We start from the raw sequence: 72,089 nt of genomic DNA on the forward strand, positions 1-72,089 counted from the left end.
GGTCATGAGTATGTTCAAGGCTGAGAGAGAACGGTTTTTAATCCGTAAGAGAATCGACGGTTATATAAATCAAGAAAGTGGAGGTGAGGATTATCAGATCAGATCAGTAATGATCTCATTGAATGGTGGAGCAGACTCAATGGGCCGAATGGCATACTTCGGCTCCTATGTCTTATGGTCTTATCATTAACAGAGCAAGAGTAATCCTTAAGGTGGTACCCCTTGCTCCGAGAGGTCACAGTAGACTGATTTATAAAATAAAGTAATGCTATTGAAGTCAGAGTTGCACAGTATGATGAAAAGGCATTAATTCCACTCTGAAATGTCAATACTTTGAATAAAGAACAACATGACGCTCATAGGTCACAGCTCTGAGGTGAGAGCTGAAAATGCGTAGATACACAATTGGTAACATTCTCTTTTGGCCTTGTTGTATCCACAATGGAGGTCCAGGGATCAGGACAATACAATTTCCCATGATCTCTCCAGAATATGAATTTCTCCTTTTAGGGGGGCGGCACATACCCTTTAAGGAAGCAGGGCCTCCCCTCTGCAAGGAGAGCCCCAGCTGTATAAAATTCCCGGCCCAGGTGCAGGTAAGGAAGGAGACCCTGAGGGGAGAGGAGGAGTATTGAAATTGTATTGAAATTAACCATGCTCGTAATTTCTACTCTCGTCTATGCATTCTAGTTATTGCTGATTCAACACTGGCGACGAGGATTCAGTGGAGCTGCCATCGACCACGGTTATTACGTGCCCGGTCCAGTTCGGCTCGGCTTCAGGAGGCTCCGCTACTGAATGACGCATATCGGAAAGCTGGAACTTTTTAACGCAGGTACAGGTGATTGGGCGCAATACGTGGAAGGCATGAACTATTTTTTTTCGAACAATGCGATTACCGGCAATGAGAGGCAAACAGTGATATTACTAAGGGCTTGCGGAGGGCCCTCCTACAGTGTGATAAAGAGCCTGACTTACCTGGACCCCCCAGATACCTGGCCGTTCACCGACCTGGTGGCTCTATGGGGGAGGATTTTCGCCCCAAAACCACCGCTCACTGTACGCCATTTCCAGTTCCGCATGACTGCTCAGTCCCTGGGAATGTCGGTGAGTGACTTCCTGGCCCACCTCCTAAGACTGGCTGAGACTTTCGAATTCGGAGTATTATTGGATGAGTCACTCTGAGACTGCTTGGTGTGTGGATTCTGCGATGTGGCCACGCAACAGAAATTAATAGCTAATGCCCATCTGGACTTGCAACACGCACTGGAGATAGCCATCTCCCGTGAAAGTGGTGAAAAACGGGTCCAGAAACTCCAGGGACTGGCAGTGCTCAGTCTGGGATGCCAACGCAAGCGGCAATCAGCTAGAACTGAGGAGGCTGTCCCCGACAATAGGACACCTACCGGAGGACATGGGCCGCCGTAATAGAGGTCAGAAATGCCGCTGGACGTTCTCCCCGACCAAGAGGAATTGGAATACGACAACCGGCCAATGGGAGCTGAAACAGGCTGCAGAAACCAGGGAAACAGGAGGCCCTGTGAGGTTCTGCCCATTTGCCGACCCACTAGGTGTGACGGCCCCCCACATGACAGGGCTTACTACGTGGAAGATGCAGACAGCACCTTCCAGCAGTTACACAGTATAGCTGCACCAAACATTGCGCCCATCTGGATCTCCCTGCAATTTCTTGGACACCCAATCTGCAGGGAACCTGACACTGGGGCAGCAGTTTCAGTAGTCAGTCGCTGTACGTTCAGCTGCATCTGTCTGGCCTTCTTTCGCTGACCCTGTCGGACACCAACACAAGGCTGGCCACTTATACGGGGGACCACTGGCAATAGCGAGCACTTCAACTATTCTGGTCAAGTATGGTCAACAATCTGCAAATCTTCTTTTCATAGTGGTCCATGGGAGCGGTCCAAGCTTGTTGTGCGTGACTGGTTACGCCATCTGCTTTTAGATTGACAGCGGCTGTGCCACATGCACCCAAATGGACCTAAAGGGGTTCTGACAAGGTTTCATTGGTATTCCTGGATGGCTTGGGCATCATAAAAGGGGCTGCGGCCTGAATAAGCATGGCTCAACCGCGCTATTTCCATGCCTGGCCTGTCCCGTACACCTTACCACCCAAGGTGAACGCTGAATTGGATCGGATGGAGAACTTGCGTATCATACGCCTGCCGCAGTTCTCCGACTGGGCGTTGCCGATTATCCTGGTCATGAAACCGGATGGATCAGTACGTTTGCGTGCAAATGTAAGGTGACTGTCAATCATGTGTCTCGACTGGACGGTACCTCAGCTACCGTGTAGACTGCCATGGCTTGTACCAGTGGAAGAAAAGATACAGGCAATTGGGCAGGCTCCTATACCAGGAGGCCCAATGAAAGTCCGATCATTCCTGGCCCTGGTAAATTACACATGTTCCCCCGAGGGGGTTGGAGGATGACACATCACTGCCAGTGCCACCTGGGGGCAGTGGCAGTGGCCATCAGTTTGGGCAGCATGACCAGGAGGACCGCAGTGCAGTGCAAGAAGAATACCAATGACTACCACCAGGCTGCACGGGTAAGCTGACACTGGCCCCCTGGCATCGGTCCCGCCTACCACCACCCTGACCTCCCGCCGCCAACCCCCCATCCCCCCCCATGGGTTTACGGCTGGCACCTCACATGCCCCCCCTCCCCCAGCATAACACTGCGCCTGTGCCCCAGCGCGCGCCTCACATTGCCCCCTCTTTGACCCAGCAGGAGACGTTGGCACATAATAGCTGGACAATGGCCAGGAAAAGCGGCAGAGTGATGGATATCAGGGACCACACCCCTGCGTGGTACAGGCCCTGGAAATTGCGGGGTTGACTGAGGATAGAGCAGTCACCAACAGTGAGGCTGGCCTGCACCGTAGAAGTGAGGATCAACAGCTACTTCGCCCAGCTGTCCTTTCGCCAATGAGTTGTTCATGTCGGACAAAATGATCCTTCCCTCTCACAGACGACATGTCCTTTCTATTGCGGGATGTCCATCGGATGGGGCCGGCCCATCCGGGTTCACCCTCCCCCCCACACCCCCACCCCTCACCACCCCCACCCCCACCCCCTCCGCCCCACCCACCAACCTTCCAAGAGAACATCTCAGAGAAGAGCCACTATCAATGCATCACGGCTGTTACCCCCACCTTTCACCAGTGAAAAGACACACACCTTGGTGGGCGCCATTATTGGACAGGCTTCTGGGGCACAATCTGGTGGGCATCGTACAGATTTACTGGAGCCCAGGACTCAGCTGAGTTCCAGTCAGATGTGGAGCCTCTGGACAAGGTTTTCCTGGAGTTGATGCAGTAGCTAGCTGTGCGATTCAGGAGAGTGTGTCAGTGACACCCTGACAAGTGTACAGCCGATTGGAGGAGTCCCAAAATCTACGGGCGCAGGCGAAGATGCCTGCAATGCATGGCATCGAGGCTAATACTGCTAGGGTGGTGACCACAGTAGAAAGTCTGGATCACGACCTCTGCGCCATGACTGCTGGTGTCCAAAGCGTGGCTCAGTCAGTGACGGCCATGGCTGAAGGCCACAACAGCATGTCCCAGTCACTGGGGCATAGGTGGACATTGCCAAGACACTGCGGAGCATCTCCCAGGTGCAGGTGGGCATTGCCAAGGCACCCCAGAACGTGGTCCAGTCACTGAAGAGCATCACTGAGGGCGTCAACACCATGGTGCAGATAATGGGAAGCAGCCAGGGCTGACAAGGCTGGATGGTGCAGAGGTCTCTGGAGCTCACTCCAGCTGCCACTCTGTCCCATTAAGTCCCCCAGGGCCACACGGGTACATTAAGGGCAGCATGGTAGCACAGTGATTAGCACAGTTGCTTCACAGCTCCTTAGTGTCCAAAAAAGTTTAGGTGGGGTTACTGGGTTACGGGGATAGGGTGGAGGTGTAGGCTTAAGTGGGGTGCTCTTTCCAAGAGCCGGTGCAGATCCGTTGGGCCGAATGGCCTCCTTCTGCACAGTAAATTCGATGTAAATTCTATGATTTGGAAGGAGGGAGCGCTGGAGCCCAACCCAGAGCCAGAGAGACGATGGCAGTCTCTAGCTCCCCCGAGTATCCTCTCCTTACCCCAGAAAATCCCGAGGCCAGTGGGCAGAACAGGATGGCACCCATGACCTGGTAAGGTGGATATGGTCCTCCGGCCCCAGGGTACTTAAATCAAAGGCACGGCAAGCAGCAGGCTGCCGCCACCTCAGATGCGCATCCTATGGACACACCTAAACGTATCGGCAGAGCACAGAAACTTAAGAAAATTGAGGATCACTAAGTGGCACAGGGGAGGGGGTTGGCACTGGGGAGATGGGGGCAGGATAGCGAGGGACAGTTTAGATTTCATAAGGGCACAATTGAAATGTTCTACACCTGAGACATGTGGAGAAACTGTCACGTTATTCCACATAGCGGGCTGGCCTGCACCCCCACCCCCTGTTACCCTCCTCTCCCCCCATCCCCTGCACTCAGGCACAGTGATCCTAGATGGGCAGCACGGTAGCACAGTGGTTAGCACAGTTGCTTCATAGACCCAGGGTCCCAGGTTTGATTCCCGGCTTGGGTCACTGCCTGTGTGGAGTTTGCACTTTCTCCCTGTGTCTGGGTGGGTTTCCTCCGGGTGTTCCGGTTTCCTCCCACAGTCCGAAGGTGTGCAGGTTAGGTGGATTGGCCATGCTAAATTGCCCTTCGTGTCCAGAAAGGTTGGGTGGGGTTACTGAATTACCGGGATAGGGTGGAGGTGTGGGCTTGGGTAGGGTGCTCTTTCCGAGGGCAGGTGCAGACTCTATGGGCCGAATGGCCTCCTTCTGCACTGTAAATTCTATGAGGAGCCTCCAATGAACAGTACATACTCTGTCAGCAGAAAGATATGAATCAGACAATGGCATAGATTGAGGAGCACCAGAGCTTACCTCATATTGTGTTTTCATCACCCTCCTGCCTTGTATAGTGACCCGCCGCCACAAAACCACCACCCTGAAGTGATGTTACACAGACCCTGGGAGGTGGAACAGAATAATCGGGGGTGGGGGGAATGTATGTGAGAGTGGGGGATGGTAGTGGCTAATGGCGAAAGGGGTGATCTGGGAGTTGAGGGTGGGTAGAAGGAGGAAAGGACAGAAGGGGGAATGGGGAGAAGGGAGGACTTGGGAGGAAGGGGGAAATGGGGCAGGAGGGGGGAATGGGGGAGAAGGGGGAAGGGAGCACACAGACAGAATCTCATCCTATGAGAAGCAGGCGAGAATGATCATTGCTGCCGCCGCCATTTGACCTCCTTCCTCCTGCTCCCGTGAGTCCACCCCGGGCTCGTCCTCCAGCCCCTCCTGGTCTGGATCCTCATCCTCACCTCCAGCATGTTGCCCCGCTGCTGTGCCAGGTTCTGGAGAGCACAGCGGACCACCACAAAGTGGGAGACCCTCGGGGGTGCAGTGTAGTGCACCTTCAGAGCCGGCCGGGCTTGGGAACCACATTTTGAGCAGTCCGTGCTCAATGACAGCACGGGTGGCAACATGGGCCTTGTTAAACCGGGTCCCCGGATCGGTCTCTGGCCTCCGCACTGATATCATCAGCCATGACCTCAGCGGGTACCTCTTAACCCCAAGAGCCAACTCGTCATCCTGGGGTGATCCTCAAAGACGCTGGGGATCTCTGTGTCCCAGGATGTAGTTGTCGCACACATTCCCTGGGAAGCGTGCACATATGTGTATAATCTGGAGGTGATCGCACATGAGTTGAACCTTCAGGGAATGGAAATCCTTCCTGTTAATGAGGGCACTCCCGATTACCCCGGTGTGCACAAGACAACATGCGTTCCACCATTACCCCCTAACCTGGGGCATCCCCAGATGGCCAAGAGTCCTGCTGCTGGGCATCTTGATGGGCTAGGTCCAGCTCAACGTTTATATTGTCAGTTGCCCAGGAATCCAGAGTATCCATGACTTCCTGGATGTACTTGTAGGCTGTAGATTGTGAAATGTCACACAAGTCACCACCCGAGCCCTGGAATGAACTGGTGGCATAAACTCCTCCTCCTTCGCAGTGTGCCAAGTCTGCAAGGACATGACAAAGGTGCCATACCATCCCCTTGTTGAGGCGGAGCCTCCTGGGGCACATGCTGTCCGACATCTCCTCAAACGACCAACGACGCCTATATACCTTGGGCCATCGCTGCCCTTCCCCACTGATTTTCTCCCTGGCCTGATGAGCGGCCGGGTCTGCAGTGTGTGCCGTGGGTCCCTGCACATGGAGTTGTAGCCATCTGGGATGGCCACTTACAAAGAAACATGGACATTTGCAAAGACTCAAGGGAAATATGGCCAATACAAGATTCAGGCAGGCTCAGAGCCTAAATGTATATTTGTAAGCAGAGAACCAGACAGTATTGAAACCCCAGCCGATTTGCATTCTAATGACCCATTTCCCTAAGACAAAGGACTGGTACTCTGGTATCCGATACAATTCCAGACACATCGGCGCCACTCCCTTTATTCAGGAAGCATAAACAGCAAGGTCAATGACCGCTTAGGACACGCCCAGCCATCAAGGCACCCGCCCCTTTATTGGCTCAGATCGAAGGCAGTGATCGAAGTCTGCCGAATTATTAGGGTCCAAAAGAGCTCGAAACCCCCCAAGGATAAAGAGAGACACTGCCATGTGTTCCATCTCTTTTGGACCTGGCGCTCCGGCAACGTCCATCTCCAATCGCAGCACCATGACCAGAAGCAAGTTTAAGTTCAACGCTCGCTACCAGACGGATGATCCTAGCTGGACCGCAGTTACTCCTCCAGACCCAGCAGATCCAGATTCAAACAAAGGCCACTGTTCCTCTGACCTAAGCCAGGTGCCTGAAGTTAAGTACAGGTTGTCAAAGTGTTAGGTGTAATTTAGCTCGTAGTGTTTATGTTGCATGTGTAAGTTAATATTGTGTGTAAATAAAGTATCATTGAACTTGAACTAACTAACTGGTTATTGGGTCTTTGATCGATATCCGGTTGAATCTTGTGGTGGTATCATTTGATACCTGGCGACTCTGAAAGCAATATAGTATCAATATAGTATCAATATCTAGTATCAATATCGAGACAAAAGAAGGGCAACCTTATTGACAGGTCCTCCAGGGTTATAATCTCTGGATTACTACCCGAGCCACGTGCCAATTGGCATAGAGTTGAGAAAATTAGGGAAGTTAACACGTGGCTAAAGGAGTGGTGCGGGAAAGAGGGATTCCATTTCATGGGGCATTAGCATCAGTACTGGGGCAGGAGGGACCTGTACCGTTGGGACGGTCTTCACCTGAACCATTCTGGGACCAGTGTTCTAGCAAATAGGATAAATAGGTTGGTCACAAGGACTTTAAACTAGCAAGTTGGGGGGAAGGGAAGTGTAAAGCTATGGACAGTATAATGGTTAATGGAGATCAAGGCAGCAGGTTATGTGACAGGTTATTATGTAGAGATATGGGTTCAAAGACAAGGAAAATTAGGAGAAAGGGTAAGAGGAAAAATAATTTGCGAAAAGTTACTGATCAAGGTGTTAGGATTCATAGCAAAGTCATAAAAAACAGCATAAGTGTACTTTACCTGAATGCTCGTAGTATACGAAATAAGGTAAATGAGTTGATGCCGCAAATCATCGTGAATGACTATGATTTAGTGGCCATTACTGAAACATGGTTAAAAGATGGTCACGACTGGGAGTTAAATATCCAAGGGTATCAGACTATACGAAAGGATAGAATGGACGGTAAGGGCGGTGGTGTAGCTTTGTTGTTTAAGGATGGCATCCGGGCAATAGTAAGGGATGATATTGGTGCTATGGAGGACAAGGTTGAACCAATTTGGGTGGAAATCAGGAATAGTAAGGCGAAAAGGTCACTGATAGGAGTAGTCTATAGGCCACCAAATAGTGACAGGATGGTAGGGCAGGCAATAAGCAAAGAAATAACGGATGCATGTAGAAATGGTACAGCGGTTATCATGGGAGATTTTAATCTGCATATCGATTGGTTTAACCAGGTTGGTAAAGGCAGCCTTGAGGAGAAGTTTATAGAATGTGCCCGGGATAATTTCCTGGAACAGTATGTAATGGAACCTACAAGGGAATAAGCGGTCCTAGATCTGGTCCTGTGTAATGAGGCAGGATTGATTAATGATCTCATAGTTTGGGATCCTCTTGGAAGGAGCGACCACAATATGGTGGAATTTAAAATACAGTTGGAGGATGACAAGGTAAAATCAAACACTAGTGTTTTGTGCTTAAACAAAGGCAATTACAATGGGATGAGAGAAGAACTAGCTAAGGTAGACTGGGAGCAAAGACTTCATGGTGAAGCAGTTGAGGAACAGTGGAGAACGTTCCGAGCGATCTTTCACAGTGTTCAGAAAAGGTTCATACCGACAAAAAAGAAAGACGGTAGAAAGGGGAAAAATCGACCGTGGATATCTAAGGAGGTGAGGGAGAGTATCAAATTGAAGGAAAAAACATACAAAGTGGCAAAAATTAGTGGGAGACGAGAGGACTGGGAAGTCTTTAGGGGACAACAGAAAGCTACTAAAAAAGCTATAAAGAAGAGTAAGGTAGACTATGAAAGTAAACTGGCTCAGAACATAAAAGCAGATAGTAAAAGCTTCTACAAATATATAAGACAAAAAAAAGTGGCTAAGGTAAATATTGGTCCTTTGGAAGATGAGAAGGGAGATTTAATAATAGGAGATGGGGAAATGGCTGAGGAGCTGAACAGGTTTTTTGGATCAGTCTTCACAGTGGAGGACACAAATAACATGCCAGTGACTGATGGAAATAAAGATATGATAGGTGAGGACCTTGAGATGATTGTAATCACTAAGGAGGCAGTATTGGGCAAGCTAATGGGGCTAAAGGTAGACAAGTCTCCTGACCCTGATGGGATGCATCCCAGAGTGTTAAAAGAGATGGTTAGGAAAATTGTAAACGCACTAGTGATAATTTATCAAAATTCACTAGACTCTGGGGTGGTCCCAGAGGATTGGAAAGTAGCAAACGTGACACCACTGTTTAAAAAAGGAGGTTGGCAGAAAGCGGGTAATTATAGGCTGGTAAGCTGAACTTTGGTTGTAGGGAAAATGCTGGAATCTATCATTAAGGAGGAAATAGCGGGGCACCTGGAGGGATTTAGTCCCATTGGGCAGACGCAGCATGCGTTCACAAAGGGTAGGTCGTGTCTGACTAATTTGGTAGAATATTTTGAGGCCGTTACCAGTGCAGTAGATAACGGGGAGCCAATGGATGTGGTATATCTGGATTTCCAGAAAGCTTTTGACAAGGTGCCACACAAAAGGTTGCTGCATAAACTAAAGATGCATGGCATTGAGGATAAAGTGGTAGCATGGGTAGAGGATTGGTTAACTAACAGAAAGCAGCGGGTGGGGATAAATGGGTGTTTCTCTGGTTGGCAACCTGTAACTAGTGGGGCCCCTCATGGATCAGTGTTGGGCCTGCAGATGTTCACAATTTACATAGACGATTTGGAGTTGGGGACCAAGTGCAATGTGTCAAAGTTTGCAGACGACACTAAGATGAGTGGTAAAGCAAAAAGTGCAGAGGATACCGGAAGTCTGCAGAAGGATTTGGATAGGTTAGGTGAATGGGCTAGGGTCTGGCAGATGGAATTCAATGTTGCCAAGTGTGAGGCTATCCATTTTGGGAGGAATAACAGCAGAATGGATTATCATTTAAACGGTAAGATGTTAAAACATGCTGCTGTGCAGAGGGACCTGGGTGTGCTGGTGCACGAGTCGCAAAAAGTTGGTGTGCAGGTGCAACAGGTGATTAAGAAGGCTAATCGAGTTTTGTCTTTCATTGCTAGAGGGATGGAGTTCAAGACTAGGGAGGTTATGCTGCAATTGTATAGGGTGTTGGTGAGGCCACATCTGGAGTACTGTGTTCAGTTTTGGTCTCCTTACCTGAGAAAGGACATATTGGCACTGGAGGGAGTGCAGAGGAGATTCACTAGGTTGATCTCAGAGTTGAGGGGATTAGATTATGACGGGAGGTTGAGTAGACTGGGACTGTACTCATTGGAGTTTAGAAGGATGCGGGGGGATCTTATTGAAACATATAAAATTATGAAGGGAATAGATAGGATAGATGTGGGCAGGTTGTTTCCACTGGTCGGGGAAAGCAGAACTAGGGGGCATAGTCTCAAAATAAGGGGAAGTAGATTTAGGACGGAGTGTAGGAGGAACTTCTTCACCCAAAGGGTTGTGAATCTCTGGAATTCCTTGCCCAGTGAAGCAGTTGAGTCTCCTTCTTTAAACGCTTTTAAGAAAAAGATAGATACCTTTCTAAAGAATAAAGGGATTCGGGGATATGGTCTACGGGCCGGAGAGTGGAGCTGAGTCCACAAAGATCAGCCATGATCTCATTAAATGGCGGAGCAGGCTCGAGGGGCCAGATGGCCTACTCCTGTTCCTAGTTCTTATGTTCTTATGTTCTTATGACTGCCATATTTATAGCGAGTAAATATAGCAACAGGGTGATGCCTCAATCCTGCGTTGATGCTGCTGCGGCCACCTTCTTTGACGTCTGCTCAATTGGATTGCCACCAGCACCACGTGGGCTGCGATTGTGTGGTCCACAATACCATCCATATAGTGATATCTCTAAGGAACTAGAGACAGTAAGAACCTGACAATCGTCTGTGGCTTCCACCCCAGGACCCTCAGAGCCCCCAATGCCCACCTCCCCTCACCCTTACATAGAACATAGAACAGCACTGCACAGTACAGGCCCTTCGGCCCATTTATCCTAATCCAAGGTCAACCTAACCTACACCCCTTCAATTTACTCCTGTCCATGTGCCTGTCCAAGAGTCGCTTAAATATCCCAAATGACTCAGACTCCACCACCTCTGCTGGCAGTGCATTCCACACGTGACCCATCTCTCAGATTGCCATGCAATGAGCCGGTTGTGCTGGGGCACTCCACCCTACACATGCAGCCCCGGATACTGCAGGAGCCCCTAGATCCTGGACCCCAGACCTTGGAACCGAGACTCCTGCCAGGAACATTAGGGGGCCCAAGCTCGGGTACCCTCCCCTGGTCCACACGCTTACCCTCTGGTCGTGGGGATATCCCTAGTGCTGAAGTCCAGCTCTGGAGTGTGTGATTGTTGGCTGCTACCTCTGTCATGTTGATGTCTCCAGGGTTCAGGCAAAGTGTCCAGGCCTCACAGTTTGATTGGGATGCTAGGCACTCGTTTGAGACATGGCACGTGTACCCACCGGAATGCACTTGAGAGTATTTTGTTTATTAAACGGTCAACAATACCTAATACAAAAACAGAAAAACAAACTGCTTAACAGTCCACATATCACATTAACCGACAAGGAAAAGGCAGCGGCCATGTATACTTTTCGCGTCAGAATATTGGTACAAACACAAAGCTAAAACAAAGCTTAATGCAAAGGAAGCTGTTCAGCCTTGTTTGTGATCCAAGGCAAAGTCCTACACTGACGATGCTGTATTAGCATTCATACTGAGGGACACCTTTAACGGCAAGTAGAAAAGTAGGATTTAATAGTGCCATCCATTACTTTCATATAAAGATAATTCTTTTATTCTTCCCCTACATTTGAAAATACAACCAAACGGAAATCTGTAGAACAATGCGAGAGCTGCCTGACACTCATTATTCATGGGAATACAATGAAAACAATAAGTAGTTTAGTTGCAAACAATTTAAATCCATTTCAGTTTTGACATGCTAAAGATTTTTTTATTCAAATAATAATATAAAGCATTATTACGTTGTTCCCCCACCCCATCTATACCAAGTACACAAAATTAATTTTTACATTAGAAAATTCTGGAAGTAAAGTGAAAGATAGGTTTATGTTTTGGAAGGACGTCTCATCTAAAGTTTTTTTTCCTTGCTAAGTCCTTTGTTTGAATAAATCAATGTTACGACTGAGATTGGAGAAGTGCATTGTCTGTCTCTAGTTCTATGACTCTGCTGGTCATGAGATATACTTAAATGATTTTCACAGCTAGCTATAAGGTGAATTATGTACTTTACCTTTTGTTTTCATAAAGACCACTCAACCCTCAGGTTTCTTTAATACGAAAACAAAATTCTTAATTTATTACAAAATGCAGACTTATCAAGTAGAATGGGAAAGCTTATTAACATGCAGAATGAAATATGAAGGTATAATAATGATTCTTTCTAAACCCTACCACTCACCTAATAATAATAAAATAACATAAAGGGATTCTGTCAAAAGGTTAAACGTCAATGGTTCAAGGGAAAAAGGATAAATGGTGGAGTCCATCTTATAGGGCACCAGCGGAAAAACTTCGATTCACTTTCTGCTTTCACTGGGTCTGGACACTAAGGGTCTGTTGTCAGCTTTATCCAAGAACTTGACCCTTTCCTTCCCAAAGCAAAAGACCAGTTTTCAAGGCCTGGTGTTGTTTCTAAAGCCAAAAATCACCATATGACCCTTATGTAAAACGGGTCAAAGGGTTGCCCAGCTTCTTTAAAAAAAGCGTTTGAATTATTTTTCTTGAAAAATGCTGTCTTTCCCAGAAACAGAAGCCACAAGAGTCTTTTCATTAACTCTTTGCGGGTTAGCGTCTTTTAAAAAAACCTTCAGGCATTCGATGTGAAACCATTGCAAGTGGACGGGTTGCCTGTTGCCCAAAGCTATTGTGTGGCCCAATCATCAATCATATTTGAATGAGGTTCAGGAGCTAAACTTCTAAATTACTCAAAAATGTCACCTGTAGTGAAATAGAATCTCCACTTACATATATGAACGTGGTGTCCATTATACATCCAGTGAAGTTCATGCAACAAGGCAACAGAACAAAGTCATTCCTGGCTGCAGAACTGGAAACGTAGACAAGGAAATATTTTGGATCCTATGTTGTACCCAGATGGAAACAAAGGACAAATATAAATGTGGTCAGGCTTATGCTGAATACAAAGTATTCCCCCATTTCCCTGGTCGAAGTAAAGTTAAAAATTCACTCACTTCAACAGTTCTCAGTATGGTACCCTTTTGATGGTGAGTTTTCTCACCTTGTTTAACTTCTATTTGGCATAAGCCCTAGCCTGGATATCAATTTGTGCAGATCTCCAAGGAACTGACAGAGTTTAACTTTAAACCTGCTTTCTGCAGTGAGGAAACCCAAAATGTTGAGCCTTGGAGACACTATGGAAAATGTTGTTTATTGGATTTGATGACAATTCTTTGATTGGCCATTTCAATGAATGCCCGGAAGCAGATTTCTTTCACGCTTCAAGAAAATTCTAGAACCCCCTCCCTAAAGCATTGTGGATGTATCGACCTACACCAAATTGCATCCCCCCAAAAATGAATGTTGATTCTGAGGCTGACACAGCTGGGTAAGTTATAATAAAAATCATAATAATCTTTATTAGTGTCACAAGTAGGTTTACATTAACACTGCAATGAAGTTACTGTGAAAATACCCGAGTCGCTGCCTGCTCGGGTACGCTGAGGGAAAATTCAGAATGTACAATTCACCTAACAAACACGTCTTTCAGGACTTTTGGGAGGAAACCGGAGCACCTGGAGGAAACCCACGCAGACACGGGGAGAACCTGCTGACTCTGCACAGACAGTGACCCGAGCGCCGGGAATCAAACCCGGGACCCTGGTGCTGTGAAGCAACAGTGCTGGCCATTGTGCTACCGGAAAGCGCAGAAGGCTCTGAGGGGAAAGGGTGAGTGGAGGGACTCTGAGGTGGCAACAAGCCAAACTTTCTTGTTTGGGCTCAGGGGAGCACACAGAACTTTTTGATAGGATCTCTGCTGCAAGGTTTTATTCACTGGACGTGATGGGAAGTAAAGTGATGGAAGGTGTTGTCAACAGTGCGATCAGGCAGCTCTTATTCAGTAATAACCTGCTCACTGATGCTCAGATGGGTTCTACAAGAGTCACTCAGATCCTGACCTCATTACAGCCTTGATCCAAATTTGACTGAGTGTGGCATTAGGGGGTGAAACTGGAGTTAATCAGAATCAAGGGGGAAACTCTCCACTTGTTGGTACCAAGTGTAGCCATCTGGGATGGAAACTTTCAACTAGGAACACAGAAACTCACAAAGCCTGGCAGGTAAAATGGACAAGGCAAGACTCAGGCAGGCACAGAGCCTGAAATGTATATTTGCAAGCAAGAAGTCCAGACGGTATCGAAACTCCGACCAATTAGCATTTTGATGGGGCCGATTAGCATTTGATGGCCCATCTTCCAAACAAAGGCCTGATACTCGAGCGACCGGTACAGTCCCAGACATTTTTGCGCCACTCCCTGTTCAGGGGAAGCGTAAACAACGGGGTCAGTGACCACTTGGGACACGCCCAGCCATCCAGATCCCCGCCCATTTATTGGTTTGGAATCAAACAGAGTGATCCAGGATCACCCAATTAGTGGGGTCCAAACAGAAGGACCGCCCGAAAGAGCGGGAAAACCCCCAAGTATAAGAAGGGAGTTCGCCATATGTTCATCCTCTCTTGGACCTGGCGCCCCGGCCATGACGATTGCCAAGTGCAGCAACACCAGAAGCAAGTCCAAGTTCAACGCTCGCTCCAGGATGGATGAGCCCAGCTGAGCAGCAGTTACTTCCCCAGACTCGATAGATCCAGAATCAAACAGCGGCCACTGTTTCTCTGACCTAAGCCGGGTACCCGAAGTTAAGTACAGGTTGTCTTAGTCGATAGGTGCAGTTAACTAGTAGTGTTTATGTTGCATGGCTAATTGTGTGTAAATAAAGTACCCTTGACCTGGAACTAACAAACTGGTGTTTGGCTCTTTGCTCGATAGCCAGTTGAACCTTGTGGTGGTATCCTTTGATACCTGGCGACCCTGAGCATTAGAACATAGATATCAAAAGGAAGGAGGGCAAACTCACTGATTGCCATAATTGGAACAGAGCCTCAGGAAAAGACAGTAAAAGGAAGGTGCAACAAAAGGAAGATGATTGATGATGGTTGAATGTCAATCATCTTAGTCCCAAGGCATCACTGTAGGAGTTCCTCAGGGTAGTGTGCTGGACCAACCATCTTCAGCTGCTTCCACAATGAATAGCAGTGACCAATAAATAGCTGTGCATTGGAAAAGCAGTGCACATCCAAATGCAGCATGATCTGGATAATATCCAGACTTGAAATGAAAATCGCTTATTGTCACAAGTAGGCTTCAAATGAAGTTACTGTGAAAAGCCCCTAGTCGCCACATTCCGGCGCCTGTTCGGGGAGGCTGGTACGGAATTGAACCGTGCTGCTGGCCTGCCTGGGTCTGCTTTAAAAGCCAGCGATTTAGCCCAGTGTGCTAAACCAGCCTCTACTTGTCAATTTGGGTTGACAAGTGATTATCAGCACACAAATCCCACCAAGAGAGAATCTAACCATCGCCCCAACATTCAATGGCATTATTCAGGAGGTGGTGGCTTAGTGGTATTGTCACTGGACAGCAACCCAGGGTAGTGCTCTGGGGACCTGGGTTTAAATCCCACCAAGGCAGATGGTGAAATGTAAATTCAATAATAATCTGGAATTAAAATGAAACCACAGTTATAAAAATCCACCTGGTTTACTAATCTGCCCTCCTTACCTGTGACTCCAGATCCATAGCAATGTGGCTGACTCTTAAATGCTTTCTGAAATGGCCTAGCAAGCCACTACGTTCAGGGGCAGTTGAGGATGGACAATAAACACTAGCCCAGCCAGCGAAACCTGTAACCAATGAATTTTTTTTTTAAATGCCATCGCTGAATGCCCCACTATCAGCATCTTTAGGATTACCATTGACCAGAAGCTGGACTAGCCATGTAAATACTGTGTCTACAAGCAAGTTAGAGGCGAGGAATCCTGTGGCGAGTAGCTCGCCTCCTGACTCTCCAAAAGCTGTCCACCAGCTCCAATGCACAAGTCAGGAATGCGATGGAATACTCTCCACCTGTCTGGATGAATGCAGCTCCAACAACACTCAAGAGGTTTGACATCATCCAGGACAAAGTACCCCATCCACAAACATTCACTCCTGCCACCATTGGAGCATAGCGGCAGTACTGTTTACCATATACAAGATGCACTGCAGGATCTCACCAAGGCTCCTTAGGCATCAACTTCCAAACGCACGCCCACTACCATCTATTAGGACAAGGGCAGCAGATACCTGGGAACACCACCACTTGGAAGTTCCTCTCCAAGTCACTCACCATCCTGACTTGGAAATATATAGCCGTTCCTTCACTGTCGCTGGATCAAAATCCTGGAACTCCCTCCCTAAGAGCATAGTGGGTGCACTTACACCATAGGGACTGGAGCAGTTCAAGAAGGCAGTTCATTACTGTAAGTCCTTGTATTCGGCTATATCTATGAAGTTAACAGAGGAGACCTGTTTCGGTTATTTTTTTAGTCTAAGGGGATGATTTTATACTTTCTGAAGTGCCTTGCAAACATTGAGGAATCACAGGCCTAAATCCAAGATAAGCATTACTTAAAGTGAGAATAGAGTTAATGTGGAGCTAGCCCCTAGGCCAAATTGCTTCTTACAGTGTTACAAAATCTGCGATGCCTTAACTATAAAATGCAGATTCCCCGAAAAAAAATAGCTGATGTAAATTTCTCTGTACCTAATTTGCAAAAGATTGTATCAAGTATGTTGTTCCTTTGTTAAGGAGGTCAGGCTATTAGTTTCCATTCAGACATATTTTCAATATTTGGCACAATGCAGCAAATTGTTGAACAAATTGTTCATCATCAGCTATATATTCTTCCTTCCAGCAGAATAAATCTATCAGTTTGGTTTCTGGTGTTTACAATTCCTTTTGAGACTCCTAAATTTCACTGAATGCTTCTTACTTAATCATGAATAAGAATCATTGTGCTAATGCTGTGTTTCTAAGCTTGTCTGCTTCTGGCTATAACATTTGCAACTGTGAACATCATAATATAATAACAGGCTTGTTTTCTTGATAGCTATCCAATTTATGTTTAAAAGTTGTATAGATACAAGGATTACACTTTGACCTACACTGATATCTGTTGTCATCTCTCCGGGCTTTGTCCTTGGCCCATTTCGTTTTGTATTATACATAAATATATCTTTAATATTTCAGCTCAAGGGAAAAAAATACTTTATGTATGCAGACAATGTTGTCTTGCTCGATAGTCCCCCATCTGTATCTGTTGCGTCTGATGTTCTTTTAGGTGAAATGTCCTCAATTTCTCCGTCGCTGTATTTCCAGAACCTTATAGTGTTAACCTTGAGGAAAGAACAAAAACGATTCCTTTTAAAATGATCACTGTAAATTATCTGCTTTGGTTGATGGTCTCTGCTCAGCTATATATCTTCCGCCAGATATCTAGGAGTGTAATTGCATCGGCTCTAGGAGCTTATGCACATGATAAAAAGCATCGTGGAAATATTCTAAACAAGTATCATTTTTTTCTCTGAGTACAATTGTGTTTTTGTGCTCGAATTATAATCATAGAATCATAGAAGTTTACAGCATGGAAACAGGCCCTTCGGCCCAACCAGTCCATGCCGCCCAGTTTTTACAAGTAAGCTAGTCCCAGTTGCCCGCACTTGGCCCATAACCCTCTATACCCATCTTACCCATGTAACTATCTAAATGCTTTTTAGAAGACACAATTGTACCCGCCTCTACTACTACCTCTGGCAGCCCATTCCAGACACTCACTACCCTCTGAGTGAAGAAATTGCCCCTCTGGGCCCTTCTGAATCTCTCCCCTCTCACCTTAAACCTATGCCCTCTAGTTTTAGACTCCCCTACCTTTGGGAAAAGGTAGTGGGAGTGACCTTCAACTCATTTTTGTAACCTGGTTTGGATTATTGTGATGAAGATGGTGCTTCTGAACTAACTTGGTCCGCAACTTTTGGTTCTTGCAGTGAAGCAGGTTCCATCAGGTTGGAAGGTGTAAATTTTATTTTGCAATTTTCACTTTCAAATGTTTTCACAATCTCGCACCAGAACACTTTACGTATGCTCTCGCTCTCGGCTCATCTAGCTTTTACTCAAAAAAATCTGATCTCACTCCAGCCTTAATTGCCTTTTTCGCAAAGTGCATGATAATTGCAATGTCAGTCTCTGCATTTTCTGCTCAAAAATATGCAATTGACTATCCAATGGTATCAGCCAGTTCTCATCAGTATTCAAATGGTTACCGTATAGTCACTTACCACTGAACCATACCTCTAATCATGACAACTTTATTGGCACTTGTTATAATCTTACTGTGTTTACTTTGCTGTACTTGTTTCATATTTGTTTTCAATATTTTGTTCTCACTGTGGTATGTTTTATTTATATTTTCCTTACAGTGTTATTATCACGTCTATAAGATCTTATTGTACACCATCAACTGACAGCTAAATACTGTTGTGCCATATAAATTAATAATTATGAAAGGCATATACCTCACCAATAATAACAAAATATAAAATCTAACTCTTAAAACTGCTGGTTCTCAAGGTTATGTCTCCGAGCCTGGTTTTTCATCCCTTGTTTACCACCTTCAGCTAAGGGAGGAAAGGGATGGTGATCAGTTGTCAAGAGATTTTATCTGTCATTTTTTATCTGTCCCTGCAGTAAAGTGCACCACCATCACATGGAGCTCTGTCCGTGAGCTTGATCAAGACCCTGGTAACATTCAGTAAGGTCAAGCAAAGTTGGGCAGTTAACCTTGTTCATCAAAATAATTTGGATGGAGTGTACTAATCTCGCCCTTGAACAAGCCAATCTGCTATCTTCATAAAATGATCAGAATAAATTATCTTTTTCTTGAAGACAAAGCTGATTTTATTGCTTTGCTTTACTCCTCCAATTCTTATCTCAATTAAATTGGTGAAGAACCACGCCCCATTATTATATTCAGTTCTATCAAGAATACAAAGTTCTCTCCCACCATGCTTGTTAAATCCTCTGCTCTTTGGACTCAATTACGAATTCTGACCCTGAAGGTATCCCTTTCATTGGGCACAATTTTCAGCACTGGAGGGTGGGATTAGTGGCGAGTTTCCCTCTGATCAGCAGGTCAGGTTCGCACACCCAATCTTCTGCTTGAAACCTTAATAATTACGCATGGGCTCACTGCTCACTGGGTCACATGGCAGGCACTGATTTGTCCACCTACCATAATCTTATGGGGTGAAAGTTCCTGATGCCATATTTAAACACCACCCAAATGCACATGTTACTTTCTGCAGCCCATCTTTGTGGTCGGACATTCTGGAGCTGGCCCCAAGGAACAAGAAGAATGTGCCCTGGTTTAGCCATGGCTCCTTGTGTGAGACTTTACTTTGAGATGTCCACCAGCACTGCAAGGTTTATTCCCAGGGATGGATCCAGGAGCTTCATCAACCTCACTTCACCAGCCTTTGGAGGTGGTCATGATGGCGTTCAGCTCCATGGGAAACCACCAGAGAAATGCCATCCATGCAGGAAGGGGATGAATGATCTCATCCGCTGCACCAGGGTAAGTCAAGCTCACTCCTAACTCACTCTCTCATTGTGCACTCAGAGTGTCACACAACTCAGGGATCTCACGCATTAAGTTGGATTTTTCGGCTCCCCAACTGACGGCGAGTTGTTCCCCGGAGGCGCGTTATTCACTGGATTCTATCTTCCCGCCACTTGTCAATGGGGTTTCCCAATGAGGTCATGCCACTGGGGAACCCGTGGGCGGGGTGCACTGCCGACGGGAAAAGTGAATCGCAACAACTAGAGAATTCCGGCCAATATTAGCAGGGGAGATATCAGCATTAAAAACCAATTCTCCAGCATCTAAGCTATAATCCTGCACAAACAGAAACTTCTGCCCTGTGGTAGTATGTATTAGGGGTCATGTGGGACTGTGAAGCCGTGATGCTATTGGCTGACAGATCCCAGGTCCTGGTTGGCTGTTTACTCCTGGCTCCGCCCTGAAGGCAGAGTATAAGAACCCGAGCTTCTCCCCGCCGCTCCATTCTGTTGCTGAACTGCTGGGGACAAGTCTCGCTCACTAAAGCCTCATCGACTTCATCTCTACTCGTCTCTCTCGTAAGTCATTGTGCGCTACAATTTATTGAGCGAGCTTAAAGGACTATGGAGCTCCGGATCGCCCCGGAATGCCTGCGGATTAGCCCCCATGCAGCGAACTCGGCAGCAGTTTTTAAACACTGGCAAGCTTGTTTCGAAGGCTACCTCCGAACGGCCCCCGGCCGGATCACAGAAGACCAGAAAATGCAGGTCCTGCATTCGAGGGTAAGCCCGGAAATTTACCCTCTCATAGAAGACGCAGAGGATTTCCCGACGGCGCTCGCATTACTGAAGAGCCTTTATGTTCGACCCCTTAAACCAGGTCTACGCACGCTACCAACTCGCAATGAGACGGCAAAGTCCCGGAGAATCGTTAGAGGAATTCTACGCCGCGCTGCAAATTTTGGGACGGGGCTGTAGCTGCCCGCCGGTGAACACGATTGAACACACGGACATGCTAATTCGTGTTGCGTTTGTGGCAGGTATGAACTCTCCCCAAATCCGCCAAAGACTTTTAGAAAAAGAGTCGCTAGGACTCTCAGAGGCACGGGCCACTGCAGCTTCCCTAGATGTGGCCTCGCAAAACGCCCGCGCCTACGGCCCCGACCGCGCGGCAGCCCCTTGGGCCCTGTAGCGACAAAACCACCCCCCCTCACAGGCTTGCGCGGTTAAAGCGCCAGATCATCCCGGGGGGGCCCGCTGCTATTTCTGCAGGCAAGCGAAACACCCCCGGCAGCGCTGCCCGGCCCGTGCAGCTATTTGCAAAAGCTGCAGCAAGAAGGGCCATTACGCGGCTGTGTGCCGGTCCCGGGGGGTTGCCGCAATCCACGGAGAAGAACGAGCCCAGCGCATCCCAAACGCTCCCCAACCCCCCCCAGCGCCCCATGTGTGACCCGCGGGCGCCTCCATTTTGGGTCCCAGCCAACTCGAGGGGGGAATGGGCGCCGCCATCTTGTGACTCCCCAGCCACGTGAGATTCATGGAGGCGGCCATTTTGTCCACCCCCGACCACGTGCGATTCATGGACGCCGCCATCTTGGATGACAACAAAGGACCCCAGCATCGACGGCTCCATGGGGTCCGAAGAAGACGCCGAGACACTACGACCACGACTGGCTTCAGTGACGCTGGATCAATCACGGCCCCGGACGCTCCAGACGACGACAACAACGGTGCTGATCAACGGACACGAGACATCATGCCTGATCGACTCCGGGAGCACCAAAAGTTTCATTCACCCCGACACGGTAAGACGCTGTTTTCTGACCATCCATCCAAGTACGCAAAAGATTTCCCTAGCTGCAGGATCCCACTCCATAGAGATCAAAGGGTTCTGCATCGCGAACCTAATGGTGCAAGGAAGGGAGTTTAAAAACTACAGGCTCTACGTCCTTCCCCAACTCTGCGCGCCCACATTACTGGGATTAGATTTCCAGTGTAACCTGCAGAGCCTAACATTTCAATTCGGCGGCCCAATACCCCCACTCACTATCTGTGGCCTCGCAACCCTCAAGGTTGAACCGCCGTCCTTGTTTGCAAACCTCACCCCGGATTGCAAACCCGTCGCCACTAGGAGCTGACGGTACAGCGCCCAGGACCAGATATTTATTCGGTCTGAAGTCCAGCGGTTGCTGAAGGAAGGCATAATCCAGGCCAGCAATAGTCCCTGGAGAGCCCAGGTGGTAGTAGTAAAGACCGGGGAGAAGCAAAAGATGGTCATAGACTATAGCCAGACCATCAACAGGTACACACAGCTAGATGCATACCCTCTCCCCCGCATATCCGACATGGTAAATTGGATTGCCCAGTATAAGGTTTTCTCCACCGTGGACCTCAAGTCCGCCTACCACCAGCTCCCCATCCGCCCAGGTGACCGCAAGTACACAGCCTTCGAGGCAAACGGGCGTCTATACCACTTCCTAAGGGTCCCATTTGGTGTCACGAACGGGGTCTCGGTCTTCCAACGGGAGATGGACCGAATGGTTGACCAGCACGGGTTGCAGGCCACGTTCCCGTATCTCGATAACGTAACCATCTGCGGCCACGCTCAGCAAAACCACGACGCCAACCTCCAAAAATTCCTCCAGACCGCTAACGCCTTGAACCTCACATACAACGAGGAAAAGTGCGTCTTTAGCACAAACCGGTTGGCCATCCTGGGATACGTAGTGCGCAATGGGATAATAGGCCCCGACCCCGAACGCATGCGCCCCCTCATGGAATTTCCCCTCCCCCACTGCTCCAAAGCCCTGAAACGTTGCCTGGGGTTCTTTTCATATTACGCCCAGTGGGTCCCCCAGTATGCAGACAAGGCCCGCCCGCTAATACAGACCACGACATTCCCTCTGTCGACAGAGGCTTGCCAGGCCTTCAGCCGCATCAAAGTGGATATCGCAAAGGCCACGATGCGCGCCATCGACGAGTCCCTCCCCTTCCAGGTCGAGAGCGACGCATCCGACGTAGCTCTAGCGGCCACCCTTAACCAAGCGGGCAGACCCGTGGCCTTTTTCTCCCGAACCCTCCACGCCTCAGAAATCCGCAACTCCTCAGTGGAAAAGGAAGCCCAAGCCATAGTGGAAGCTGTGCGACATTGGAGGCATTACCTGGCCGGCAGGAGATTCACAGCCTTCATGTTCGATAATGCACAGCGGGGCAAAATTAAAAATGACAAGATCTTAAGGTGGAGGATCGAGCTCTCCACCTTCAACTACGAGATCTTGTACCGTCCCGGAAAGCTGAATGAGCCGTCCGATGCCCTATCCCGCGGCACATGTGCCAACGCACAAATAGACCGTCTCCAAACCCTCCACGAGGACCTCTGCCACCCGGGGGTCACTCGGTTCTACCATTTTATAAAGTCCCGCAACCTCCCCTACTCTGTGGAGGAGGTCCGTACAGTCACCAGGAACTGCCACATCTGCGCGGAGTGCAAACCGCACTTTTTCAGGCCGGATAGAATGCACCTGATCAAGGCTTCCCGCCCCTTTGAACGCCTCAGTCTGGATTTCAAAGGGCCCCTCCCCTCCACCGACCGCAACACATACTTCCTGAACGTGGTGGACGAGTACTCCCGTTTCCCCTTCGCCATCCCCTGCCCCGACATGACAGCGGCCACAGTCAGTAAAGCCCTTAACACCATATTCACACTGTTCGGTTGCCCCGCATATATCCATAGCGACAGGGGGTCCTCCTTCATGAGTGACGAGCTGCGCCAGTTCCTGCTCAGCAAGGGCATAGCCTCGAGCAGGACGACCAGCTACAACCCCCGGGGGAACGGGCAAGTAGAGAGGGAGGACGGCACGGTCTGGAAGACCGTCCTACTGGCCCTACGGTCCAGGGATCTCCCAGTTTCCCGGTGGCAGGAGGTCCTCCCGGACGCTCGCCACTCCATCCGGTCGCTGCTGTGTACCACCACTAACCAAACGCCTCATGAGCGCCTCCTTGTCTTCCCCAGGAAGTCCTCCTCCGGAACGTCGCTGCCAACCTGGCTGGCGGCCCCAGGACCCATCTTGCTCCGGAAACATGTGCGGGCGCACAAGTCGGACCCGTTGGTCGAGAGGGTTCACCTCCTCCACGCAAACCCGCAGTACGCCTACGTGGCGTACCCCGACGGCCGACTGGACACGGTCTCCCTGCGAGACCTGGCGCCCGCTGGCAACACACACACAACCCCGACACCGATCATCCCCTCCCTGCCACCGGCGCACCCCGCGACCACCCCCTTCCCGGGCGGATTGGTCCTCCTCCCGTGTCCGCCCAGGAGTGAAACAGGAACAAACACCGAAACGCTCCCGGAGACGACAACGCCGGAACAAGCACCTGCACCACCACCGGGGCTGAGGCGATCGACGAGGAAGAAGACCGCCCGCTCGACTCGTGGCATCGGCGTGACACCAAGAATGTTGTTGGACTGTAACAAAAATTTTTTTCTCTTACTAATATTGTAAATAGTTTCACAAACCTTGTACATAGCCCAGTGTAGGGCGAAAACTGTAATGACATGCCTGAAATTTTCCTCCCAGGACCAGCCTTGTAAACCCCTACCACCATGCGAACCACCACCCCGCCGGGTTCATTTTTAACAAGGGGTGAATGTGGTAGTATGTATTAGGGGTCATGTGGGACTGTGAAGCCGTGATGCTATTGGCTGACAGATCCCGGGTCCTGGTTGGCTGTTGACTCCTGGCTCCGCCCTAAAGGCGGAGTATAAGAACCCGAGCTTCTCCCCGCCGCTCCATTCTGTTGCTGAACTGCTAGGGACAAGTCTCGCTCAATAAAGCCTCATCGACTTCATCTCTACTCGTCTCTCTCGTAAGTCATTGTGCGCTACATGCCCTTACTAGGAGGAGGAGGGGGGGGGGAGGTGGCACAGCAGGCATGAGAGCTTTCCAATCTCCGCTCCACTCCTTCTCATCACACCCTATCCATTTGAGGCCAAGCTTGCTCACATCAAGAGGGAGGGATTCCAAACTGGAGAAGGGACAATCAGCATCCAGGTGATTTCCAGATTAAAGGAAGATGCTGCCAAGTTGACAGGGGAGGACATGGATTGTTCCTATGATAAAGGCAAAATCAGCGTTTCCCAGAAAAACAATATGTGATCAGTTCTCCATGAGTTGACCACATCTTGACTTTCCCAGTGAGTGACATGAAATGTATTCCGCCTGTTCATGAACAAAATCTGTCTTCTTTCTCTTACAGGCAGCAGATCCAGACAGACCCCAGTAACCAACATAAGACCCAGCCCCCAGGCCACCTCAGGGGATGAAGTTGAGGAACCATTTGAAGAAGACCCATCGCAGCATTAATCTTCATCCTCCACCAGCGCAGAGACACAGACCCCAGTGGGTCAATGTTACAGAGTAGGTTCAGGGTCACATTTTGGGGAACACTTCACATCCCTTTGTGGCATGTCAGTGATCTGAAAAGCCACTAATATTAAAAGCAATGTCAGCAATCGGCTTTGGACCTCCAACCCTCATGTTTCACTAGGCTCCGGACTTTGGAAGGTCAGCAGAATGAGGCAGTGACAGTACAGATCTCTGGCATTTGGAGGAATGTTGAGTCGAGTCAGCTGATGAGTCACTGGATGTAGCCAATGCAAACATGCTGGAGATGCAAAGACTGATGGTGGAAAATGAGACAGAGTTGTGAAAGTCATTCATTAGACGAGAACGAAGGATGGAATCGTCCGTCTGTTATGTCTGATATTGTGGCTCCAACATGCTAACACCTAGAGGAATCTGTGGGAAGGTTGGCGGCTGCTTTATAGACTTTGGTCCAGCAGGTTCTGGCGGACTTGAGTTCGGACTTTCACTCCATCTCTATACACGGTGGCGGGATTTATCACTGACTAAGCAAAAGGGATGCGGAGAACCTAGACTTCCATCCAGACTTCTCCTCAAAGGAGTTAGGCAGAGGCCCTCAGACACTGACATAACTGGAAGACCAACAGCTGGACACCACTGGATCATCCACACAAGTGACTCGCGAGTGTTCAGTTGATCCAAGTCCCCTCTGCGTGTGCCTCCATCGCCATACACTGCACAGGCTGAGGAGGGTGCACCTGCCTCACAGCAGGATACACAATGCAGGGTGAGGCCTCCAGAGGACGGCCACCAAAATCAACAAAGGTAACAGGATGCAGTAGACAGCAGGCTACCTGTACCTCTGCAGTGGGTGTCAGGGATCCACCAAGGTGTAACGTAGGGTGAGAAAATTTAAGTGCATGCCAAGCTGTTCCTTATCCCCATTGAGCACACAGGTCTTACCCCACCCTGAAACAGCAACACTCTGTGTGTGTGCCATTCATAGCCCTGTAGCATGGCCTGCAAAATCCCAGGACTTCCTTTAATCTCTCACCCTGACCATGAGGCCCACAAAGCTCCAGTGCTTCTTTTAAGCTCTCAGCTTGACTTTGAGGTGCACAGAGCCCAAGACAGCCTTTAATTTGTCACCTGAAACTCTTGCCATCAATTTACTAAGCTCTCCAGCTCCTCAATGAACTGTTCCTCTTCACCCTCGCCACCCACAAAAGTTATTTACAACTCATCTCTCTTGTGCAAGCCATCCACCACCACCGACCCACCCCATTTATGAGTCTCTGTGAAATCTTTCCCTCTTGTGCCACACTAACCACCCCTGCTTTTTATACCCTGGAGTCTGTATGTATCCCTTCCTCCTCATTAAAATCGAATCACATCCACCTAATTTTGTGTCTGTGTTCTATTGTTCCATGTAGGACTTCCTCAACTTCCTCAGCTCCAATATTCCCTCTGTATGCTTTTGTTTCCTCCCCACCCACAACCCTACCAATCCCCCTTCATCCTTATGTCTTTGTCATTCCCACCAAGTCCTCCACTGCCATGCCCCGGTCGCCATGCTGGTCTCTGTTTTAGAGTGCAGCCCTGCCTGAGACTCACAGCACACAATGCTGTCCTGCCAGAGTAGCATGGCAGCCATGGTGAGCCCACCAGCACGGGCTAACACAGGATTCGCTGAGGAACTGGAGCAGCGTGTTGTGGGTAGTCTTTGAATGTTCCATTCACCTCAAAGTCAGAAGTGAAGTGATGGAGGACAGCTGCACACTGATGCACGATCAATTGGACAAAGACGAGAGTTGAATACAACTGAGGCTTTATTGCTCTAAGATGTGTGGCCTCGCATAGCAGCTGGCAAAATGGCTGCTGCACGGAGGACACACATATTTATACTCCGCCTACTGGGCAGTGCCAGCAGGCAGGGACTACCGCCGTACCTGTAGTACAGGGTCTACTGTACATCACGTAATATAGGTGCAACAGTGGTTTACCACATTCACCCCCTGTTAAAATTGAGTCCGGTGGGGGTGGTGGAGAACTATATACAGCATTAAATTTACATATACAATATTTGCGAAAAATATATATTTTTCTTTTGAAGTCCAGTAAACCAGTTAGAGGTTTAACCGGTCCGGGGCCTTGAAGTGCCTTTGGGAGCGACGCAGTGGTGGCGGCGATGCCAATGCTGGTCTGGTCTTCAGTGACTCCGGGAGCGTGCCAAAATCCTCTTCATCCTCGGGCGTGGGCAGTGGGAGGATGAATGGTCCTGGGGGGGTTGCTGCTGGGAGCGCCTGGAGAGGGGGGAGGGTGTTGGGGTTGGGCCAGAGCTGTGTGTGTGTGGAACCTGCTGGTGCCAGGTCCCTGAGGGAGACAGTATCCTGGCGGCCATCGGGGCACGTAGGCATACTGGGGTTCGCATGGAGCAACTGCACCCTCTCCACGAACGGGTCCGCCTTGTGGAGTCGGACGTGCCTACGACACCCCGGATGTGGACTTCCTGGGGAAGGCAAAGAGACGCTCATGGGGTGTGTTGTTAGTGGCGGTGCACAGTAGTGACTGAATGGAGTGTAGTGCATCAGGGAGGACCGCCTGCCAGCAGGAGGCCGGGAGGTTCCTGGACCGTAGGGCCAGTTGGACGGCCCTCCATACCATCCCGTTGTCCCTCTCTACCTGTCCGTTTCCCCGGGGGGTTACAGCTGGTCGTCCTGCTGGAGGCGATACCCCTGCTGAGCAGGAACTGACGCAGCTCATCACCTATGAATGAGGATCCCCTGTCACTGTGGATGTAGGCGGGGAAACCGAACAGAGCGAAGATTGTGTTGAGGGCTTTGATGACGGTGGCAGACGTCATATTGGGGCATGGGATGGCGAAGGGGAATCTGGAGTACTCATCGACCACATTGAGAAAATACGTGTTACAGTCGGTGGAGGGGAACGCTGAGGCGTACAAAGGGGCGGGAGGCCTTCACCAGACGCGCACGGTCTGGCTGGTAGAAGTGCGGTTTGCACTCTGCACAGACCTCGACGGAATAGGGCAGATTGCGGGCCTTGATGAAATAGTACAACCGTGTGACTCCCTGGTGACAACGGTTGTAGTGCAGGGCCCGGAGTCGGTCTACTTGATCGCTGGCACATGTACCTCGGGATAGGGCATCTGGGGGCTCGTTGAGCTTGCCGGGACGATACAAAATCTCGTAATTGTAGGTGGAGAGCTCGATCCTCCACCTCAAGATCTTATCGTTCTTGATCTTGCCCCGCTGTGTGTTATTGAACATGAAGGCTGCCGACTGTTGGTCAGTGAGGAGAGTGAACCTCCTGCCGGCCAGGTAATGTCTCCAATGCCGCACAGCTTCAATGATAGCTTGGGCCTCTTTTACGACGGATGAGTGCTGGATTTCTGAGGCATGAAGGGTGCAGGAAAAGAATGCCACGGACCTGCCTGCCTGGATGAGGGTGGTGGCTAGGGCGACATCTGATGTGTCGTTCTCCACTTGAAAGGGCAGCGTCTTGTCTACTGCGTGCATCGCAGCCTTGACGATATCGGCTCTGATACGGGCGAAGGCCTGTTGAGCCTTGGCCGTCAGGGGAAAACGGGTGGTCTGTATGAGTGGGCCGGCCTTGTCCGCATAGTTTGGGACCCACTGGGCATAGTACGAAAAGAACCCCAGGCAGCCTTTGAGGGCCTTGGGGCAGTGGGGGAGGGGGAGCTCCATGAGTGGGCACATGCGGTCGGGATCGGGCCCCAGAACTCCGTTCTGGACCACATAGCCGAGGATGGCTAAGCGATTTGCGCTGAACACGCACTTCTCCTTGTTGTAGGTGAGGTTTAGGAGAGTAGCGGTGTGGAGAAATTTAGCAAGGTTGGCGTTGTGGTCCTACTGATCGTGGCCGCAGATGGTGACGTTGTCTAGGTACGGGAGGTGGCCCGCTAACCGTACCAGTCGACCATTCGGTCCATCTCCCTTTGGAAGACCGAGACCCCGTTGGTGACGCCGAAGGGAAACCTGAGGAAGTGATAGAGGTGACCGTCTGCCTCAAAGGCAGTGTATGGCCGGTCCGCCTTACGGATGGGGAGCTGGTGGTTGGCGGATTTGAGGTCTACCGTTGAGGACTACCCGGTACTGTGCAATCTGATTGACCAAATCAGATATGCGTGGGAGGGGGTACGTGTCGAGCTGCGTGCACCGATTGATGGTTTGGCTGCAGTCCACGACAATTCTGTGTTTCTCCCCAGTTTTAACTACTACCACTTGGGCTCTCCAGGGGCTGTTGTTGGCCTCGATGATGCCTTCCCGAAGCAGCCGCTGGACCTTGGACCTGATAAATGTTCTGCCCTGGGTGCTGTACCGTCTGCTCCTGGTGGCGACGGGTTTGCAATCCGAGGTTGGGTTTGCGAAGAGGGAAGGTGGATCGCCCTTTAGGGTCGCGAGGTCGCACACAGTAAGGGGTGGTAGGGGCCTGCCGAATTTCAGGGTTAGGCTCTGGAGGTTACACTGGAAGTCCAGGCCAAGTAGTAGGTCAGCACAGAGGTTAGGGAGGACGTAGAGGCGGAAACCGCTGAATTCTACGCCTTGGACCGTGAGTGTGACCGTACAGTACCCCCGGATCACCACAGAATGGGATCCGGAGGCCAGAGAGATTCTTTGATTGGTGGGATGTACCACGAGGGAGCAACGCCTTACCATATCCAGGTGATGAAGCTTTCAGTGCTCCCAGAGTCCAGCAGGCAAGAGGTCACGTGTCTGTCAATTTTAACGTCGGTCGATGCGGTGGCCAGGTTGTGCGGACGGGACTGGTCGATGGTCCCTGAGGCGAGTCGTGGTTGGTCATCGCTGGTGTCGGATGGTGGGGTGCCCGGGGGGCATGGGTCCTGGAACGCTGGTGGTGCCCATGTGCCGTGGGAGAGACAAGATGGCGACGCCTGAAGATCTTGGGGAGGACAAAATGGCGGCGCCCATGGGCTGCATGTGGCGGGGGTTGAACAAGATGGTGGCGCCCATGGGCTGCACGTGTTGCGCAAAGGGGAAGATGACGGCGCCCACTGGCCGCGCTTGGTCTGAGGGGGAGACGATGGCGGCGCCCACTGGCCGCATATGGTCCGGGGGGGTGAGGATGGAGGCACCCATTGTGCGTAAACGAGGGGGGTGGGGGTGATAGCGGCGACTGCGCGGGCCTGGCACACCGTGGCGAAGTGCCCCTTCTTACTGCAAGCCTTACAAAGGGCAGCGCGGGCCGGGCAGCGTTGGTGGGGGTGTTTTTGCTGGCCGCAAAAGTAACATCGGGGACTCCCGGGGTTAGCTGGCTGGCGCGTGGCGCAGGCGTATTGGCTGGGTAAGGCCCCCGCTGGGGCGGCCGTTTGTGGGGTCCACGATGCGTAGGAGGAGTGGGCCGAGCGGCTGGGGGCATAGGCCTGAATATTGCATGAGTTGACCGTCATAGAGAGCGCTAGCTTCTTTGTCTCTGCGAGATCGAGCATGGCCCCTTCTGGCGTATGAGGTCCGACCCAATCCTCTTAACAAACACGTCCCGCATAAGGAGGTTAGAATGTTCAATGGCCGTAACGGCCTGACAGTCACAGTCCCGGACCAGTGGGATTAGGGCCCGCCAGAAGTCTTCTATGGACTCACCTGAGAGCTGAGAGCGAGTGGCGAGTATGTGTCTGGCGAAGAGCGTGTTCGTCCGCTGGGCGTAATTTTCTTTAAGTAGCGTCATGGCTTCGTCGTAGTTCCGCGCGTCCTGGATCAGCGGAAAGACGTTGGAGCTCAACCTCGAGTACAGTATCTGTATTTTCTGAGCCTCCGGAACAGGGTCTGGTGCAGACCTGATGTGCGCCTCGAAACAAGCTAGCCAGTGCTGAAAGTCTTTTTTGGCGTCGCTTGATTGCGGATCCAGCTGCAGGCGATCTGGCTTGATACGGAGGTCCGTCTTCTGAAAATCGTAGAGTAATAAATTGATGCACGATCAATTGGACAAAGACGAGAGTTGAATAAAACTGAGGCTTTATTGCTCTAAGATGTGTGGCCTCCCACAGCAGCTGGCAAAATGGCTGCTGCACGGAGGACACACATATTTATACTCCACCTACTGGGCGGAGCCCCGCAGACAGGGACTACCGCCGTACCTGTAGTACAGGTCCTACCGTACATCACCTAATATAGGTGCAACAGTCGTTTACCACACACACCACTTACATTCAGTTCTAATTTAGACTGGTCTAACGTCCTGCATATAATTGAGAAGGGGAATGCGATTCCAGCAAGTTGTGATTTCAATGAGTATTCATGACATGATAATGTATTTGAATAGCATCCCTGATGGATCGATGGGAAAGCCAACCCACCATGAAAGTGGCAAGGGGAAAATTCCGACTTGGTTTTCCATTGGTGGGAATCAGGGGCGCGATTCTCTGACCCCCCACCGGGTCGGAGAATCGCCGGGGGCCGGCATAAATCCCGCCCCCACCGTGTCGCGAATTCTCCGCCACCGGAGATTCAGCGGGGGCGGGAAGCGACCGTGCCGGTCGGCGGGAATCCCCGGCGATTCTCTGGTCCGCGATGGGCCGAAGTCCTGCCGCTGTCAACCCACGCCAGCCAGCATGGATTGAACCAGCTTTGGGATGGCGGGACAAGGTGGCGCGGGCAGGCTCCGTGGTCCTGGGGCGATCTGGCCCTGGGGGGTGCCCCCATGGTGGCCTGGCCCGCGATCGGGGCCCACCGATCCGCGGGCGGCCCTGTGCTGTGGGGGCACTCTTTTCCTTCCGCCTTCGCCATGGTCTTCATGGCGGAGGCGGAAGAGACCCCCTCCGCTGCGCATGCGCGGGGATGCCGTGAGCGGCCTCTAACGCTCCCGCGCATGTGCCGCCCCGCAAAGTCAGTTTCGCGCCAGCTGGCGGGGCGGAAATCAGTCCGGCTCGGGCCTAGCCCCTCAAGGTAAGAGCTCTGCCCCTCAAGATGCGGAGACTTCCGCATCTTTGGGGCGGCGCGATGCCGGACTGACTCGCGCCGTTTTTGGCGCCGGTCGGCGGACATCGCGCCGATATCGGAGAATCCCACCCCTGACCTTTGGCCTCACTCTGAATTTTCTACTCTGCCTGCCACAAATTTGTCGCTTTTTAGGACCAGAACATTCATTCCATTATCTTTAAGCTGCTACATCTGTACTTCCTCCTGTCTAATACACTGCAATCCCTGTCAGACCCAGTCCATCTTTCATTTTATTTGAAAATGTGCCCCTGTTCTTTGGGAACGGTGAATTATTGTTACTCTCCTAAGGGTATCCTGTCCTCCTCATATTAGATGATTTTCTAAAGCTATTGAAACTATTGTCACTTCCCAGATTATCAATCAACTTTAAAAGTCTGGCTTTAATCTAAGGAAGATAGTTCTGACTTTTTTTTGGCACTGTCATTTCAAGGTGATCTTATTATCCATTACTATAATCTTCAACGTGTTGGACTTTGTTCCTGATAATTATTCAATCATCCATCATTTCCTGGATCATCTCTGAAGGAGGATCTGGCACTTTAGCTCTGGTCTCAACAAAAATTATGCTTATGGATATTCAGTGTCCTCTCAAATCCTTCCACTGTACCTTCTACTGTTCCATAGTTGATGAATGATATTCTAATGCTTTCTCAATTAACCCAGTACTCTGCAAGTCCCTCTCATCTTGCTCACTCTGCTTCTTTACATCAATGATGTAATTGACTCTTCATCCAATTCAATCAATCTTTAACAGATGATTCAGCTCTGTAGGCATCAACATCCTTCCAATCATGTGGTATCAAGGACATACTTACAGTTTCTCTTGCAAAACAGTAGCTGAATCTTAACTATCGGATAACTGAATGGTAAACGCTGGCTGTCCTACAGTACTTGTGGGAGACCCATTCCATTTTCAGGACATGTGGTAGTCTGTGGTGACAAACATGGCAGTGGCTCAGGTTACATAGAAACATAGATAATAGGAGCAGCAGGAGGCCATTTGGTTCTTCAAGCCTGCTCTGCCATTCATTATGATTATGGCTGATCATCCAACTCAATAGCTTAATCCCGCTTTCCCCCTGTCATAATATACACCAGTGTATCATGGTGCAGACACACACACACACTGATGGACATGCAGTGGGACCAATCAGCATACACAACACCGCAGCCAATCACCAGTGAGAGCACACGCACTATAAAGACAGGGGACAGGAGAGTTCCCGTTCATTCTAGTAGCAGCCAGCTCGGAGCACAGAGCTCACAGCCTGCAACACAGACATTCACCATGTGCTGAGTGCATCAACTGGTTAGGACTAAGCAAGAGTCAACAGTTAAAGCTGGTATTGCATTTACCCACAGTTCAAGTATGTTAATAGAGTTAACCTTATAATAAAATAGAGTTGCACCACTTCCAGAGTTGGTGACCTGTTTGTGATCCAGAACACCCAACACATCATGGTACAAGGAGTGGTTGCATACTAGCACTTCTGAGACCCACCTGCAACTAATCAGCATTCCAGCATCCTGAAGTATGGAGAACATCAACCCGCCGCCGCCGCTCCGCATCGCCGGCACCTCAGCGTACAGTGACAACCAGCAACGATACCCAGACAAGATATTCAAAATCCGGGTTCCGCAGCAGCTCCAGAGCCATGGCGATCTTCACGCAAACTGCCGGGCATTCCGGCAAAAGTTTGAAATCTTCCTGCTGGCAGCCGAACTAGAAGACCTGGCTGATCCTGAAAAAACAGAGCTTCTCCTCACCATCGCCGGCGCCAGAGAAGAAATCTTTTAAAAATGCAAATTCTCCAAAGGGCAAAACAGGAGCGACGTCCAGGCAGTCCTGGACAAATTCGGCAAATACTGAGAGGAAAACACACTCCAACCAGCAAGGAAAGGTAAGAGAAGCGCCAGTACTCACCTCGAAGCTGAAATCCCAGAGCAGAGAACGATTTTGGTCGGCGGCCTTCATTCTAAAGGGAGTGCACTTGCGCAGTTGCGCGACGCCGCGCATGCGCAATCACGAAAACGGCCATCAGTAAAGGAACCGCGATCTGCGCATGTGCAAACGCCTCCTACATGCTACATCATGCGCGTATGACGTCAGAGGCCCCGGACCACGCCTATTTAAAGCAGAAACGTCCCAAATCAAAGAAAAAATCTTTTAAAGCTGTAAAACAACCTTCCTTCACCTGGAATGACAGCACAATGCCTCAAATTGAACCAGGAAATTAAATAAACCTCCGAAGAACCCTGCAACAAGCAGTTACCTACCCCCAAATCGAGTCCAATTCTGACTTCCCGCAGACCAGTGACACTGAGGACCTGAGGGAGCCTTTTCGAGTCGCTGTTATAACAAAGAACAGGCTGTCCCCAAATCAAAACCACCAGCCGCTGTCGGTGCACAGCATTGATCCAGACGACGAGTGATGTGCCACCCTGACAGTCAACCGATCCCAGACACGATTCTGCCTGGACACTGGTGCTTCCGCTAATCTCCTAGCATGGTCAGCCTTTCAGACCCTTGGGGTTAAACCAACCATTCTTCTGTCGACCTGCCAACTAGTGGACTACAATGGCAAATTCATTCTTGCTACCGGTTCATGCCAACGTGAAGTGACGCACAACTCGCAAAAAGCCATCCTTCCCTTCGAGATCGTGGGCTCCTCGAAGGTCTCTGTGCTAGGCGCACAGGCATGCAAACTCCTAAATCCCGTTCAACGAGTACACTCTCTCTCTCCAGAGGACACGTCTGCCTTCCAGGACGCGGACTTCAGGGCGCAACTCAATGCCATCATCGACCAGCACCACAACATTTTCTAAGGCATGGGCACGCTTCCATACACTTACAAAATCCTGTTCAAACAAGACGCCACACCTGTAGTTCATGCACCTCACAGAGTCCCAGCACCCCTCAAGGACCGCCTCAAGCAGCAGCTGCAGGACCTCCAGGACCAAGGAGTGCTCTCCAGGGTGACGGAACCAACCGACTGAGTCAGTTCCATGGTGTGCATAAAGAAGCCCTCCGGCGAGCTCCGGATCTGCATTGACCTAAAGGATCTGAATTGCAACATAATGAGGGAGCATTACCCTATCCCCAAGCGCGAGGAGATCACGTGCGAGATGGCTCGGGCCAACATCTTCACCAAACTTGACGCCTCGAAAGGATTCTTGCAAATTCAACTAGACAGGTCCAGAAGAAAGCTGTGTACCTTTAGTACCCCGTTTGGCAGATACTGCTACAACAGGAAACCGTTTGGGATTATATCGGCATCAGAAGTATTCCACCGGATCATGGAGCAAATGATGGAGGGCATTGAGGGTGTGCGCGTCTATGTTGACGACATCATCATTTGGTCCACCACCCCGCAGGAGCATATCAGTCACCTCCAGCGCGTTTTCAAACGAATACGTGACCAAGGCCTTTGCCTCAACAGAGCCAAATGTTCCTTCGGCCTGACGGAACTCAAGTTCCCAGGGGACCACATCTCCCGGTTGGGTGTGCGGCCGGATGCGGACAAGGTGGCAGCCATCACGGCCATGCAGAAGCCAGCGGATAAGAAGGCAGTCCTCCGATTTCTGGGCATGGTCAACTTCCTGGGGAAGTTCATCCCCAACCTTGCCTCCCATACCACAGCTCTCCGGAACCTGGTCAGGAAGACGACAGACATCCAATGGCTTCCCGCCCACGAGCGCGATTGGGAGGAGCTTAAAACCAAGCTTACCACGGCCCCGGTATTGGCAATTTTTGATCCCACGAAGGAAACAAAAATTTTAACGGATGCCAGCCAATCCGGCATTGGGGCGGTGCTCCTGCAACGCGGTGAGACCTCATCATGGGCCCCCGTTGCATATGCGTCACGTGCCATGACCCCAACGGAACAGCGCTACACGCAGATCGAAAAGGAGTGCCTGGGCCTGTTGATGGGGTCGACAAATTTCATGATTACGTGTACGGTCTCCCCCAATTCACTGTCGAGACCGACCATTGCCCGCTGGTCAACATTATCCAAAAAGACCTGAATGATATGACCCCTTGCCTCCAGCCGCTTTCTGCTTAAACTCCTGCAGTACAATTTCCAGCTCCTATACACCCCGGGAAAGGACCTGATCATAGCCGACGCTCTGTCCAGGGCACTCAACACCCCGTGTGACCCAGAGCGGTTCGTCTGCCAGGTTGACGCCCATGTGGCCTTCACGGCCTCCAATCTGCCGGCCACGGATGAACACCTTATCCACATTCGCAGCGAGACTGCGTCTGACCCCCGACTACAGCATATCATGCACCACATGACGGATGGGTGGCTCAAGGGCCAATGCCCACAGTTCTACAATATCAGAGACAATCTGGCAGTAGTCGATGGTGTTTTCCTGAAGCTGGACTGCATCCTGATCCCGCACAGCATGCGCCAGCTCGTCTGGGAACAGCTGCATGGCCATCCTGGCGTGAAGAAGTGTCAACGGAGAGCCCGAGAGGCTGTGTACTGGCCCGGCATCAATGAGGACATTGCCAACACAGTGCTCAACTGCCCACCTGTCAGCGGTTCCAGCCGGCCTAACCACATGGGACCCTACAGCCCCATGAGTTGGTCACGTCCCCTTGGTCAAGGTAGGCGTTGACCTTTTCCATGTGCTCGGCAGGGACGATGTTCTGATTGTAGACTATTTTTCAAACTACCCGGAGGTTGTACATCTGCATGACATCACATCATCGGCGGTCATCCGTGCCTGCAAGGAGACCTTTGCTCGTCATGGCATACCACTCACTGTGATGTCAGACAATGGCCCCTGCTTCGCGAGCCAGGAATGGTCCAACTTTGCCAGCAGGTACAACTTTGTGCATGTGACATCCAGTCCCCTGCACCCCCAATCCAATGGCAAAGCGGAAAAGGGTGTCCACATCGTCAACTGGCTCCTCTGCAATGCTGCCGATGCAGGATCCGACTTCTACCTCGCCTTGCTGGCCTATCGTTCGGCCCCACTCTCCACAGGCCTGTCGCCAGCCCAGCTGCTCATGGGTCTCAACCTCAGGACCACGGTGCTGTCCATTCACGTCCCAGACCTCGACCACGTTCCGGTCCTTCAGCGGATGCAACAGTCTCGTGCACAATACAAGGCGGCGCATGACGCTCGGGCGACTGATCTCCCTGCTCTGCCGCCGGATGACAACGTCCACATCCATCTTCCAGAGGGTGGCTGGTCTGCAACTGCTGTGGTTCTTCGGCAGGTGTCTCCCCGCTCGTTCCTGTTTCGTCTGCCAGATGGCTCCATTCGCCGCCGCAATCGGCGTGTCCTTCGTCTCGTTCCACGCTCGCTACGTGATCCTCCACCGGTGCCATGCCCTCCTGTTGTCCCCAACCTGGACTATGTGGAGATTCCGAATACTCTGCATCCTCCTCACTCTGCCGTGGCCCAGCCCGTTCCTCAGCCGGTGACTCCTGACCCACCCTTGAGGCGGTCAACCAGAATTCATCACCCACCTCAGAGACTTGACTTATGAGTTTTACGATGTTGGACTCTTTGATCTGTTCTGTTATCCTGTTTCATCGTTCCAGTAGTTTGTATATAATGTTCATTTCGTTGTTGGTGTGACACCCTATTTCTCGGCACCAGGCACCTTCCCGTGTAAATAGATTAGCCTCATGTACATAGTCATGTAAATAACACGCAGGCACATAGTCAGGTACATTCACTACATGATATTTATTGTCACGCAGACACATGTTATTTATATAAAAGGGGGGATGTCATAATATACACCAGTATATCATGGTGCAGACACACACACACACACTGATGGACATGCAGTGAGACCAATCAGCATACACAACACCGCAGCCAATCACCAGTGAGAGCACACGCACCAAAAAGACATGGGACAGGAGAGTTCCCGCTCATTCTAGTAGCAGCCAGCTCGGAGCACAGAGCTCGCAGCCTGCTGGTATTGCATTTACCCACAGTTCAAGTATGTTAATATAGTTAACCTTATAATAAAATAGAGTTGCACCACTTCCAGTGACCTGTTCATGATCCAGAACACCCAACACATCACCCCCCACACCCTTTGACCCCCTTCACCCTAAGTGCTATATCTAACTGCTTCTTGAAAACATGCAACGTTATGGTCTCAACTACTTCCAATGGTAACGGATTTCACAGGCCGACCACTCTCGCGGTGAAGCAATTTCTCCTCACCTCTGTCCTAAATGGCCTATTCTTTTGTAGTCCAGAAGACCATCGTGGCCCCACATAAATAACTTTGCTACTTACCTTTCCAAGCCTCTTCTGCCAGACTGACAGATTTTACTGAGCAGAGTGTCTATTGAAAATGCTTTACTCATCAAGTGAAAATGACATGAGGGGGTGGCACGGTGGCGCAGTGGTTAGCACTGCTGCCTCACGGCACCGAGGACCCGGGTTTGATCCCGGCCACAGGTCACTGACCATGTGGAGTTTGCACATTCTCCCCGTGTCTGCGTGGGTCTCATCCCCACAACCGAAAGACGTGCAGGATCGGTGGATTGGCCGTGCTAAATTGCCCCTTAATTGGTAAAATTTTGAAAAGCATGACATGAGGGTCCTATGCATATTGTCGGGCATTCATTTTCATTAATTACCAAAGCTATCACCTGATTCTCACCCATTGAAAACCCTGGGAAATGGGACAGCATGTCCTTCTCTGCAGGACATCAGTGAATACGTTAAGTTTTATGACTGTCCTGCCGTCTTCATTGTCATTTTTCTGCTGCCAGTGTACGAATGGCCATGTTTTTAAAAAATAAATTAATTTTCATTAACGTACCATATGAAAATAGAAACAAGCAAACCAGAAGCAGACCATTCTGTCCCTCCACCATTTGATGAGACCATGGCTGATATAATAGTAACCTTAAATCTGCATCCCACCTCCCCCCGATAACCTATCACCCTCTTATATACCGAGAACATTTTCACCCCGCCTTAAAAATATTCAAAACTCTGCTTCCACCACCTTTTCAGAGTTCCAAGACTCGCGAGGTGAAAACATTTCACCTCATCTCCATTTTAAATGGACGACCTCTTATTATTTTTATAGTGCATTCCCTACAGTTGATTCAAGATAGTGCTGGAGCATGATAATTCTCTGCGAGCTCTCTCCCACAGATCCTCTTCCAACATCTCTTCGAACTGTACTAACCTTTTAAAACTTAATTCTAACATTAACATTATTTCTAACCTTTCTCTTTTATATTTACTTACAGGTCTGAAGATCCTCTGATGTCCGTGAGTGGGCCCTCATGACTCGACAGGACTCGACCCAGCAGGACTCCTCCGACGACCCAACCCTGACCTCGCCCTGGAAGTGGAAGCGGTCAGGCCCCGGCCTCATGTGGAAAACCTGACCAGACCCGGAGAGGTTCGCCCAGCACCCCAACCTACTGGAAGAGGAGAATCAACGTGGCGGCCCAACCAGGTCTACTCAAGGCCTGATTCCAGGAATGCCCGACCAGACCACCAACGCTGTAAACAAACATGTGACCCGGCCCAACCTGACCCAAGAATACCCTGGCAGTGACCCAAACACAGATTAAACACCCTCAAAACCGTGAAGACCCCACGTGAGGACTCAAACATGCCGGAAGATGGACCTGTTCTATCGGAACCCCGGGGCCCGACCGGATTGCGAACATGTCCCCCCAGCGACTCCAAAATTGCAACCAGCACCCGGGACCCCATCAGATGTGACCCCTAAACTGCAATCAGCACCCGGGACCCCATCAGATGTGACCCCTAAACTGCAACCAGCACCCGGGACCCCATCAGATGTGACCCCTAAACTGCAACCAGCATCCAGGACCCCGTCAGACGCAACCACAAGGTTAGACTTCTCCCATTGGATCCCGGAACCATTCAGAACCAGCCACCGACTGAGGAAGTGAGGGAAATGTGGCGGTCAGCATGTGAGACTAAAACAACGTGGTTTCAAGTCTTCTCTCCCCAGCATACTTCTGGCAAACATCCAAGCGATCGGAAACAAGCTGTATGAGCTTAGCGCCAGATGTACCTCTCAGAGAGAAATATAAGATCTGCTGTGTGCTCTGTTTCACAGAGACATGGCTCACTCCTGCCTCACTTGACTGTGCCAAACAACCTGGCGGCTTCTCAATTCACCAGTTGGACTGCACAGCGTCATCGGGCAAAGCGAAGGGTGGCGGGGTTTACCTCCTGATCAACTTCTTCTGGTATTTGGATGTAGCGACCCTGGAAAACTACTGCTTTCCGGATCTGGAATACCTCACTGTGAAGTGCCACCCATACTACCTTCCATGGGAGGTCACTTCTGCCATCATCACGGCAGTCTAAATCCCACCCAGGGCGGCACGGTAGCACAGTAGTTAGCACTGTTGCTTCACAGCGCCAGGGTCCCAGGTTCGATTCCCGACTTGGGTCACTGTCTGTGCGGAGTCTGCATGTTCTCCCCGTGTCTGCGAGGGTTTTCTCCAGGTGCTCCGGTTTCCTCCCACAAGTCCCAAAAGATGTGCTGTTAGGTGTATTGGACATTCTGAATTCTCCCTCAGTGTACCCGAACAGGCGCCGGAATTTGGTGACTGGGGGCTTTTCACAGTAACTTCATTGCAGTGTTAATGTAAGCCTCTACTTGTGACAATAAAGATTATTAAAGATTAAAGGTAGAAGTGAAGAAGGCGCTTGATGAATTATACACTGCTATAAATAAAAAAGAAACAGAACACCTGGAGGCCTTGTTCATCGTGGCCATGGACATCAACCAGGCCTACCTCAAGTGTGTACTGCCAAAATTCAATACGTCTCCTGTCCCACCAATGGCTCCAACAACCTTGACTATTGCTAAACAAACATCAAGAGCACCTGCCGATCTGTCCCCTGATAGACTTCGGAAAATGGTACCACAAGACGGTGCTCCTTTTCCCGGAATTCAAGCATAAACTAAAGCCGGAGACTCTTTTTAAGAAGGTCAAGCAGTGCTGGTCCAAGGCAACAGAAGAGCTCCTACCCGATTGCTTGGGTCAGTGGACTGGTCCATATTCAAGAGCTCAGCGGCCAACCTAAACGAGTAAGCCACCACCGTCACAAACGTCAGTAAGTGTGTAGAAGATTGCGTGCTAAAGAAGGTAGTACATGCATTCATCAACCGGAAACCATGGTTTAACCGGGAGATTCACTCCCTACTGAAGGCCAGGTCTGAGGTATTCAAGATAGGCAAACCTGACCGATACAAGAAATGTAGGTATGATCTCTGCAAAGTCATAAGAACATGAGAACTAGGAGCAGGAGTAGGCCATCTGGCCCTTCGAGCCTGCTCCGTCATTCAATGAGATCATGGCTGATCTTTTGTGGACTCAGCTCCACTTTCTGGGCCGAACACTATAACCCTTTATTCCTTCATTCTCCAAAAAATTATCGATCTTTATCCTGAAAACATGAGGGATGCCAAGAGACAATATCAGACTAAGCTAGAGTCACAGACTAATGACATCGTCTCCAGGTCTTTACAGATATTACACCAGGCGGATGGTATCTTGTGTCATAATATCCACTCATGTATATAATGAGGTGCAGACAAGCAGTGATTGACACACAGGATGACCAGTAAGCACACAACACAGTGCAGCCAATCACCAGACAGGACACTACCACTATAAAGCCAGAGGGCACTAGGTTTCCCGCTCTCTCTGGACCCAGCCACTGAGACAGTCAGAGTCCATGAGCTAGCAAGCACAAACACCATGCGGTAGCTAGTAAGTCTGGTCAGGCTACTACAAGGTCTCCAGTCAGTTCAGTATAGAATCGACCCACAGCTGAATATGTATATTAGTTCTATCGTTGACTAAAACAGTGTTGATCTTCTCCAGTGTTAGACGTCTGTTTCTAGCTTCCCTGCATCGAGTGCAGTCCACGTCGAACCTCTTGTACATCGAGGCCTCCGACCTCGAAGCAGCATTGGATGCCAGGAAGATTGCGCTATTTCTCTCCACCGGGGGGACCATGCCATCCACATCTACAACTCCCTTACGTTCGCTGACGGCGAAGACAAAACAAAATTCGAAACAGTCCTGCTGAAGTTTGACAGCCACTGCGACATTGAGGTGAATGAGAGCTTTGAACGGTACATTTTCCAGCAGAGGCTTCAGGGTAAGGATGAACCTTTTCAATCCTTTGTGGCCCATCTCCGCATCCTAGCGCAGCCATGTAACTATAACTCAACTGCTGATTCCATGATCTGGGATCAGATCGTTTTCGGGGTCCACTCCGACTCCCTTCGGCAGCAGCTCCTGAAAGTGAAACAGTTGACCCTCTCTGTCGCTATCGAGACGTGCGTTGTCCATGAGCATGCTAAGAATCGTTACTCCCACATCAGGGCGGCAGAAACTGCAAAGCTGGCCTCCCACGAGGCGGAACGGGTGCAGGCCATTGCACAAATGCAGGGCCTGAGCATCGAGGAGAGTGGCCGTTTTGCGCGCTTTTCCCAGGTCCCTGCGCATGCGTGTCACGACCGAGTGGACGACAACCCGACTGCGCAGGTGCGTACGTCGACCGACCACACTGCGCATGAGCGATGGCGCACAGAACGCGCTGACGTCGGCATCATGACGTGTCCGAATTGTGGCTCTGCCCATTTAAAGTGGCAATGTCCGGCAAAAGGACACCGATGTCTACAGTGTGGCAAGCTTGGCCACTACCCAGCCCTTTGCAGATCTGCTCCACCACTCAGCAACCAGCGATCTCAGCTGCGGCGCAGAAGTATCCGCTCAATACAACAAGACATGCCAGATTCTGATCCCGACAGCCAACGGACCCTGATGCTAACTGCCTCATGTCTCCATACCGGGTGGGCATCATAACTACACATGCGCTGCCTTCCACCACAACGGCGAAACGCCTCTCGATCATCAGTGTGGATCCCGACGATGAGTGGTGTGCTGTCCTCACAGTTAACAAGGCTCGCTTCCGATTTAAACTGGACACCGGCGCATCAGCGAACCTCATCTCAAAATCCGACCTCAACACCATCCGCGCCAGACCAAGCATTCTTCCACCGGCCTGCCAGCTCTTTGACTCAATGGCAATGCCATAGCTGCCAGTGGCTCCTGTCAACTAGGGGTATCCAACAAGGCGATCAAGGCAACACTGCGGTTTGAAATCGTCGGGCCTGACAGAGCGTCCCTGCTCGGTGCTCGAGCCTGCAAGCTCCTGAACCTGATTCAGCGAGTCCACACTATGTCATCATCACTGGTGACGGCCTCGCCTGATGGAAACTTACAAGCCGAAATCACGCAGTACCACAGCGTATTCGATGGAATGGGCACGCTCCCATACCGATATAAAATCCTGCTCAAGCCGAACGCCACTCCTGTAATTCATGCACCATGCCGGGTGCCGGTGCCCCTCAAGGATCGTCTGAAGAAGCAATTACAGGACCCCCAAGACTAGGGCATCATATCGAAGGTCACAGAGCCAACAGACTGGGTCAGCTCCATGGTCTGCGTAAAGAAGCCAAAAGGGGAACTTTGCATTTGCATTGACCCGAAGGATCTAAACCGCCACATCATGCGGGATCATTACCCGATACCAAAACGTGAAGAGTTGACCAGTGAGATGGCTCATGCCAAAATCTTTACTCAGCTGGATGCCTCCAAGGGTTTTTGGCAAATACAGCTGGATGCCTCCAGTCGCAAGCTGTGGACGTTCAACACCCCGTTCGGTCGCTACTGCTACAACCGGATGCTTTTTGGGATCATATCTGCCTCCAAAGTATTTCACCGCATCATGGAGCAGATGATGGAGGGCATCGAGGGGGTGCGAGTATACGTTGACAATATAATTATCTGGTCCACAACGCCCCAGGAACACATCGCTCGCCTCAAGAAGGTATTCCAAAGAGTTCATGAACATGGTCTCCAGCACAACAGGGCCAAGTGCTCATTTGGTCAAGAACATAAGAACATAAGAACATAAGGACTAGGAACAGGAGTAGGCCATCTGGCCCCTTGAGCCTCCTCCGCCATTTAATGAGATCATGGCTGATCTTTGTGGACTCAGCTCCACTCTCCGGCCCGTACACCATATCCCCGAATCCCTTTATTCTTTAGAAAGGCATCTATCTTTTTCTTAAAAACTTTTAAAGAACGAGCCTCAACTGCTTTACTGGGCAATGAATTCCAGAGATTCACAACCCTTTGGGTGAAGAAGTTCCTCCTACACTCCGTCCTAAATCTACCTCCCCTTATTTTGAGGCCATGCCCCCTAGTTCTGCTTTCCCCGACCAGTGGAAACAACCTGCCCGCATCTATCCTATCATAATTTTATATGTCTCAATAAGATCCCCCGCATCTTTCTAAACTCCAATCAGTACAGTCCCAGTCTACTCAACCTCTCATCATAATCTAATCCCCTCAACTCTGGGATCAACCTAGTGAATCTCCTCTGCACTCCCGCCAGTGCCAATATGTCCTTTCTCAGGTAAGGAGACCAAAACTGAACACACTACTCCAGATGCGGCCTCACCAACACCCTATACAATTGCAGCATAACCTCACTAGTCTTGAACTCCATCCCTCTAGCAATGAAAGACCAAACTCGATTAGCCTTCTTCTTAATCACCTGTTGCACCTGCACACCAACCTTTTGCGACTTGTGCACCAGCACACCCAGGTCCCTCTGCACAGCAGCATCTTTTAACATCTTACCGTTTAAATAATAATCCATTCTGCTGTTATTCCTCCCAAAATGTATAGCCTCACACTTGGCAACATTGAATTCCATCTACCAGACCCTAGCCCATTCACCTAACCTATCCAAATCCTTCTGCAGACTTCCGGTATCCTCTGCACTTTTTGCTTTACCACTCATCTTATTGTCGTCTGCAAACTTTGACACATTGCACTTGGTCCCCAACTCCAAATCGTCTATGTAAATTGTGAACAACTGCGGGCCCAACACTGATCCTTGAGGGACCCCACTAGTTACAGGTTGCCAATCAGAGAAACACCCATTTATCCCCACTCTCTGCTTTCTGTTAGTTAACCAATCCTCGACGCATGCTACCACTTTACCCTCAATGCCATGCATCTTTAGTTTATGCAGCAACCTTTTGTGTGGCACCTTGTCAAAAGCTTTCTGGAAATCCAGATATACCACATCCATTGGCTCCCCGTTATCTACTGCACTGGTAACGTCCTCAAAAAATTCTACCAAATTAGTCAGACATGACCTACCCTTTGTGAACCCATGCTGCGTCTGCCCAATGGGGCAATTTCCCTCCAGGTGCCCCGCTATTTCCTCCTTAATGATAGATTCCAGCACTTTCCCTACTACCGAAGTTAAGCTTACCAGCCTATAATTACCCGCTTTCTGCCGACCTCCTTTTTTAAACAGTGGTGTCACGTTTGCTACTTTCCAATCCTCTGGGACCACCCCAGAGTCTAGTGAATTTTGATAAATTATCACTAGTGCGTTTACAATTTCCCTAGCCATCTCTTTTAACATTTTGGGATGCATCCCATCAGGGCCAGGAGACTTGTCTACCTTTAGCCCCATTAGCTTGCCCAATACTGCCTCCTTAGTGATTACAATTATCTCAAGGTCCTCACCTATCATATTAATCGGATATTAAGTTCCTGGGTGATCACATCTCGCAGCAGGCCGTGCGGCCAGATGCCGACAAGGCCTCGCCGATCAACGCCATGAAGACTCCGGAGGACATCTTGGGATGGTCAACTTCCTCGGGAAATTCATTCCCAATATGGCATCCCACATCACGGCCCTCCGCCATCTCGTCAAGAAGTCGACGGAATTCCAGTGGCTGCCCACGCATGAAGAGGAATGGCGCGAGCTGAAAGCAAAGCTCACCACAGCCCCGGTTCTCGCGTTCTTTGACCCAACCAAGGAAACCAAGATATCGACTGATGCAAGCCAGTACGGCATTGAGGCGGTGCTCCTTCAGCGAGATGACTCCTCGTCCTGGGCTCCAGTAGCGTATGCCTCCAGGGCCATGATGCCCACTGAGCAACGGTACGCTCAGATTGAGAAGGAGTGTCTGGGCCTCCTGACAGGCATAGTCAAGTTTCACGACTACGTGTACGGCATGCCAAAATTCACAGTAGAAACGGACCACAGGCCTCTAGTCCATATAATCCAGAAGGATTTAAATGACATGACACCTCGGTTACAGGGAATTCTTCTTAAGCTACGCCGCTACGACTTCGAACTTGTATACCCGCCAGGCAAAGAGCTGATCGTTGCAGATGCCCTATCCAGGTACATTACCACACCGTGTGAACAAAGTGCCTTCATCTGCCACATAGAAGTACAGTTGTGAGCCACCAACCTTCCGGCCTCTGACGAATGGGTGGTCCAAATTCGTGAGGAGATGGCCAAGGATCCTCTGCTGCAGCGTGTGATGCAGCATCTTACCAATGGCTGGCAGAAGGGACAATGTCCCCAGTTCTATAACGTAAAAGACGACCTGACAGTGGTCTAGGGAATCCTTCTGAAACTCGACAGGATCGTAATTCCTCAGAGCATGCGGGCTATGGTACTGGGCCAACTCCATGAGGGTCACCTTGGGGTCGAGAAATGCCGACGCAAAGCTCGGGAGGCAGTCTATTGGCCGGACATCAGCCAGGATATTGCCGACACAGTTCTCAACTGCCCTACCTGTCAGAAGTTTCAACCAGCTCAACCCAAGGAAACGCTGCAACAGCACGAGATTGTGACCTCTCCGTGGTCCAGAGTAGGTGTAGACCTTTTCCACGCCAAGGGGCGTGACTATGTACTCCTGGTCGACTACTTCTCCAGTTACCCAGAAGTGGTGAAACTGTCCGACCTCACGTCGAAGGCGGTAATTAAAGCATGCAAAGAAACGTTCGGCAGGCATGGGATTTCGCTCATGGTAATGAGCGACAACAGTCCTTGCTTTTACAGCCAGGAATGGTCTGATTTTGCACAGTCCTACAACTTCCGTCACGTAACCTCCAGTCCCCACTACCCGCAGTCGAACGGGAAGGCCGAGAAAGGGGCCCATATTGTAAAACGGTTGCTGTGCACAGCTGCAGACTCAGGCTCCGACTTCAACCTGGCGATGCTGGCATACAGGGCAACCCCACTGTCCACTGGGTTGTCTCCAGCGTAGATGCTCATGAATCGCACTCTGAGGACCACAGTTGCAGCCATCCATGTCCCAGGCCTTGACCACCTCACGGTCTTACAGAAAATGCAGCAGTCATGGGCCCAACAGAAGGCCACATACGATGCTCATGCCATGGATCCACCCGAGCTGGCCCCAACTGATCATGTTCATGTCCAGTTGCCTGAGGGCGGCTGGTCAGCCACAGCTGTTGAGATCAAACAAGTGGCCCCAAGATCGTTCCTTGTCCGCATGGCTGATGGCTCCCTGCTACGGCACAACAGATGTGCATTACGAAGAGTTCCATGCCCGCTATCTGACCGAAGTGCCCCGCTGCCTACGATGCTTCCTCCGGACGTACCCTGCCACGAGGCACCGATCTACCAGCAATCCTGCCGGCCCATGTGACCACCACGATGGCAGCGATCCGTAGTCCTATCCATGTGCAAGCGGCTCCTGATCCACCTCTGCGGCGATCAACAAGAATTTGTTGCCCACCACAAAGACTGAATCTGCAGACTGATCTGTTGTACATTTTGTGACTTCATCGATTTAACCTCTGTAAATATTGTTTCATTTGCCATGTATCTGCACTATCGACGCCTTCCTATGTATATACATTCATTTAAACACCTTTTGTATATAGTCAGGCATATGTATATATATATATATATAGGCACGCACACCTTAGTATTTATTTATCTAATAAAAAGGGGGGAGATGTCATAATATCCACTCATGTATATAATGAGATGCAGACAGGCAGTGATTGACACACAGGATGACCAGTAAGCACACAACACAGTGCAGCCAATCACCAGACAGGACACAACCACTATAAAGCCAGAGGGCACTAGGTTTCCCGCTCTCTCAGGACCCAGCCACTGAGACAGAGTCAACGAGCTAGCAAGTGCAAACACCATGCGGTAGCTAGTAAGTCTGTTCAGGCTACTACAAGGTCTCCAGTCAGTTTAGTATAGTGTCGACCCACAGCTGAATATGTATATTAGTTCTATCGTTGAATAAAACAGTGTTGGATCTTCTCCAGTGTTAGACGTCTGTTTCTAGCTTCCCTGCATCGAGTGCAGTCCACATCGAACCTACCTGCCTAACACATCATCGTGGACCCCGCGGAAGCTGCCCTTGCGGTGCCGCTAGCAGGCCAGGCTGTCAGGTGCTGGAAAGGCGGTGGCAGCCGCAGAGGCTCAAGGCGGCGCGCCATGTGCAGGGCCCCAGCCCAAACCCTCAGGACCCGGCTGCCTATCAGGCCAGGGGGGTCCCAGAGTAGGAGGCCAGTGATGGCCCAAGATGCACATATGTCACTGGTCCTTCAAACAGATGATGAACAATGTGTGCCACAGGAGCTTCGCCTCAACAAGGGGATGGTGCGGCACATGTGCCTTGTCCTTGTGGACTTGACACCACGTGGAGGAGGAGGATACCTGCTCCCAGTGGCCGTCAAGGTCACCGCAGCCCTGAACATTTACACCTCAGGGTTATTCCAGGGCTCGATTGAGGACTTGTGTGGCATTTCACATGCTACAGCTCACATGTGCATCTGTGATGTCATGGATGTCCTGTTTCCCTGGGCAGCTAATTATATAAACTTTGACCAGGCCCAACAAGGTGCCCTGGCAGCAGGATTCTCCACCATCAATGGGATGACCCAGGTCCAAGGCGTATCAGATGGCATGCTTGTCACATTGCGCCCACCGGACAATCTGGGAGTGCTCTACATCAACAGGAAAGGGTTCCATTCCCTGAACGTCCAGTTTGTGTGTGAACACCAGATGAGGATTATGCATGTATGTGCACACTTCCCCAGGGGTGTGCAGGCCAACTACATCCTGGGGCAGTCGGAGATCCCAGGCCTCTTCGAGGACCACCCCAGGATGGCCGATTGACTCTTGGAGATAAGGGGTGCCTGCTGTAGAACTGGCTAATGACACCAGTATGGAGGCCAGTGACCAATGCTGAGACCCAATACAATGAGGCATATGCGGCCACCCCAGCTGCCATTGAGCGGTGCATCAGACTCCTCAAAATGCGGTTCCGAAGCTTTGACTGCTCTGGTTATGCACCAAGAGGGTCATCAGCTTTGTGGCGGTCTGCTGTACTCTCAGGATGATGTGCTGGATGTGGATGGGGAGGAATTTGCGGCCACCGAGGAGGAGGAGGATGATGCGGAGGTGCTGGACCTGGAGGGACTGGAGGATGAGCCGGGAAGTGGATGGTCAGAGGCTTTTCCCCAGGGTAGAGGGGTCAATTACTAGGGGGCATAGGTTTAAGGTGAGAGGGGCAAGGTTTAGAGTAGATGTACAAGGCAAGTTTTTTACACAGATGGTAGTGGGTGCCTGGAACTCGCTACCGGAGGAGGTGGTGGAAGCAGGGACGATAGTGACATTTAAGGGGCATCTTGACAAATACATGAATAGGATGGGAATAGAGGGATACGGACCCAGGAAGTGCAGAAGATTGTAGTTTACTCGGGCAGCATGGTCGGCACGGGCTTGGAGGGCTGAAGGGCCTGTTCCTGTGCTGTACATTTCTTTGTTCTTTGTTCTTTTGTTTGACGGACCAGCAGGATCACAGGAAACTGGTGAACAGGCGGCAGTGGCGAGGGCCCGGCATTCCCAGAGGACCAGGGAGGCCCTCGTCCTTGTCTGCTTCTCATAGGACGTGGCTTCATTTGTTATCTCACCCAGTTTCCCCCCCCCACCCACTTCTCCCCCACCCAATCCCCCCCATCCAACCATCCTGTTCCACCCTCCCAGGGTCTGTGTTACATCACACCAGGGTGATGGGATTGTGTTGGTTCTGTCAGCGGGTCACTGCTGAAGGCAGGCATTGATGATAACCCGCTGTGAGCTGAGCGCGAGTCCTCCCCAATCTATGCCATAGTCTGACTTCTGCCTGGGCAGCACTGCTGGATATGGGTGGGCTGAGAAACAATATGGTTCTGGGCAGGGACGGTGCTAGCTGCATGACATTTGGTGGTGGGGGGGGGGGGGGGGGGGGGATAGTGGCGGGGGGCCAGTGCCAGCAGGCCGGTGCCAGCTCATCCGTACAGACCGGTGGAGGTTGTTAATCTTCTTGCGGCACTGGGTGCTGGTTCTGCTGGTGACCCTCCCCGAGCTGACAGCTGCTACCATCAGGCGACACTGGCTGTCCTGTGGCTCACCCTCTGAGCCCATCAGGGGGCCAGGGTGATCCGTCTGGACTCGGCTGCATCCATAATTCTGGCCACATCGGCATCCCTGAATCGTGGTGAACCAGCCGGCGGGACCATCATTTGCGGCGTGAAACCCGTGGGGCCTCGTTAAGTGGACCAATTAACGTTTGATACTGCTGACAGCCTCACCAGTCAAGCATCGGGAAGCTCACAGTAGTTCCTGTTTGCTACCACACTTAGAAACGTTTGCATTAAATCAGGAATGGAGAATCCAGCCTCAAGTGTTTCAATGAAGTTGCCTCTTACTCTTTCAAAGCCCAGCAGATACTAACCATGGTGACTCCAGGTTCAGTCAGAGGGCTGGCAGCTCAGCAGTTTCAGCAGCTGTGAGGAGAGGGAGAGACGATGCCCCAGGTACCTCACTGAGAGGTAAGTGGAATTGGGGGTAACAGAACCTGGCAGGCAAGCCCCAGTGATTGCAGGGGGTAGTTTCTGAGGCAAGCAGCAACACCAAAATAGATTGACTGCTCCATTACCTCACAGAAAAATGCGGGATTTTGCTATACTATCTTGCTATTCTGTGTTGGAGAGATGATGGTGTAGTGGTCGTCAGAGTAGCAACCCCAGAGATCCAGCTAATGCTTTTGGGACATGGGATCAAACCCCAGCTCACATCTTCTGGAATTTGAATTCCATGAGTAAAATCTTGAATATAATGTCAGTCTCAGTAATGATGGCATGAAACCTTCAGCAATTGTCGTAAAAATATATCTGGTTCATGGATGTGTTTAGGGAAGGAAAGCTACTATCCTTACCTGGTGGAGCCTACATGTGACTCCAGATCCACAGCAATGTGGTTGACTCAATTTCCTCTGAAACGGCCCAGGAAGCCATTCAGTTCATGGGCAATTCGGGATGGACAACAAATTCTGTCCTTGCCGGCAACGCTCACATTCCATGAATGAATAAAGAAAAACAAATGGCCAGTTTTGATCACATATGCGATATTAAGGCTTCGAAAGGGCATAGAAGAAGGCAGAAGGTTATTAATCAGTTTAAAGCATATTTCGCGAGATATATTCAAAGTGGTGGGACCTTACATTTCAGAAAAGTGAAGGCTTAGGAGTGATTTGTTATAGTTTACAAGATGGTGAAGAGAATAGAATGTGTTGATGCAGAGTGTAGACAGTTTGTTTCAACTAAGAACCAAGGGTCACGCACTCAAGATATATAAAGGGCGTACTAGATTACATATTAGAAGATGATTCATTTCCCAGAGGAAAGTGTAGCTCTGGAACAGGCCGCTGGTTCATGCAACGGATGTGGATTCACTAAAATACTAAATTACATGGATAGGATGGGTATAGAGGGATACGGCACAAGGAAGTGCTGAGGGGTTTGCTCAAGGTTGTTGTCATGACCGGTACAGGCTTGGAGGACTGAAGGGCCTGTTCCTGTGCTGTATTGTTGTTTGCCTTTTATTCTTAGAACCTCCTTCTGGCTGTGGTTAAGATGGCCTCACGCAAAATGTGCAACATACAAGACGTGATTCTCTGGCCTCCCCGCAGTGTGTTTCTCAACTGTGTGAGGAGGCCTGCTGTTGGACGGCCGCAGGGTCTTCTGATCCTACCGCTGTCAATAGGATTTCCCATTAAATCCACCCCACTCCTTCGGGAAACCGCGGGTCCACCGTCAGTGGGACTGCAAGATCCTGCTGGCATGACCAGCCGGACGATCTCACCCACAATACCGTATAACATTAATCAGGGCCACAACGATCTCTTGGATGCGTTTCGGCTGCCTAAAGGGTTTTGGAGAGGAATGTTTCAGCTTCTATATGCCAAATAATTTAATCTGGTTTAGATAATCAAATATTATTTGAGACAAAACTAAAAATGAAAAGAAATGTTGGAAATTCTCAGCAGGTCATACGGCATCTGTGGAGAGAAACAGAATTAATATTTGAGGTTGAGATGACCAAGAGAACTGAAGATAGACAGAAATGTAATAGGTTTTGAGTTAGTGAAGGGGGTGAGGGGGCAGGAAGAACAAAATGGAGTGATTGAATGACAAAAGATTTCATGGTGCAAAAGCTAAGGAATGAGTATAGGAGAGAAACAAAAGATATAACTAGCTGAGGTATGAATGGGTACATACTCGAGTGCAACATGAAGGGATAAAGAAAGAAACAAGACAAGACCTACCTGGCAAACAAATGTAGAACATAATTGAGGCAGAGGTTATGATCTAAAGTTATTAATCTCAGTGTTGAGTCTGGAAGGCTGTAGAACGCCAAGTTCACTGAGCTTGCATTAAGTTTCATTGGAACATCGTAGCAATCAAGGACAGGAAGGTCAGTCTAGTCCAAAGCAGAGTGGGAAGTATATGTATTGTGATGTACACTGCATTGTAGCTGTATGGGGCAGGTTGAATGGACCGGTGGGCCTTTTTCTGTCTGTCATTGTTCAGAACTTTTGAATAGTGCAAATAGCTTTCCTTGTTTGCCGATGGAACAATTGTGATTGCATTTCAAAGTTGCTTCACTGACTCTGAATCTTTTTGAACTGTCTTGAGGAAATGAAAGGCACAATATAATTGAAAGTTTTTTTTCACATTGACAGGTTGGCCACGTGTCTGTCAGTAAGAAATGCACTGTCACTTCCAGAATCTTAGTGCTTGCACATCAAGGTGGCACGTGATTCATGGAGTAAGTTGTGATGTGCAGAAGATCTTCCAACTGCAGTGTCGCTGCAAAAACATATTTCTGACATTCAGAAGTAGCTCGAACTAACCGCTGTGATTATTACTTAAGTTCTCTGAATGCCGGAGATATTTACGGAGGAATTCCCATCATAACACTTCTGAGTGCTTCAGGTAAAGCGGCAGCATGGTGGCACAGTGGCACTGCGTTGTTGGAGGGAAGAAATAGTCAGAGTCCTTTCTCAACCGCGTGGAGTTGTAAAAGTTGCGTTTATTCGGAATTGCTGTGTGCACACAGGAGAGACAAATTCTGCTACTATCCTTAGCTCGCAAAAGTCAGCTCTGATCGTATTCATGCATATATATTTAAAGTTCTTTAAAAGTTGCTAGCAGGCATTGACATCATCGAATTTTGCCGAACAATACAAGGTGATCAGTATGCCTATTTTTCTGGGCCCCTTAATGGGAAAACCAGTACAATGCATCTTTACAATTTCCTGGATTCTGTGCAAAATATTCCCCTTAACCTGAACTCCTTGATGGGGTGTTAATGTGTTTTTATTCCCTGCTCTGGGCTGGACAATGAATTTCCTACAGACAGGCTAGAGCCCTCGTTTCTGTGGCATGGGTCCCCTTTGTGGGTAGCACGGTAGCACAGTGGTTAGTGTAGTTGCTTCACAGCTCCAGGGTCCCAAGTTCGATTCCTGGTTTGGGTCACTGTCTGTGCAGAGTCGGCACGCTCTCCCCGTGACTGCGTGGGTTTCCTCCGGGTGCTCTGGTTTCATCCCACAGTCCAAAGATGTACAGGTTAGGTGGATTGGCTATCCTAAACTGCCCTTAGTGTCCAAAAAGGTTTGGTGGGGTTGCTGGGTTACGGGGATAGGTTGGAAGTGTGGGCTTAAGTGGGATGCTCTTTCCGAGAGCCGGTGCAGACTCGATGGCCCGAATGGCCTCCTTCTGCACAGTAAATTCTATGCATTCTTATTCTAATGCCCTGTAGGATGATTGAATTATCCCGAGTGCTGTTGACTTTTCTTTAAGGTTCAACATTTTAACCCATTGTTTATTGGTTTTCCTCTTGCCCTGTGCTGCTAAAAACCTGGGACATCTTTATTATTACTTATATCAATTCTGTGATACATATAGCAATTTCTTCCGCTAACTGCGCCAAGGTCCCTGGTTCAATTCTGTCCTTGGGTGACTGTGTGGAGTTTGCACATTCTTCCCGCGACTGCGTGGGTTTCCTTCGGGTGCTCCAGTTTCCTTTAACAGTCCAAAGATGTGCAAGTAAGGTGGATCAGCCACGCTAATTTGCCAATTAGTGCCCAAAGATATGTACGTTAGGTGGATTGGCCATGCTAAATTAGCCCTTAGTGTCCAAGGATGTGCAAGTTAGGTGGGATTATGGGGTGACGGGGTTGGGCGGGGGAGTGGGCCTAGGTAGGGTGTTTTTTCACGGGGTTGTGCAGACTCGATGGGCTGAATGGTCTCCTTCTGCACTGTAGTGATTCTATGTATTCTATGTTAGACATATTGAAATATTAAAATTTCATAATATATCCCAAAAGTAGAAAAATAAATCAAAAATAAAGGAATAAACAAAACCACAAGGACAAAAAGGTGATCGAAAAATAAAGTAGGAATAATTCAATGAGAAACAATCCCAAATCTAGTATTTTTTCAGATTCTTGAGATGTGGACATCGGTAACATGGTCAATCTTTGGAAGCGATCTGATTTTTAAAAAATGGAGTCTATTTGGACGGCATTAGCCGAGTCATTGGGAACGATCCCGCTACCGTGGGCAGCATGGTGGCACTGTGGTTAGCACTGTGGCTTCACAGCGTCAGGATCCCCGGTTCAATTCCCCACTGCGTCACTGTCTGTGCAGAGTCTACACGTTCTCCCTCTGTCTGCGTGGGTTTCTTCCCGGTGCTCCGGTTTCCTCCCACAGTCCAAAGACGTGCAGGTTAGGTGGACTGGACATGCTAAATTGCCCTTAGTGTCCAAAAAAGGTTAGGAGGGGTTATTGGGTTACGGGGATAGGGTGGAAGTGAGGGCTGAAATGGGTCGGTGCAGACTCAATGGGCCGAATGGCCTCCTTCTGCACTGTATGTTCTATGTTCTATCTAACGGCACTCTGTTTGTTTTTGGTGTACCGGTGGGAAACGCCTTCCTGAGGCCACACTCAGCATCATTCCCTGCACTGAGGAACTCAGGCGAGCGGTGCTCCTCTGTGCAGGAAGAGATCGGCACACCATTTTCAAATGGCCTCCCGATCTCTTGACCCCCTTGAAGCAATCCCCGGACATCTCCAATACCCTGCACCCCTTTTAGGGGGTCATCAAGAACCCAGCGCACCCCACCTCACATCAGTAAGGCGCCCCCAGACCCGATCCTGGCAGGGGCAAAATGCCAACCTGGAACCTTGACATTACCAGCCTGGTGCCAATGCCAGCATAGAAGTGGTACCTGGGCACCTTGGCAGTGCCAGGATATCACCCAGATGGCACTGCCAGGGTGTGACATTGGCAGTGCCAAAGTGTCCAGGTGGCACCAACAGTGTCGGGGTATCACTCTGCCCAGTGGCCGAACACCTGGGGGCCTCAGATCACCTTGGAGACCCCCCCAGGTACCGTTCCACCTGTTCCCCGTTTGTAGGGACCAATACTAAACGGTGCCTGGTTGGGGTCTCCTCAACAAAACCGGTAGATGCCGGGTTGCCATTAGATACGGCACGAGGGCAGTTAATTGGGTTCTTAAACTCACCGAACTGTGCAAGACTAGATTCCACCCATTGTGAGCAGGATCCAAGTCGCGACCTCACCCAGGATCTGGTTAGATACCATGAGGTGCAACGGCTATCGGGAAACCCGGGGAGGCACCTCCCGGGATCTATCGGGCATGCCGTGCCCATGTTCGGGTGGGATACAGTCAATAGATTGCGCCCTTATTCCTAATCCCCAGTTCCTTGCAAAGGTGGTGCTGTGCCATCTTTTTGTATCACTGAGAAGTTTGACATAACTGAGTGACTCACAAGGCCAACTCAGAGAGCAGTTAAGAGCTGACCAAAGTTCCTGCAAGAATGCGGGTGGCACGGTAGCACAGTGGTTAGCACTGTTGCTTCACAGCGCCAGGGTTCCAGGTTCGATTCCCGTTTGGACCACTGTCTGTGCGGAGTCTGCATGTCCTCCCCGTGATTGCGTGGGTTTCCTCCGGGTGCTCCGGTTTCCTCCCACAAGCCCCGAAAGACGTGCTGTTAGATAAATTGGACATTCTGAATTCTCCCTCAGTGTACCCGAACAGGTGCCGGAATGTGGCGACTAGGGGATTTTCACAGTAACTTCATTGCAGTATTAATGTAATCTCACTTGTGACATTAATAAAGATTATTATTATTAAGAATGTGGATTATCCCTCCAGTAAAGTGAAAGCTAAACTGATTGCCACCCTGCTGCATATTCAGCCCTTCTTAGTTGGAAAAATAATTGAGTAAGCAACAAACATTGATAACGTTGGAAACATTTGCAAATGTAAGAGTTGTCACTCCAGCTCAGCTGTCCAAATTAAGGAATTGTTCCAACCACACCTCTATGGAGCTTTCCCCGGAAACTGGTGGTAGCATGGGCTTTATTATATTTGCACATTTCTGTGTGGGAATTTCTAGTTGGAGCATCAGTCATGCTTGCAAAGGTCATCTGAGGTCTCCAAAGAGGCATTCATTTATTCTCTTTTGACCTTCAAAGAATCCAGACACTATGGATTGCTTCATAATAAAAGCAACTCTGCAGCTACCTGAATAATGGGTAAAAGAAGAAAGAAACAATTACATTTATACAGAACATTTCATGACCTTAGGACCTGCCAAAATGCTTGACGAACAACAAACTACTTTTGAAGTGTGGTCACCGTTGTAACATTTGAAATGTGGCAGTCAACCTATGCACAGCAAATATCAATGAAATAGCGACCAGATAATCTGTTTTCGAGACATTGGTTTAGGGATAAAAATTATTGCAAACATGAGGAAGAACTCAACTTCATTTTTTAAAAGGTATCATATGATTCTTTGCATCCATCTGGAAAGGTAGATGGGGCCTTGGCCATTGCATTCTCAGCACACCCTCAATGTCGGACAGTTGTCAGCTTGCATTTTGTACTTGAGTCTCTTGTATGCGACTCAAACCCACGTCCTGCTAAGATAAGGGAAATATATTTCAGCCACAGCTGAATCAACATGTAGGGTCATATTTCTGTGCATGGTCTGAAACAACTCCTTTCTTTTCCTGTTTGCAATGGTGTTGATATAGAACCCCGATGACAACACGGGTTCCAGCTTTAATTCCCTGCACGCTGAATAGTTCTGGGTCCATTCTAGATAACATGTTGGGATTTAATGGAGGCTGACTGGAGAGTCCCGCATTGACTCTTCAGGAAGGCCTGCTGAATCAATTGCCACTCAAGCACTTAACTGGACTGCATCTGGCCTTCCCTGGGATCAGGGAGAGGTCAGCCATTCTTTTTAATGGCAGCACTATCAGGGAGGCAGCGGCTGCTGTTGCAACACCCATCTGAGGATGTGTATTGTTGCTGGATCGGGATGGGGGGAGGGGGGTTAGAACCAATAACAGGGGGGTTATCCCTGCCCCTCGATCAAGCACTGAGTGGCTTTGAACAAAGGCGGTACCCCAGAAATTCACAAGGAACTCTATAGGGTTTGCTTGTCAAGCTCCCCATATGAGGCGACACAGTGGCACAGTGCCAGTGACCTGGGTTTAATTCCATCCATGGATGACTGTCTGTGTGGATTTTGCACTTTCTCTGCGTGTCTGCAAGGGTTTCCTCCAGGTAATCAGGTTTCTTTCACAATCCAAAGATGTTTAGGTTAGGTGAATTGGCCATGCTATATTGCCTCTTAGTGTCCAAAGATGTGCAAGTTAGAAGGTGTTGCGAGGATAAGGCTGGAGAGTGGGTCTTGGTATGTTGGTCTTTCAGAGGATCGGTGCAAAGGCAAGCCATCTACCGTGAGCATCAATTGCCCACTTAAGATCCTGTGGTAATACCAGGTATTGCGGTACCAGAGAGAGGAATAACCATTGGCTAGACCGCGGGGTCTACCATTGGGCAATGTACATAGCCCCGCCCTGAGAGGCGGGGTATAAGAACCAAAGCCGTCCCAGCAGCCTTCACTTCTGTAACTTCGCTGCTGGGCACAGTTCTATCTGATTAAAGCTGAATCGATATGACTCCACGTGGAATCAAGCGTATTGATTGTGTATCAGATCCCCGGTTGGTTGTGAGGTGGGAAAGCCGTGTATGGATCTTCCTGTCACAGATTGGAGTCGAGACAAGAAGGTGGCAAGATCCCCACCTGCCACCTTGCCACCTGATTAAATGCCACTCCACCACCAAAATTGCGACCCATTCTTTCCAGTGCAAAAGAGATTAAAGCATTGATATTAGATCAGTCACTTGTTTTCCCAAAACAAAGAACTGTAGATTGAGGTCGTAAGCATCCTCATAAGAAAGGATAAAATCTATGTTCGGTCATTGAGCCTGTCTCTAAATCAGATCCCATCTGGCATTGTTGGTTCTCACTGTAACCATTGCACACTCACACGACAACTGTAATGAGGCTCAATTTGAGAGACCAATGTCCTTGCCACAAGAATTTAGCAAATATATAAACCCTGATATTGGGTCCGCCCGTTTTTCAGGTAGCTGGCAGGGCAGATGCCTGAAATACACAATATGGACCTTGCCAAACAAAGGCTTATCTTTTATTTACAACCCATCTGGAAAATAGAGTAGTCCTGAGGAAGGTGCCATGTACGGCCTGGCATGTGCAGCCACCAAACTAGTAAGTACAACAATATTCTTGGAGACATTTAGTGAGGAAAAGGGAGATGCAGGAATGCTTCTCATGGATCCACAGAACTATTTTTTCACTCCTCATTCATTAGCTTTGAGAAACACGGACAAATGTTTTTGACCTGGTGACTGTGAATAAATGACAATATAGTTCCAAACATAGTGTGTGACTTGGAAAGGAACTTACAACTGATGGTGTCCTCATGTGCCTGCCACCCTTTTTTCTCAAGGTGGTAGAAGTTGGAGGATTGGAAGGTGCTGTCGAAGGAATCTTGTCAGTTGCTGCAGTGTATTTGTTGATGGTACACAGGGCTGCCACTGTGCAGCAGACTGGAAGGAGTGGATGTTGAAGCTGTTGGACAAGGTGCCAATCAAGCAACTGCTTAATTGTTCTTGATTGTGTCAAGTTTCTTGTATGTTGTTGGAGCTGCACGCATTCAGGAAAGTGGAGAGTATTCCATCACACCCCAGACTTCTGCCTTGCAGTTGGTGGACAGGCTCTGGGGAGTCAGGAGGTGAGTTGCTTCCCACAGAAATTCCACTCTATGACCTGCTCTTGAAGCCACAGTATTTATATGGTTTGTCCAGCTCAGCCTCTGGTCAATGGTGACCCCGGGATAGGGGAATGTAAGTTTTGTGATGATGGTGTTAATGAAGGTCAGTGGGACATAGTTAGACTCTCTCTAATGGAGTTCCTCAGGATAGTGTTGTAGATTCAACCATCTTCAACTGTTTCATCATGATCTTCCCTCTCGCATAAGTTCAGAAGTGGGGATGCCCACTGATGATTGCATAATGTTAAATTCTATTTACAACTCTTCTGATAATGAAGCATTCCATGCGCACATGGACAATATTTAGGCTTAGGCTCATAAGTGGCAAGTAACATTCATGCCACATATTGTCACATAAGTGCTACACAATGACCATTTTTGAGAAGAGAGAATCAAATCATCTCCTCATGACGTGTCATGGCATTACCATCACTGAATCCCCACCATTAACATTCAATTGCTTACCATTGACCAGAAGTATAACTGGGCCCGCTGCATGAATACAGGTGATAATGATATGTCCTTGGATATTGACAACACAGAACATGCCTTCTATTTTGACAAAAATTACAACTAATTTCTGTTCTCCACAGATGCTGCCTAATCTGCTGAACACAGGAACATGCGAAATAGGAGCATAAATAGGCCATTCAGCCCCTCGAGCTTGCTCTGCCATTTAGTAAGACAATGGCTGATCTGATTGTGTTTTGAATTCCATATTCCCATCTACTCCCAAAACCTTTGATTCCCTTGCCTAACAAGAACCATCTACATCCGCCTTAAAAATATTCAATGACCCCGCTTCCACTTTTGAAGCAGCGAGTTCCAAAGTCGCACAGCCCTCTGAGAGAAATACTTTCTCCTCATCTCTGTCCTAAAAAGGCGATGCCTAATGTTAAAACAGTGCTCCCTCGTTCTGGACTCACCCACAAGGGAAAATATCCTTTCACTGTACGCATCTCCTCAGGCATCTTCCGTTCTGGAGAGTCTCATGAAATTGGTCCTTTTCATTCAAATCGTGCTGCAAATTACGGGCAGCCATAAGGATTCTCAACGACCAATCTTGTTAGCTGCAACTTGTAAGGCTAAGAGTCTAGGACTTAGCAAACTGAAGGATTACTTAAAAGTGCCAGTATACAGAAGTAAATAAAAATATGTAAAAGGTTCAATGTCCAAGTTGCGAAATGCTCACAACAAAAATATCAGCACCGATCTCTATGAAAAAATGTTTCACACGAGTGGCGCAGGTCTGGAATGTGCTGCAAGGAAATGTGGTGGAGGCAGGTTCTGTTGAGACATTCAAGAGGACATTAGATGATTATTTGAATAGAAACAATGTGCAGATGTACGGAGAAAAGGCAGGGAAATGGCACAAAGTGGGGCTCATTTGGAGAGCCAGCGTAAACATGATAGGCCAAATGGCGGCACAGTGACACAGTGGTTAGAACTGCTGCCTCACAACGCAAGGGACACAAGTTCAATTCCTGCCTAGGGTGATTGGCTGTGTGGAGTTTGCACGTTCTTCCCATGCCTGCACCGGTTTCCTCTGAATTTTCCGGTTTCCTCCCACATCCAAAGATGTGCAGGTTAGGCCGTTTAGCCATGATACAATTGCCCCTTAGTGTCCAGACATGTGCAGGTTAGGTGGGGTTACAGGGATAGGGTGAGGGAGTGAGCCTAAGTACGATGCTCTTTCAGAGGATCGGTGCAGATTCAATGGGCCAAGTGCCTCCTTCTGCACTGTAGGAATTCTATGGACTTATCAACCTCCTTCTGCACCATAACAATTCTGCGATTCTATCACTTATGCATCATGCGTCCTTTTCACATGGGTGAGATCCTGCTGGCACAACCCCCCCCGTTGTGGCCTCTTATCTTGTCCCAACATTGCACCTTGTAAAATTAGATCTGTCAAAATCGATGTGAAGTGAGGAGCCTTATTTGCTGACCTACACCTACTGCCAGGGATGCTTATCCCCAGAGGCAGGGATTCAAAGAGCCATAGTTATAATGTAATCATTATCCTATATGCTTATAAAATCAGTACTTGTCTATGGTTACATCCTCGTTCATACTACCTACGAATACAGGGGAACATTTGAGGTAGATTTATGACTAAGCATTTCCTCGCAAATGTATTAAATTCTACTTCAAATGTATCTCAATTGTACATGTATAGCACAGAAAATTGTTTGTCGGTTTATTTTATTCAGTTTTTATATTGGTCTAAATGGTGATTTATTGCTTGTATACCAAAGCGTCACATCTATGATTTATTAATTCTGCAAAATAGAGTAAAGTAAATCAAGTTTTTTTTAAAGTAAATGTTTTGCAAGGTTATATTAAATTGTAAAATAATTTAAAGTGTTGGGAGATTATCATATTAACTTTAGGATTTTAATGAAATTTAATCACATTACGTTTTGTGGCTGAAAGTGGTCTTCATTTTCTTCTCTTTTACAGGTGTTGACTGAATATTCCATGGCTCCATAAGCATCAGCAGATTTTAGTTTTTTCCGAGGTGGCCATTCTTGAACGTAAGGCAAAACAGGCATCACTGTAATAGGTATCAATGAGAAGGCTACTTAAATCACAAAGTGATTTATTCAAACAAACAACGAGGTTAAACTATATACATAGTCCCAGATGACTATAGGCTACTTTCCCCTTTGATGGGTGAGCTGACTGACTGGTGGAGCTTTAACCTGAGGATCACCACACCTCAGGCGAGGAGCAAGATTGAGAAGACATGGCTTTGTGAATAACCTCATCCCGTACAGGAATTGAACCCGTGCTGTTCGCCTCACTCTGCATCATGGACTAGCTGTCGAGCCAACTGAACTATATAGGCACAGCAGGGACAATATAGGTCTTGACTCATTGACCCATGGCCCCACACTATGGGTCCATTGCGCCAGGGCCTACGCGCTTTTTGCTCATTAGCTGAGGTTTGTGCGCTACCAAACAATAAGCCCTGGATGGGTCACATGACCCGTGAACGATCGCCCCTTAAAGAGGCCGCGCTACTAAATCCCTCCCCACATGTTCCTCAATATCATACACATAACAGAATAATAACAGGTAACTACTTACAAAAAGGGCAGAAACACAAATTGGGGGTGAGATGGTACAGCCCTTCCTAAGGTCAGTCTATCAAGCGAATTCCAAGGTCTGGTGAAATGCCTCAGTTCTCTGACAGGTTCTTCCACCACAAGACCATAAGATATAGGAGCAGAATTAGACCATTGAGCCCATCGAGCCTGCTCTGCCATTCAATCATGGCTCATATGTTTATCATCCCCATTCTACTGCCTTCTCCAGCTAACCCCTGATCCCTTTATTAATCAAGAATCTATGTCTTAAAGACACTCAGTGGTTTGGCCTCCACAGCCATCTGCAGCAATGAGTTCCATAGATTCACCACCCTCTGGCTGAAGAAATTCCTCCTCATCTCAGTTTAAAAATATCTTCCCTTCAGTCTGAGTCTGTGCTCTCGGGTTCTAGTCTCTCCAGCAAGTGGAAACATCTTCGCCATGTCCACTCTATCGAGGCCTCTCAGTATTCTGTAAGTTTCAATGAGATCCCCTCTCATCCTTTTAAATTCCACCCAGTACTGACAGAGTCCTCAGCCATTTCTCATATGACAAGCCCTTCAATCCCGGCATCATTCTTGTGAACATCCTCTGGACCCCCTCCGACGTTCACAATATTCCAAATGGGGTCTGATCATAGCCTCATACAGTCTCAGCAGTATAGCCCTGCTCTTGTACTTTATCCCTCTCGAAATAAATGCTAACATTGCATTTGCCTGCCTAACTGCCAACTGAACCTGTATGTGAACCTTACACGAATCCTGAACCAAGACTCCTAAGTGCCTTTTGCTTGAGCTTTTCAAATCTTTTCCCCCATTTAGGAAATAGTCTATGCCTCTATTCTTTCTACCAAAGTGCATCAACTCACACTTATCCACATTGTATTCCATCTGCCACTTTTTTGCCCACTCTCTTAGCCTGTCCAAGTCATTCTGCAGCCTTCCCGCTTCCTCAAGACTACCTACCCTCTACATATCTTTGTGTCATCCGCAAACCTAGCAACAATGGACTCAATTCCTTCTTCCAGATCGTTAATGTATATCGTGAAGTACATATTCAGTTCCTCTGCCATTTCTTTGTTTCCCATTGCTACTTCTCCAGCCTAATTTTCTAGTGTCCATTCCAATGTCCATTCTTGCCTCTCTCTTACATTTAATATATCGAAAAAAACCTCTTGCAATCTTCTTTCATACTACCAGCTAGTTTACACTCGGACTTCATTTTCTCCCCCCTCTCCCCACACCAACGTATTGCATTTTTAGTTGTCTTCTGTTTGATTTTAAAGACTTCCCAATCCTCTGGCTTCCCCCAACTACCCTCACCACATTAAGAACATAATAATAATAATTGCTTATTGTCACAAGTAGGCTTCAGTGAAGTTACTGTAAAAAGCCCCTTACATAAGAACTAGGAGCAGGAGTAGGCCATCTGGCCCCTCGAGCCTGCTCCGCCATTCAATGAGATCGTGACTGATCTTTTGTGGACTCAACTCCACTTTCCGGCCCGAACACCATAACCCTTAATCCCTTTATTCTTCAAAAAACTATCTATCTTTATCTTGATAACATTTAATGAAGGAGCCTCAACTGCTTCACTGGGCAGGGAATTCCATAGATTTACAACCATTTGGGTGAAGAAGTCCCTCCTAAACTCAGTCCTTAGATACGGGCCCAACACTGCTCACAATACTCCAAATGGTGTCTGACCAGAGCCTTATACAGCCTCAGAAGTATATCCCTGCTCTTGTATTTTAGCCCTCTCAACATGAATGATAACAATGCATTTCTCTTCCGAACTGCTGACTGAATCTGCACGTTAACCTTAAGCAAATCTTGAACTAGGACTCCTAATGTCATGTGAGAGTACCCTTTAAGAAATGGGTGTTTAAGAAATGTACCTTTGAGAAATGGAGCTGCTCATGTTACTGGAGTGATGTCAGAATGTGGGTGGAGCTGAGCTCCACTTCTGCTTTTTAGTTTCAGTTTGAGAGAGCTTGGGTGTGTCTATGTTCTTTCAATGAGCTACACTGCTGTTGATCTCTGCCACGCAAAGACTATCTATGGATCATTTGGCAAACTCAGAATTGTAAAAAGGTTTCAGTATTAAATGTAACCCTCATGTGTTCCTATTTGAAGGTTTGTTCAGTCTTTTGGATGATAAAAGGACAGCATACAGTTTACTTAGTGTTTTATTCTTTGGGGGTGTATTTGATTTACTGGTTGCTAATATATTCACTGTTTGTTTTAACAAGGTTAACTTGCGTTCATAGAATAAACATTGTATTGTTTTAAAAAAGCCACTGGCCCATTTCCTGCTGTACCATACCTGTAGAGTAAGCCGTGTGCTCCCCATACCACAATCTATTAAAAGTTTGGGATTCTCTAAACCCTGGCCCATAACACTAAGTACCTTGGTGCTTCTGATTTCGGCAGCCTTTTCCCATTTAGAAAATAGATCCAGTCCTGATCGCCTTGCCGCCACGTCTCTTTGATGCCCACAACATTGTACCCGCCATCTTCAGTGTGCGCTGCAAGCTCATTTCCTTGTTTCTGCACATTTAGGTACAACACCCTCAGTCCTGCGCTGACCGCCCCTTCTCATAGTTATCTGCTGTGCCTGAAGTTACATTCTTGCAGCTTTTCATACACTCTGTTCTATTGTTCTGGAGCTTTACTAACGTCTCCTGAGCCCACGGCCACTTTAATTAGTTTCAAGTCCTCATCACTAACCTACACTCCTACCTTCTCCTTTAACATAGATTTTCTAATTTTCATACAACTGTCCCCACCCCCGCCCCAACTGCTTAATTTAAAGCCCTATCTACAGCCCCAGTTGTGCAATTCACCGGGTGGCAGTAGTGCCATCAGCAACACATGGTTGTTTAAAAGTCTCAGAAAGCATGTTGGTGCAGACACCCTCTCCATTTCCCTCTGAAGGAGCAGGTGAGACCTCTATCTCATACAACCAATTCCCTCATTCCTGGCTCTGATGAAGGAGCATTGGCAGTAACCACTGTATCCACTTGTCCAGCTGTCAGAACGGCAGCCTCTCTCCTTCTTATGTGGCCCATGTGCTTTTGCACTTCTCTCCCTTGCAGGTCCACCAAATAAGATACAATGTGGCTTAGACCTTGCAATGATTCTCCCAGGTACCCATGTTGGTCCAATCTTGAAGTTCCTGACAAAAATAGATAATCTGTTTCAAAAGATCTGCTACCTCTGGTCCGGTCATGATATTTCTTTTGCATATCTTGCCTCACCTCCACCCTCCACCGTAAAATTGGGTACACCAGGTCCAGGTGAGTTTGGAGATGTTGCCCATCAACTGTTCCGCTGTTGCTACCCCGGTGGTAATGTGGGGAGTAGTGTGGTAAGAGGAGAGGAAATTGGCTAGCCTGAGTCACAATGGCCTATCTGGCTACTTTTTCATCGCCGATTTGAAAGTTTGCACTGTAATTTCTGCCCGACCTTCCGAGGCTGTGTGATTGGGGGCTGTGCGGATATGCTGAATGTTGATCTGCACAAAATTCTGGAATTCTTCCCCTGTAAGGGCAGTGCTATTATCTGAAACAATTACTTCTGGGATGCTGTGAATTGCAAACATTTGTCTTAATCTTTCAATAGTGGCTGCTGATGACGCGTACACATTTCATGAACGTCTAGCCACTTAGAGTGGGCTTCCACCACTACCAAGGACACCTTTCCTGTGAAAGGACCAGCAAAATCTATATGCAACCTTGTCCAAAAGTGTCCTGGCCATTCCCAGGGATGCAGTTGAGCCACAGGAGGCACAACTTTTATTGTGATTGGCAAAAGTCACAATGGCAGATCATGTTTTTGATCTCCTTGCCAATTCCCGGCTACCAGATGTAGCTCTTGGCCAGCAACTTCATTTTCATTTGTCCAGAATGCGTACTAGACAGTTCTTGTAATATAGGCTATCTTGCTGGGGTGGTGCCACCACCGGGACCCTCAAAGCAATACCCTGCCTTTGCAACTGAGTTCCTCTTTCCTCAGTTGGTAGGGTTTGAGCTGCTCGAAGTTATCATAATGCCAGCCACCCAAAACCATTTGCTTAACTTTAGACAGTACAGCGTCCCTCTGAGTCCAATTTCTCACATGATTCGAGGATAAGGGCAAGGTATCCAAGAAATTTAAAGCTAGGGCATATTCCTGTGGCACAGGGGGTGGATAGAGCTACACTCCGAGGGAGCGGGAGTCAACTCAGAGTGTCAGTGTCCCCGGCTGATATTGAAAAATGTCACTAGAGGCAGCCAAGAGCAGAGCTTACCTCGGCACCTTAGCTGAAGCCATGGGTGGAATTGGGTTACCCTCGGAGAGTAATCTCAATAACGGCTTGTGATCCGTGATTATGATAAAACCACGACCATTAAAATATTGGCAAAACGTTTTCACCCCATACACCACTGCCAAGCCCTCTTTCTCAATATGTGAATATCTTCTTTCTGCATCGGTTATGATCCGGGAAGCAACAGCTATAGGTCAAGCAGTGCCGTCTTCCATTTTATTTGATAGGACTGCTATCCCATTGGGTGAAGGATCACTTGTTGAGATAATGCATTTTTCTGGGTCAAAGTAGACGATTATAAAGCCAGCTTAATCTTTTTGTAGGCCTGTTGTTACGAATCTTTCCACTGCCAGCACTGATATTTTTTTAGGAGATGGTGCAAGGGTGCTAATGTTGTTGTTAGGTTTAGTATAAAATGGTCGTAATAATTGACCATATCCAGAAATTATTTCAATTTTGTGGTGTTTCTCAGTGCAGGAGTCTCGATGATTACTTTAACATTATCTTAAAGGGATGGAGGCCTTTAATGTAAACATTAAACCCCAAATATGTAACTTCACTAGCCTGAAAGGTGCACTTTTCCCTTTTCAGCCTTATATCTGCATCTCTAAACCTCTTCAGGACTTCCTTCACGTGACCAGATGTTCTTCCTGTGAAGTCCCCATTACCGGGTCATCATCCAAGTGCACCACAACTTTGGAATTCCTTTCACCAAATTCTCCAATGTTAATTAGGGGTATACAGACCACCAAACAACAGGGGTAATGTTGGGAATAGTATTAGACAGGAAATCAGAGATACATGTGATAAAGGAACATCTGTGATTATGGGTGACTTTAATCTGCATATAGATTGGGTGACTCAGATTCGTCACAAGACAATAGAGGAGGAATTTCTGGAGTGTATACGGAATGGTTTTCTGATTGAGTATGTTGAGGAACCAACAGGGAACAGGCCACCTTGGACTGGGTGTTGTGCAATGAGAAATGATTAGTTGGCAATCTAGTTGTGAGAGAACCCTTGGGGAAGAGTGACCATAATATGATAAGAGTTCTTTCTCAAGTTGAATAGTGAGTTAGCTGATTCTGAGACCAAGGTCCTGGGGTGAAATTCTCCGGTATCGGCGCGATGTCTGCCGACCGGCGCCAAAAACAGCGCAAATCAGTCCGGCATCGCACCGCCCCAAAGGTGCGGAATCCTCCGCATCTTGGGGGGCCGAGCCCTAACCTTGAGGGGCTAGGCCTGCGCTGGACTGATTTCCACCCCGACAGCTGGCGGAAAAGGCCTTTGGTGCCCCGCCAGCTGGCGCGGAAATGATGTTGCCAGGCGGCGCATGCGCGGGAGCGTTAGCGGCCGCTCACGGCACCCCCGCGCATGCGCTGTGGAGGGAGTCTCTTCCGCCTCCGCCATAGTGGAGACCGTGGTGAAGGTGGAAGGAAAAGAGTGCCCCCACGGCACAGGCCCGCCCGCGGATTGGTGGGCCCCGATCGCGGGCCAGGCCACCGTGGGGGCACCCCACGGGGCCAGATCGCCCGGCGCCCCCCCAGGACCCCGGAGCCTATCCGCGCCGCCTTGACCCGCCGGTAAGAGAGGTGATTTAATCCACGCCGGCGGGACAGGCATTCTAGCAGCGGGACTTCGGCCCATCCGGGCCGCAGAATAGCGGGGGGCGGGCCAGCCAACCGGCACGGCGCGATTCCCGCCCCCGCCAAATCTCCGGTGCCGGAGAATTCGGCAACCGGTGGGGGCATGATTCACGCCAGCCCCCGGCGATTCTCCGACCCAGCGGGGGATCGGTGAATCTCGCCCCTGAATCTTAATAAAGGTAACTATGATGGTATGAGACATGAGGTGGCTATGACGGACTGAGAAACGTTACTGAAAGGAAGGACGCAGGACAGGTAATGGCAGACATTCAAGGAACAAATAGGTGAACTCCAAAAGTTATTTGTTCCTATTTGGCGCAAGAGTAGAAAGGGAACTGTGACCAAACCATCGCTTCCAAGAGGGTCACTGATAGGGTTCGCCCGGAGGTGGCAACCGTTTGTCGATTTCTTTGTGGAAAATTAATCGTCAGCAGAAGGGGGGGGGGGGGGGGGAGGGGGGGGGGTTAGTTTAGCTTAGAGTAGGGAGTTAATAAAGGTGGGATCTGTAAGGGAGGAAGCAGGCTTGTTGCACTATGTTTATAGTTTCATGTACATTGTTTATTTTGTTGTTACAATACCAAAAATACCTCAATAAAATGTTTATTAAAAAAAAGGAGGTATACAATTTAGCAAAAAAAAGCAATAGACCTGGGGATTTGGAACAGTTTAAAATTCAGCAAAGGCAGAACAAGGGATTGATTAAGAAGGGGAAAATATAATTTTAAAGTAGTGGGGAACATAATAACTGATTGCAAAAGTTTCTATCGGTATTTAAAGACAAAAAGGTTGATAAAAACTAATGTAGGGCCCTTACAGTCAGAAATAGGGGAATTCATAACAGAGAACAAAGAAATGGATAAGGAACTAAATTCATACTTTGCTTCTGTGCTTCTGTCTTCACAAAGGAAGACACGAATAATGTACCGGAAGTTCTAAGAAACACAAGTTTTAGTGAGGAGCTGATGGAAATCAGTATTAGTAAAGAAATTGTTTTGAGAAATTAAGGGGATTGAAGGTGGACAAATCTCCAGGGCCTGATAATCCTCATCCCAGAGAATTTAAGGAAGTGGCCCTAGAAATAGTAGATCCATTGATGGGTCATTTTCAAAAATTCTTTGGACTCTGGAATGGTTCCTACAGATTGGAGGGTAACTGATTTAACCCCGTATTCAAAAAGGGAGGTAGAGAGAAAACAGTGAACATTAGATCAGTGAGACTAACATCGGTAGTAAGGAAGTTACTGGAGTCCATTATCAAGGATTTCATAGCACAGCATTTGGAAAGTCAGCATGGATTTAGGAAAGGAAAATCATGCTTGACAAATCTACGAGAATTCTTTGAAGAAGTAGTAGAGTTGACCAGGGCGAACCGGTGGATGTGGTTTATTTTGACTTTCATAAGGTTTGGATAAGGTCTCACATAACAGATTAATACGTAAAGATAAAGCACGGTGCAGCATGGTGGCATAGCGATTAGCATTGCTGCCTCACGGCACCAAGGTCCCAGATTCGATCCCGGCCCTGGGTCACTGTCCGTGTGGAGTTTGCACATTCTCTCGGTGTCTGCATGAGTTTTTGCCCACACAACCCAAAGATGTGCAGGATAGGTGGACTGGTCATGCTAAATTACCCCTTAAATGGAAAATAAAATTGAATTGGGTACTCTAAATTTATTTTTATAAAGTAAAGATAAAGCATATGGGATTATGTGTGGTGTCTTGAGATGGATAGAAAGCTGGTTAACAGACAGGAAGCAAAAAGTTGGAATAAATGGATCATTTTCTGATTGGCAGACAGTGACTAGTGGGGTACCAGGGATCTGTACTAGGACCCGACTGTTCACATTATATGTTAATGATTGGAAGAGGGAACTAAATGTGTTATCTCTAAATTTGCAAGTGATTCAAAGTTGGGTGGAAGGGTGAGCTGCGAGGAGGATGTAGGGATACTTCAGCGGGATTTGGACAGGCTGAGTGAATGGACACACACATGGCCGATGCAGTATAATGTCGATGAATGTGACATTATCTGCTTTGCTAGCGAAAATAGGAAGGCAGATTATTATTTGAATGGATGAAATTTGAGAGAGGTGGATACTCAGCGAAACCTTGGTGTCCTCATGCATCAGTTGCTGAAAGTAAGCGCATAGGTGCAGCAGGCAGATGGTATGTTGGCCTTCATAGCGAGAGGATTTGCATATAGGGATAGAGATGTTTTACTGCATTTGTATAGCGCATTGGGGAGGCCACACCTGGAGTATTGTCTGACGCTTTGGTGTCCTTATCTGAGGGAGGATGTTCTTGCTATGGAAGGAGTGCAGCAAAGGTTTACCAGGCCGACTCCTGGGATGTCGGGACTGTCATATGAGGAGAAACTAAGTCGGTTAGGATTATATTCATTGGAGTTTAGGAGAGTTAGAGGGGATCTCATAGAAACTTACAAACTTCGAACAGGATTAGACAGGGTAGATTCAGAAAGAATGTTCCCTATGGCGGAGTCCAGAACTAGGGGTCATAGTTTGAGGATAATAAATAATAAATCACACTCCAGATGTGGCTTCACCAATGCCCTATACAAATGCAGTAAAACATCTCTATTCCTATACGCAAATCCTCTCGCTATGAATGCCAACATACCATTTGATCATAATAAATGGCGGAACAAGCTTTAAGGGCTAAATGACCTCCTCCTACCCCTATTTTCTATGTTTCTAAAAGCAGGGAGGTCATCTTGGAATTGTATAGAACTTTGGTGAGGCCACGGCTGGAGTACTGTGTGCAATTCTGGTCGCCACATCATGGGAATGATGTGACTGCACTGGAGGGGTGCAGATGTGATTCACAAGCATGTTGCCTGCGATGGAACATTTAAGTTATGAAAAGAGGTTGGATAGGCTTGGGTTATTTTTGCTGGAGCAGACAAGATTGAGGGGCGACCTGATCGGGGTGCACTAGGTTATGAGAGGCATGGACCAGGTGTATAGGGAGCAGCTGTTCCCCTTAGTTGAAGGGTCAGTTATGAGGGGACACAAGTTCAAGGTGAGGCAGGAGGTTTAGGGGGGATTTGAGGAATAATGTTTTACCCGGAGGGTGGTAACGGTATGAATGCACTGCCTGGAGGATGGTAGAGGCGGGTTAGCTCACATCCTTTAAAAAGTACCTGGATGAGTGGCATGGTAGCACGGTGGTTGGCACTGTTGCTTCACAGCGCCAAGGTCCCAGGTTCGATTCCTGCTTGGGTCGCTGCCTGTGCAGAGTCAGCACGTTCTCCCCATGTCTGCGTGGGTTTCCTCCGTGCTCCGGTTTCCTCCCACAAGCCCCAAAAGATGTGCTTGTTAGGTGAATTGGACAATCTGAATTCTCCTTCAGTGTACCCGAACAGTAGTGTGGCGACTAGGGGCCTTTCACAGTAACGTCATTGCAGTGTTAATGAAAGCCTACTTGTGACAATAATAAATATTATTATTATTATTACTTTTGGGCCAAGTGCTGGCAAATGGGATTAGGTAGAGAGTTCAGGTGTTTTGCATGTGTCGATGGAGACCAGATGGGCCGAAAGGCCTTTTCTGCAGTGTATTATTCTGTGATTCTGTAAGGTTTGGTCTGGGGGGGGGGAGCGGGGTGCGGAATCCTGTGTGAGGGTTGAGGGATCCCCTGAGGGGTTTTTTGGTCATTTTTGGTGTAAAACAGGCAGAACCATCCGAAGTTAGTG

This window comes from Scyliorhinus torazame, chromosome 3 (genome assembly GCF_047496885.1).
Source record: "Scyliorhinus torazame isolate Kashiwa2021f chromosome 3, sScyTor2.1, whole genome shotgun sequence".
Lineage (NCBI taxonomy): Eukaryota > Metazoa > Chordata > Chondrichthyes > Carcharhiniformes > Scyliorhinidae > Scyliorhinus > Scyliorhinus torazame.